The sequence below is a fragment of the Telopea speciosissima genome, chromosome 4 (genome assembly GCF_018873765.1).
Source record: "Telopea speciosissima isolate NSW1024214 ecotype Mountain lineage chromosome 4, Tspe_v1, whole genome shotgun sequence".
Taxonomy (NCBI): Eukaryota; Viridiplantae; Streptophyta; class Magnoliopsida; order Proteales; family Proteaceae; genus Telopea; species Telopea speciosissima.
Window position 1 is genome coordinate 14,626,151 of NC_057919.1, and position 72,089 is coordinate 14,698,239.

Consider the following 72,089-nt stretch of genomic DNA (forward strand, 5'->3'; position numbering starts at 1 on the left):
GTTATCTATTTTATTTTTTTTTGAAAAAAAATCTGGTATTTTGTTTAAAGCACGTTTATATTTCGAATAAGACCGTATTGCTTTTAGGATTCAGCTTTCCATTTTGAACATTTTGCTTTTGCAGTCATTTTTGTTGATGATTTTTTTTTGCTTTTGTAGAAGAAGATATATATTAAAAGGATAATAAATGTTATCCTATTACCTATGACATATAATTGTCTGATAAGTCAAATCAATTAACCAAAAAATTACAGATTTATCCACAATCCTTATCCAAGTAATATCTTCCTGTACAAGGGTATGAAGATAAAAACATAAAGGGAGAATGTACCACGGCCAGTCCTCCTTAATCAGTTTAGGAACAAAATCAAGCAAAGCTTTGTTGGTCTTGAATTTCCTTTAACTGGATCTTCATTGTTCTTGTTTGCTCAACCCCTTTGATTAGAGCCGTCACCTCTAGCTCCAAAATATGGTGTTCCATCATATATCCTGCAACAGCCAAAATAACATTACCCTGTTCAAGGATCCAAATACCCAGGTAGAAGAGTCTATGGCTGTGTTAAAATTAGTTTGAGGTAGATTATAGTCCCTAAGTTGAGAGGTAATCAAATTCCCAGAGAACATGGTATGATCTTGAGATTCTATAAATGGAGATAGCTTAAAATCAGAAATCCACTGGTTGTTTTCAACGGGTCAGCTTGTCTTTTCCAAATAAAACCTTGTTTCGATGATCCCTAATAAAATAAGATGAAAGGCCAGAAAAAACCAAATCAATGAACTTTTATTAATGGACTTATGCTTTAGGAAATCTATGCAAAAAGTGTTCAACGGTGTTGTGGAGTTAGACTTAATCCGCAGACCTAATGGGCCTGACGCCCAAATAAGTTTTGCCCAAGAACAAGACAGTAGTATATGCCAAGTAGATTCTACGAACTGTCCACAGATGACACAATAGGAATTGACTGAAATCCATTTCGATAGAATTCCTCTGGTTGGAAGTCCTCCATTTAAGACACGCCAAAAGAAAGTTTTAAATTTAGGATGAATCGGAAGCTTCCAAAAGAAATTCCACCACCTGGTATTGCAAGATGGAGAATTAAAATTATTGAGTGTGATAAAATTAGCAGCACGTTTAATGGAGAATTTGCCATCTCTGGCCAATGTGCACCACCATTGATCCTCATTATTGGAAACCAGAACCATACAAATTTCATGAACAAAATTAGTTGGAAGATAAGAGGACAATAAAGAGATATCCCAAAAATTAGATGAATAGAAGTGACTTACCTTGTCCATTCTCAAGTATGTGTTAAGACAATAAGGAATTGAAAAGTCTTTTATTGACGGGATCCAGGGATATCCCAGAAAGCAGAATCCTTACCATTGCCGATAATTTTGAAGGAGATGCGCTTGAGTGTTGGAATACAACTGGCTAAACTATTCCAAGTTCAGGATCCTCGTTTAACCAAGATCTTACGATTGAAAATGGAATTGTGAGGAAAGTATTTGGCCTTGAGAACTTTTGCCCGGAGAGAAGAAGGATCATTGAGTAATCGCCACCCTAATTTGAGAATCAAAGCTGAGTTGATAACATTGGCTTTACGAATGCCCAATCCCCCCCCCCTCAGAGGATGGCCGACAAATTTTATCCCACGCAATAAGCGACATTTTTTTGGAAGAAGATTAGCCATTCCAAAACTTGAGACAGATGGAATCAAGGAACGATAAATTTTAAGAGGAAATGAAAAACAGGACATAAGATACGATGGGATTGAAGAGAGGACCAATTGAATCATCACACGACGACCTACATAACATAAGAAATTAGTCTTCCAAGAAGCAAGTCTTTTGTTAACTGCGGGTGTAAATGAATAGCCGAAATCCGTTTCCGTATCCGTTTAGCACTATCCGAATCTGTCCGAAAGCTAATCGGATGTGGATGCGGATATAGCACTATCCGAGCCGAATCTAATCTGTTTACATCTCTATTGTTAACCCAATCCACTATGTAGGAAAGATCCTTAACTTTCGATCTAGAAAGAAAGAGGTAGGAACCCAGGTATGAATAGCTTTTAGGCATTTCCTTAATACCAACAACAGAGCATAAATGATTTTTATCCAGAAAAGACACATTTTTACTAAACCATGACTACTTTTATCAAGATTAACCTCTTGACCAAAAAGGTCCGAGAAAAGGCTCAGAATGGCTTTAATAGTACTGAGATCCTCTACGGTAGCCCGACAAAAAATAAATGTATCATCAGCAAAGAGTAAGTGAGAAATCTCAGGGGCATCCCTTGCAATTTAATTCCCTGAAACATACCAAGCTCCCTGTAAGTTGCAAGTAAACGAGATTAAACTTCCATTATAGAAATAAACAGATATGGACTAAGGGGACAACCTTGGCGAATACCCCTAGAGGCTTTAGGCCAGATTTGGTATGATTTCTATTTCAATTTCAGATTGACTTTATGAAATAGTCAACAAATTGATTTTTGGCCAAGAAATTGAAAATATTTTGGTTGTATCAATATAAAATATTTCAAGAATAAAAAAATCCATTTGGTAGTTCAATTTCTGAACATAGATTCTCTATATTTCTTCGGAAAGGGTGGTGATGACAGAGGAGGGGCGGGGCGGGCTGGGAAGGGGGTGGTGGCAATGGTGGTCATGATGGTAGTGTGGAAGTGGTAGCAGGGTAGTGGTGATGTAGGGAGGTGGTGGTGGTGGTGGTGGTAGTGGGGTGGCAATGGCACTGAGGGTGGTGGTGGTGGTAACAGTGACGGTGACAGAGTGGTGGTGGCAATGGTGGTTGTGGGGTGGTGGTGGGGAGACCATTAGGAGAAGAATTGTTGAATTATTTTTAACATGAAATTACTACTTTACCCATCAAATTAACCATGTGCTCATTAAAGAGCAAGAGCGAAATCAAATGAAATAGAAATTCTGAAACAACTCCTCAGCCATCAAATAAACCATGTGCTCATCAAATAAGGAGAAATGTTCTCGAAGTGGGACGTAGATGTAAGAATAAATCCTAATCAGGATCTCTTAGTTAGATCAAGAACACGCATAAACATGTGACAAAATCATTCACGGGAGCATACTTTCTTTGGGATCCATTGGGGATGACGAAGAACGCAGCGGAATGAAATTTCGATCTCCCTCAAAGCAAAGATCTTCTCCTCGAAGCTCCTCTTTAGCACTGGCTCAATGGTAAAATCTTTCAGACACCGTTTCTCAATAACGGTGTTGTTATTTTTGTGATTAGGGTTAGAGGAGGGACCTAGCTTCCCTTTTATACAGATTTTGTTAGATCTTCCCCTTACAGATCTAATGGTACGTGATCTGTGAGCCCACACTAGCCAGTAAATATTAAAATTTCCAGATCCATGGGAAGCAGAAATGGCAGGCACGCCTCCAAGAATGGTTGAAGTTCTACTCCCCAATGTGCCAACCTGCGGCTCTCATTGGCTTTCGTGCGCAGCTTGGCCCTTACGTCCCACATAGAGAACAAATTCCCATCAAATAACTTGTAGCCTTATTTTTTTTTTTTTTTTCTCCTTATTATAAGAATAAATTTTTGGGAGAGGTATGGGTATGCTAGCGGTATACCATAACCAAGCATCCTATGTGTCTATCTCTCTCTTCCTCCCTTTGAAATGACTCCCTTCTCCCCTTAAAATAAAAAATAGGTATGCATATGAAATTTCCCCTTCAAAAGAATGCTACCTATCCACGTGGCTCTTGCACTTAGATACATGTGCTTATGAAATTACCATTCCACCCCCTATGAAATAAAAAATCTCATCCATATTGATATCTATGTGCATATTCTCATTGGCCGTCATGCTGATGCAAGGTTCCACGACTAGACAACTATCTCTTGTTTTTTATTTTATATTAAAATATTGTTACCTTACTTTTGATCAAAGATTTTATATATGATTCATGTATGAATACGGTACTTGATTCAGATTCTTGAGATATATCCTGCTTTCACCATTATAAAGAGAATAACCTAATTAATTTAACGATATCTAACCTTTCTTCACCTAATTAAATGTCATCAAGCACTTCTTTTTTCAGATGGATGATGTTGCATGATATAACAAGAGGAGAAGGTTTTCCTCCACCGAGAGTAAAAGAAAAGTATGAAGTCGAAAATATCTTTCCATTATTCTCGATATTCCCCAATACCCTCTGCACATCACCTAACCCCTCAAAAGATATGCATTGACCGTGGGTGAAGGAAAATTGCCTCCTAAGAAAAATATAAATATGACAGTATTACCAAAAAATAAGAAAGATATGACAGATAACTTTATCCAAAAGATTATTATTGTGCAATATGATGCTCTCAACAATATTGTACATTCTCTATCCTTTTTAGCTTAACATTGCATTCCTGATTTATAATTAGGAAATTGCATCAGACAATCCAAAAATCCATAGAATGGTTGGACCGCCGCCTGCATGCCCACGTGGTTCAAAGACGTTTGTTTAGAGATTAGTGCGATTGCGCTCATGGAATAAGATGATGACAAGGAGGTTGTTAGGCACTTAGGCCTCTGTCACACTGATTACCTACCTCGTATGTGGTCTGGTGGTCCTACCGAGGGACCAAAGTTGAGAAGAGAAGGCGATGGTGGCCTTCTGTTATGAATGGGTGGGATCCAATTCGGAAAATATCTCACAGGCATGCAAAGGCTAAAGTAGTTATGAGAGCTCGTTGATTGGTAGCTTGTGTAGATGATATTGTTGTCTCCCAGTGCTTTGCACTTGAGTTATTGATATTTTTACACTCAAATGCGTGGTCAAATCAGATGCACTTTAAAGGTGTATTGGACAATACTGTATCGCAATTGACAAGATGAAAATTCATTTCTTCTTAAGTCCCATTAACCTCGATCGTATATATTTAATAAAAAAATGTGAGGCTAAATTGTGGTTTGAGGTCTTGGCCGACTTGACTAAGAGAGACGAATGAAAACTGACACAAAGTCTTTAATATGGCTGCAACAGGGTCGGGTTGATCAGATTTTTTAAAATTCCAACCCAACCTTGAGTATGGACTTAGGCCTGGCCCGACCCTGACTCATGGCCTGAAAATTCAACCCTGACCCACCCTCAGGGTTGGGCCGATCCTTTTTTGCCCTGATTATGGGGAGGGGAAGGGATAGATGCATGGGTTGCTGGGTCGAGGAGAAAATTATAAAATAACATTATAATTAATTATATTATATCACTTATTATCTTCATATATAATATATTATATAACAAAATATGTGTGATGTTTAAGTTTACAATATATATTGTATATATTATATCAATATATATTTTATAATATAACTTAAAACAGGGCCGGACTTAACCTAAGGCCTCAATCTTGGCCCAACCCGATTCTAACTGAAGGCTAGAAATTTCCAACCCTGACCCGCCTTAAGGGCCAAGGTAGCTCAACCCAAGTCCTGTTCGGACTTAGGTTGGGATGGGGTGGGTTCAGGCCAACAAGGCCAAACTTGCACCCCTAGTCTTTAATGATACTCGCTGATGAGAGATCTGACATATAAAAAATAAAAATATATTTTTTTAATATTTCGTTTAATTCACAAGACACTGTATATTTTGTTGTGGCTATCTTCGTTGAGAGCCTTCTTCCCATATCTCAACTATATATGGTTGGCTATTTGGATCCTTGATATCCACTCAGTTTTATTCGAAATCATTCAGGATACAAGTCCTAAGCTATGCATATTTTTCCTCACCCCTTTTCCTATGATTAATTTAGTTCTACCCCTGTCTCTTTTAGATCTTTTAATCTAAATGAACCAAGATACCTAAAATAATCACTTTGTAGAATCCCCTTCTCTTCTTATTTACACATCAAAGGTGAACTTTAATAGTGTTATTCTAAGAGGTACATATGTTGATTATGATACTCTTATTTGGGAATAGAATCAACAAATTCTATTCCTAATCGACCAATTCAACCAATCCGATCTCAATTCATTGAACAAAAAATATTAGCGATTTGGATCTTCACCCATATTAATCATAATAAAATTTTCCTTTAAGTTTTAAAGAAGTAAGTGGATCACATAATGCTCTGGACGCACTTCTCTACTCCAATTTTATTTTAATTATATAAGCAACATTATTCTCTATATCACTTTCTTTATTTATGAATAAATAAAATTTTTCTTTAAACTTTAAAGAAGTTCCTGGATCATACAATACTCTGGACGCACCTCTCCATTTCATCAATTTTATTTTAATTATATAAGCAACCTTATCCTCTATATCACTTTCTTTATTTATGAATGAATAAAAATTTTCTTTAAGTTTTAAAGAAGTACTGGATCACACAATACTCTGGACGCACCTCTCCATTTCATCAATTTTATTTTAATTATATGAACAACCTTATCTTCTATATCACTTTTTTATTTATGAATAAACCAAGATACCTAAAATGATTACTTTGTAGAATTCCCTTCCTTTCAATTTTTACCACCTTAACAGATACATCTTATTTGGGATTAGCATCTTCACCCACATTAATCACAATAAACAAAAGGTGTGAGAATACATCCATTGAAAGAGGAAAAAAATAAAAAAGGGAAAGAGGAAGTAACAAAGAGATTTTTTTTGTTTTTTGAATTTGATAGATAAGGCGTACGATTGTCGACCATTCCTTCGGATATTTGGATATTCTTCGGCAAGTGTCTAATGGTAGACCATTGTCACCTTGTTACACCATCAATGATTGATTGAATTATTTCACCAAAAATAAAATGATTGATTGAATTATTCATTTACTGTATTCTTTCTAGAAGTAGATGCATTTTCTGCCATTATTAATAGAAAAGCATATAAGAAAAACTGTTTTTTATTTTATTTAATTTATTTATTTATGTTTTGAAGCAATTTATGTTTTCCTTTACCAAAAATTCTTTTCTCACTTGTAACCATAGTTGGAAAACTAGGTTTTGATCAGGGCGACTCATTCAAGTCGAGTCAAAATTTTGAAAAACATGATCAAAAATTGTGTTGATTAGATCAAGGTAAAAAATGAAGGTCATAAATAGTCTGAGTCAAATAAGACTTGATGTTTCTATTCGAGTCATGACAAACTCGGCAAATTTAATCGTTTTTAAATAAACCATAAAACTAGTTCACTTAGAAACTAAGTTGAGTAAAATAGTAAATCGGTATTTTAAAACAATTAGAAACCCTCAACTCCCCTCGACTCCCTTTTCTATTTCAATGGTATAAACTCAAAATGCATTGATGTTTGATTCCTTGATTTTTTTTTGTTCTCCCATATTTTTTTCCTGAATTTTTTTTACTAATTTATACATATTTATCATATTAAGAATTAATAAAATCTGACTCATTTTGACCGGGTTTGACAAAACTGAGTCATTAGGTTTTTCTGAAAGACGAGTCAAATTAGAAAACCTGATTTCCCAACTATGCTTGTAACACTGTTACTACCTTCTTGTTTTGATGCTTGAAGTTGTTTTCGATCAAGCGCCTCTTCCTGGTCCTCTATCTATATGATATTCTACACTGAATGTACCTTATTTAGTAAGCCTTGCAATAATCAGCTCCTTTTTGAGTGGTTATAGAACAAGAGCTGGTCAACAAACCAAAAAACATAGTTTATACATTCTAACTGTTATTAGATTCGTGTAACCATGGGTTTTCCCGAGTAGAGGAGTCTTATCTACCATGGTTAATCCTTTTAAGGAGGGATTATTTTTTTTGGGGGGGGGGGGGGGGGGGGAGGTGGGTAGGTTCAATTTTTTCCCCCCCGACTTCTTTGAATCAATCTAATTGTTCTCATTCACATTTTCCTCTTTTTTTTTGGTCAAAATTTTAGAAAGAAAACCCAAGTATACGTTATAGAAAAAAAAGACAATTTTTTTCCACCCAAGAACAGTTCACGCACTCACAAACTCTTATAGGGGTTTAGTATTTTACCAAAACACCCTCGTGATGTCCTCTCCTGTCCATCTAATACCCCTGGTGAATAGAATCCCATTCACCGTAGTCCGTAGGTGGAGGAAAACTCGATCCTAGAAAAAATTACCTGAAATCTATAATGTTTATAAGTCATATTTATTTTCAACCCAATTAGACCGTTCATTTCCTTTTTCTTTTTCCCCACAATTTATTTTGAGATCACTTTCAACCAACCCCTTTTTCCAGTAGAAAAATCTTCCTCATTCCCCACCCAAAAAAAAGGGGGATAGGCTCCATATCATATGTTGTTATTGGAAAATGTCATAGCCGTTTTAGTCAGTGTGATGGTTTTAAAAAAAAAAAAAAAAAAAGGGAGAGGGTTCTTTGCGAAAGGAGGATACTCTACACCCTTTCACATTGATTGTTTTAGTTTTTTTTTTTTATTTCATTAAAAAAATAAATATAATATTTCATATGATCAAAAGGCGTAATATATACAATGGGCTCAAAGAGCCTTTCCCCAAAAGAAACAAAAAACATACAACAAATAAAGGGTGCACAAACTTGCAGGCACCTTTATATCATCGAGTCATAGACCATAATTTTCATCATCTTAAAAGAATCCAACTTGAAGGCCAGGGTCCTTTTGCACCAGGCATAGAACTTGTCTTTTTTTTTCTTTTTTGTTAGGGGTGTGGGGGTAAAGAGGCATAGAACTAGTCATATACAACTGAATAGGAAATGAAATCTTTGCTTACCAAATTATTGAAATCTTCTCTGGTTTGATGAGGTCGAGCTTCCTCCTTGGCTTATGAACCTAGTGACTAATGTTTAGTTTAATTCCCTTTTAATTGAAGTGCTTCTTATTTAACTCCATTGGTTCTTACCAAAAAAACAAAAAAAACAAAAAAAAACTACATTGGTTGCAAATAAAATGAAATGAAGGAAAGTAAACTTAATTTTATTTTTTATTATAATAGTATAAATAACTTGAAAGGTTGCTAAAGCACTTTTTAAACTGATTCCATAACTCTTTCTTATTCAAATTCAAAGTAATTTTGTTGAAAAATAAAGAACACTTTAATTACTATACATAATAAAATTTGAGTCCTTTTAGGTGTCACTATGGCTAGTGAAGTACAAGACTATAATTATTTGTCATTTAACAGTGCATGAGTTAGTCCATGTGATAGAGAACTTCACATACATCTCAATGATCAAATTTAGGGGTGCAAGTTTGGCCCTGTCGGCCTGAACCCACTCTGGTCCGCCCTGGTCTGGTTGGATCAGGGTTGAGGCCTTGGGCCAAGCTTGGCCCGGCCCGGACCGACCCTGTTTTAAGTTATACTATAAAATATATATCCATATAATATATATATTATAAACTTTAAATTTCACCCACATTTTGTTATATAATATATTATATATGAAGATAATAAGTGATATAATACATTTTAGTATAGAGTTATTTTAGGTAAAATTGATGATTTTCTCCCCAACCCATTCTAGTCCATACATTTCCTTCCCCCTTCCTATGATCAGGGCCAATTAGGGTCAGCTCGGCCCGACCTTGAGGGCGGGTTAGGGTTGGATTTTTCAGGCCCTGAGTCAGGGTCGGGTCGGGCCTGGGCCCAGCTGAGGAGACTTAAGGTTGGGCTACAGTTTTATAAAGCCCAGCCCAACCCAACTCTGTTGCAGCCCTAATCAAATTTATTCCAAAGTAAGAAAGGAAAGTTGCTCAAACCTTGATTCGAAGTTTTACTAACATTACCAAAATGCCATCAAATGGAGATGAATATAAAATACAAAATAGCATATTTTGTAATTTTAGCTACTTCTTCTACTCATTTTGAGTTGAAATTGTACCAATAAAATGTTTACTCGATCTTTGATTAAAATAAAAATGCTGACTTGATCATTGATCATATCGACTAAACCTGTGTACTACCATGTAAAAAATAGGAAAGCATTATACTTCACTAAACATAGTGACGGGAAAGAGAATCCAATTTCTAATTCAAAGCTCAAACCCAATAAAGACGATGATACGGTGAAGTGGAGAGTTATGAAGTGAGGAATTTTTATGTGTTCCGTTTCCTGTCCGCTTCATTTTCCCAAGTTCTTCTAATAGAGGGGGTGGACCCCCCGGGCAGGGGGAGGGAGGGTGGTCATTTCCACCCCTCAATGATAGTAGGCTTTTCTATTTTCAAACAGGCAAAAGTTTTTATACACGGCCGAGCCCATGCACGGCCTGCATTAATTATTGGTTGATGGGCATTTATTCCCATTCAAATTAATCATGAAGCCCCTAAACCCCCCCTATTGAATGAATAATGCATGGAATCTACCGTGCATGAACTCCTTTCCCTTCATCAATGGGAGAAAGATAGACATACCGCCCACCAGTGTGTGGTAAGTTAACAGGCGGCACCAATGGGGGCACGAGATAGGGTATCAGACAAGTCATTTCAAAGGGAAAAAGAGTGAGAGATAAACATAACAAGGAGTATGACTCAAGTCCTTGTACGAGGACGATCTTGCATGGGACCTGAGCACCACCCACATGAAGTTTAGGGATGGTGCTCAGGTCCCAAGGAACGTTCTCATACGAGAACATGAGATGGGTATTATAATGAGTGCTAGCTTACGGTACACCAATAATGTGCCCAACTTTTTTCCCTAATTTTATATAAAAAATTAAGAATAATATCATGTTTGGCTTTGTAATCCACAAGGAGAAATGTTAATTGGGTAATCATATCCAACCGTATGGATTACAAGATAATAACAAATCTTATTGCTATATATATATCTCTACATTAAGTGGAATGTACAATCGGGATTCATAATATTGCTATTCCTATATATATAATAATGGAATACGCAACAATGGTGCAAGCAAGCTGGAGGAGATAAGGTAAGTGATATTGAACGATCAGTATCAAAAGCCAAAAAAAGGTTAAGGGCTCGTGCATGTCACACTTTGGCACAAGGACTGGCCACTCTTCTTCTACTCAAACTCAAACTGTGTTTGATTGGCTTGAACTCCTATAATTGTTTAGGTAGGGTCTGTGGACCATTTGGCCAAAGGGTATATATGCAAGGCCCACATATTAATACACTAATAGTGGAGATCGAAGTTCTGATATAGGTTTTTGTCGAATCCATTATTGCTCTGTAACCTTTTATTACCCTTCCCTTCCCTTCCTACTACTTCTTTTGGACTACTTACTTTATCAAACCCCTTCAATACGTGGGTGGGGTACAAGGAGAATTGACGACTACGACACTGCCATGAGTGTCTTGTTGACATGAGCGGCGGAGGTGTTACGTAACCATGATTTGATTTTTCCAATATTTTATTGATGTCCACGTATTTTAGATGGTTGGGTTAAGGTTGGATGATTTTTTTTCTATTTTATTGATGTCCACGTATCCACGTAGTATAGGTAGGTACGTAGTTGGGTTGGGTTGGGTTGGGTTGGGTGTAAAACGAACAAAGTGTTATACACGTTGAAGTCTTAGAGTCGTAGACTCGTAGTGGAGTCATAGTGGAAGGAAGAAGGGTATTGGGGTCCATGGGGTCCATGTGCCACCATCTTAGTTCCTAAGAGTCAGTCCATCGGGGATGGGTGTTTACCAATTCTTAAGATTTTAATGTGCGTATAACAAAAGACTTTGTCTTTATTTTTTAGGCTGGTTATACCTCCAAAATTACCAGTATCGTTTCCATTATCTAATTGCAGCCTTTCTCTCACGTATACAGTTCTTCTTTTCCTTTCTAGTGTCACTCAACAATAATATAGGGAAATCAAAGAAGCGCAAGTGGTTGAATAGGATTCAAAATCAGAACTTCTTAGAGGATTCATCAGTCATAGATGTAAAAGGAATGGCGTGGAGACTATGGTTGGTTTCACTTACTTACCAAGGTTTTGTTTAATGGGGGTTCAAATGGTTCATGATTTGTAACGTCGGTGGAAAGAATTGGAAGTTCTTTTCATTTGCAATAAATTAAAATAAAAAAAAATTAAAAAAAAAAGTTAGAAGTTGTAACTAGGTCTGTAAGTTTATTCCTAATCACCCGAGCCCTCCTTGAACTTGAACAGGACTTGGGTTGAGAGACCTTGATCCTGAGGGTGGGTCAAGGTCGGGAATTTTTGGTCTTGAGTCAAGACTGGACCGAGTTAGGGTTAAGGCCTCGAGTTGAGCCAGGCTTAGCCTGGCACAACCCGAACCTTTTTTTTCTTCTTCTTGTTCTCTTCGTTCTTCTTTCTTTCTTTCTTTCTTTCTTTCTTTGTTCTTCCACCCTTTCCCTAGGGTCAATTAGGATCACCCCAGTCCGGCCCGACCTTGAGGGTGGGTTAGGGTTGGATTTTTCTGGCCCTAAGTCAGGGCTAGGTTGAGTTTGGACTCAGCTAAGGGGATTTAGGGATGGGTTGGGGTTTTAAAAAGCCTGGCCCAACCCGACCCTATTGCAGCCTTAATTGTAACTTTTTTTGATGAAAGTGTAATCACACAAACCACACACCAATCCCGAAAGGTTGAACGACTGTTAGGACCGTGGAATGGCGGATATACAAAACACACACCACACTCACACAATTAAGTTCAAACCTACAATTTGATTTGAGGGTCCATTTTATGTAGGGGTGTAAATGAATAGCCGAAATCCGTTTTCGTATTCGTGTCTGTATCCGTTTAGCACTATCCGAATCCGTCCGAAAGCTAAACGGATGCGGATACGGATAGGCTATAGCTATCCGAAAAGCTATATTTACATGTAAATGGATAAAATATCCGATCCGAATCCATGTCCGTATCCGTTTAGCACTATCCGAATCCGTCCGATAGCTAATCGGATGCGGATGCGGATATAGCACTATCCGAACCGAATCCGATCCGTTTACAACCCTAATTTTATGTTCAGTCTCTCTCATGAGAAAAATAGGATCGTAATGTTTTCATCATGTATGGGTTAGCATTGTGTAAGTCATTGTATGATTATAGAGTATAGATTAGTGGAAGGGTATTGACTGATGGATTTAATTGGATGGAGTCCAATAAGGGGAATTGATATCCCTAATGGGTTATGGGTTTTTCGGTTAACCTGTCCTAAAGTGTAAAGTTTAATTGCTCTTTATTACATGAGAAGCCTAATTGTTTATTGTTCTTTATATCAGGGTTGGTCTTTACTCTTCATTTATAAATTGGTAACAATGTCCACTAGTTGCTAACTCTATTCGTTATAGAAATAAAATCAGACAAGATCGACGGGTATGGGACCTTCGCGATTCCTTCCAGCAGACCCTCTTCCTCTTCCAAGTGCGTAAGACAAGCTTTTGTGCAGATTTTTTGACTGGCTTTGTTCAGAGTCTTCAGGAGCTTCACTTTTGTTTAGACAGTCTTCCCCCAGACTAGTTGACTTGCTGCATAAAGATGCAGTAGGACATCTCTATTTTAGGCCGTAAATCTTCTTCCTTTTAATATAATCTTTTCTTTTTCTAATAAATAATAATAATAATAATAATTCTTCTTACCATGAATTCAGGTATGCCTAAACATCCTCATATGGTCTCCATATTTGTTGTATCGAATCTATCTATTTCATGCCAAATGGGTCTCACATGTCTCATTGGAGCAAGCACACCTTAAGGTAGCACGCATGGTATCTTATGGTAGCCAAATGATCGAGAGACGAAGCAAATGTTGTCAAGTCAAGATAGAATATTCTATTATCAAAAAAACACAAAAAAAAAAAGAAGAAAAAAAGATAATATATTCTTTCTAGAATCTAGACCTAGTAAAGATCCTTTGATAGTTTATTCTTTCTCTTTATCAAAAAATAAAAGATAGAATATTATTTCTTTTCTGATTACTCGACTTCACTTTCCAATCCTGAGTCAGTTTGATTTGGTTAAAGAGTTAACTGAGAGACCCTACAACGTAGATGAGTGGCAAAGCTTTGCAATGTACTTTAATTTTTCGGTGAATGCTTTTCTAGAACTTTAGCTAGGCAAATGAATGTGGTGGTCTCTTTCTTCTTTTTTTTTGGTTGAAGATCCATCGGTGTCTTTCATTGCTCCAAAACCTTAAAAGAGAGAGAAAGAGAGAGAGAATGGTTTCAGGTATCTATAGCAATTAAATCGTCCATATTAGATTTTCTAGTCATCGATTCTGATTTTAAATCGATATTGTATCGATGACACAGTACAGACAAAGGGTAAAATAGTTTTATAAAAAAACCTGTTTTTTAAGAGAAATCATGGGTAAATTTGTTCGATATGATCAATCCATGTCAATACTGTATCGATATCGTATCGGTTTTGCTAATGATCGATACTCGATCCGATACCGTGCACTAAAATCATGAGAGAGAAAGAGAAAGAGAGGATTATTACATAAATGTCCTCTTGTCTAAGTGGGTGTCATTATATATTGGTGTGATCCCTTGGGCCCTTTGCTGCATTACTTAGTGTCCTCTTGTGAAAGTGGGTGGCAAGGTGGCACCATATATTGTTGTGATCCCTTGGACCCTTTGATGCTCATGTCCCCATATTGCATTCCCACATTGAATTAAAGGATGCTAAAAAGTTTCATTGCAATATGAGTCACTTTCTTTTCTTACACAAGTTGTAGATGATAGCTATTAATGGGCATAGCTATCCTTTCATATACATCCAATTAGATCTGTCGATCAATAACTCGCTTCCACTAATCCATACGTATACAATAACTGGATGCTACCTCATACATGTTGAAAATATTACAAACACGTCTAATTTAATCTCCCAAAATCATTGACAGAAACTAAGATTGGATTTGTAGCATTTGGAACGCATCGCCGGTCTCCAACTAGTCTTTTGAATATTGGCCATTTCTAGGTAATCTTTTTCCCTGATTAGAACAATGAAAATACAAGAAAAAAGCTGCAATATATATATATGTACATAACTGGCTGGCTATATGATGAAGTAGGGCTGCAAATTTTACATGTGACCAATGTATGGGCTTCTAATTAATTACATTAATACAATTTGGTAAGGATTTCCAAAGGGACAGCTTTATATGATGATGGGTTTATAAGTTTGCACAATGTTTCTGGGCTTGGGCTTGAGCTTGAGTTAGGTCCCTAAGCTAGGTTTGGGCCTAAACTTTCATAACTGATTAACTTTTGGTAATGACTTGGCCTTGGTTTTATAGGCTTTTAACCTGTTGGGCATGGCCCAAACCTTAAAGGCCTGTACCTAAAATGGTGATATTGGCAACAATTGGTAGACCAACTACTCGACCTACAACAAAAAAAATAATCCGGATCAGCTACCCACATGGGGACGGGTGGGCACAGATCTAACCCTTCCATGGGGCGTGGGTCCCACCCGTCCCCATGTGGGTAGCTGATCCAGATTATTTTTGAGTTCAGATCTGCTACCCACATGGGGATGGGTGGGGATAGATTTGAACCCTCCATGGGGTGTGGGACCTATGCCCCATGGAAGGTAGCAGATCTAAACTCAAAAATACGTAATGATGTAGATGGGAGGGGGAGAAGAAAAAGAAGAGGGGAGGGGGGAAGGGGGGGGATAGAGGCAACATATGAGTGGTAATTTCTTACATGACTAGCAAACCCGAAGCAAAATTAACAAGATCTGGTTCAAGAGATTGTAAATTTATAGAATTTTGGTATGATTAACATATAATAGCATCAAGGATGAGGATATGAAACCCTTTATAGAAGCCATTTGAAACCGATGCAATCCTGCATCAAAGCATCAACCAGTCGATTGCCCATCTTAGTCGGTCGACCGGCTTCAGCTCCAATCCAGCTGTTAGATTGCCTAAAGATGAAGATTTTCCTTCCATAGTTGCTCTTACCTCTGCTTCCACGCTCGTAACTTTCTTTTTGGATGTATTTAGATGCAAGTAGAACTCTATATCACATGTAAATAAAGGGAATTGAGTACTTATTTGAACTGTAGACAACCCAAGGTTGATGCCAGTAAATTCAAGTACCAAATATAGTGTTACGAACATGAAATTGCATCGAGAAATTTAAAGAATTGGTGGGGACTGAGTTGTGACAACGGACATTTTTCTTAAGACTATAAACGCCTCCTATGGCGCAAGCCGAGTTCTTGTGAATCGGCCTCCAAGATAAAAACAGCCCTGTAGACCCCTCTAATAGTCGTTGCAAACCATTAATGGAGGAAGAATAGATGCTCGAACCATTAATGATTGAAACCTAGAGATCTTGAGAGAGAGGCCGGGTATGTAGAAAAAAGAACATAAAGGAAAAGGTTCATTACTTCCCAAGAATGGTAAAATTGAGTAAAGAGAAGAGATTCATCCCATAAACAAGGAAGAGAAATAAAGAAATTCTAAATTCCAGTAAAGGAATTACAATCCTCACAAACTAGTAAAGATTGCCAAAATGACTCAGTTCTCTTAGAGGAGACTCATCGTTGCAATCGGTACACACCGCTGCAACCAATGTCGGCACAAGGGAATAACGAAATATGGATTTAGGGTTCAAAACCTTACTCATTAGAAGAAGAAAGGCAGTGAAGGAAATCAGGATTTGGGGGTTTTAATTTTTTTTTTTTTTAATTAAAAAAAAAGGCTACCAACCCTATTTTTTAAAATGTGTACATTTTACCATATATATACAACTAATCATAAATTTTTTTATTTTTTTATTTTTCCGAATTAGATGGATGCATGTGTATGCATATAATATAATACGCGTATTTATTAATTATGGTTAAGGTCTCCCAGATCAAAAATACTTTTTGCATTGGTGAGCAGATACCCCTGTGAGGAGGACTGAGTCTGTTTCGGTTAGAAATGTTTGCCCATGTCCGATCCCTGTTTTTCTATAACGAATGCTGTTGTGAATGACAGACATGTAATCCGTTCAAATCAATAGATCTTTTTTCCACCAAAAAAAAATTGGTGAGGAGATTCTCTCTTCATGTGGGTTTTTTTTAATGTAACCAAAAAAAGGATATTTCAACCACCCCCAACCCCCCCCCCCCAAAAAAAATGGAGGAAAAGATAGATGCTCAAATCATTAAAGATTTTATCTTTATGTGGGTTTTTTTATGTAACCGAAAAAAGATACCTCAACCACCCCAAAAAAAAAATGGAGGAAAAGATAAATGTTCAAATCATAGAAGAATGAAACCCAGAGATAGAGAGAGGGGTATGTAGAAAAAGAAAGAAATTTGAAATGGCATTAGGAATTACAATCCTCACAAACTAGTAAATATTGCCAAAATGTATCACTCATACAATTCCATGAAATTCTATTCTATGCAAAGAGAGATTGTACATATATAAGCTTTGGGTTTTCATTCTCGCAAAGTGTAGGAAACCTTTCTCCTTAATCTTTAGTATACAAAAAACACTAAAAAAAAGAGACAAAAATACAACCAACATTCAACTAGTTTATTTCTCTTGTAAGGCTGATCATCTAAACACCAACTTCTCCATTTCTTTGTTGAGCTTTAGAACCCTTTGGGGTAAATAACATCTCAATCTCTTCCAAAGCTTTTCCCTTAGTTTCAGGCATAAAGAAGTAAAAGAACACTATAGCCAATGCTCCAAACCCAGCAAACATAAAGAAAGCACCACCAATAGTTATAGCTTCATAGATTGATATGAAACTCATAGAAATCATAGCATTCATAGCCCTATTAATAGACACCCCAATACTAACTCCTTGTGCCCTAAGTCTCAAGGGAAATATCTCTGATGTATAAACCCATGTAATGGGTGCAAGCCCAATTGAGAAAAAAGCCACATATGTATATGTAGAAATAATACTAAGACATAAAGCCCAAAAAAGCTGCTTTTTAGAGTGATCCACCATTGTCAAACAGAACCCTAATACTGTTAATGCTGTAGTCACACCTATAGCACTGGTCAACATCAATTTTCTCCTCCCAAACTTGTCTAAGTTGAAGATAGCAACAAAGATAAAGATTGCTTTAGTAATCCCAACCCCAACTGTAGCAAGCAAAAGCTTCTGCTTATCCATAATCCCAGCTTTCTTGAAGATTCTTGGACTATACAAGATCACAGCTTCTATACCTGTTAGATGTTGAAGGAAATGGATCCCCCAAGCAGATAGCATTATCCGACGAACAGTGGGTGTTGGTCTTATAAAGAGTTCTTTCCAAACGCCGCCACCGGAAGCTGTTTTCTTTGACGGAATAACTATGTCTTCCTTACAGTTTTCGTCGATCCCTGCAGCTATTTTGACGTCGCGAAATCTTGATTTCGCCTCCTTTTTCGAATCAGAAACCAATAATAATGCTTCCTCAGCATCCTTTAGACGACCTTGCATTACCAACCACCTTGGAGATTCCGGCATCTTAAGGATTCCGAAAACTAATGCAATTGAAGGGATGGCTGCAATACCAAGCATCATACGCCAACCTATCTTTAATGGTAACTTGGAAAAGACGTAATTCGAGATATAGCCTAGTAAGATTCCTAGGCTGATGCATAGCTCAGGGAGAGAAGAAAGAGCTCCTCGATGTGAAGAGGAAGATATCTCCGTCGAATAGACCGGTGCAATCATGAGAGCAAAACCTACGCCGACGCCGGCAATGCAGCGTCCGGTCATGAGGATTGCGAAGTTAGGGGAGTAACCCATTAGGACTGCACCGACCATAAATATAAGAGACGCCACAACGATTGTATAACGTCGGCCGATCATATCTGAGGTTTTCCCAGACAAAACAGAACCCAACAGAGCACATAAATTTAGGGTTCCGGCAAGTACTTCGATTTGAGTATCGTTGAGTTTGAGATCTTCTTTGATAAAGATATTCGCTCCGCTCATAACACCAGTGTCTGTTGTAGCAATATTTATATATTAATAATTCAATTTCAGATCTTAGATTCAAACAGTCTTCCCTCATCAATTGGGAATGGGAAGGAGAGGGAATTGAGCTCGTCTCCCGGGAGGCGTGCGCCCAGGGTTCTGCCACGGAGCATCCAATGGCTGGCAGCGCCCTGGTCGTTCTCTGCTCCCTGGAGACAATCCTAATCCAAGGAGAGGATCTCACCCAATGAGTGTCCAATGAGGCATCCAAATGCGAGATGTGTGAGGTACAATCCAACCGTGGATGTCTCATTGGGCGATACCCTCGAAGATGTGGAGCTGAATCCCATCAGTTGTTCAGTTTTACTCGAAAATTCCCAAAAAATAAAGCCCAGTTCTGTTCTGGGTGTGAGAGAGAACTCACCATAACCAAATATAGCGTTGATCAAAGAAGCCACAATAGCACAACCGAGTGCGTACTTGTTCAGCTTTGGCTTCTCATTCTCACCATCAAACTCCATTGTTTCCATCGCCATTCGTTTTCTCCTTCCCTGTATTCCCTCTTTTTTGGTGAACCTTCCCTGTATTCCCACTTATATCTGTCTCCCCACACGTTCAGTTCTCTCTCTCTCTCTCTCTCTCTTTATCTCTGACAGATTAAAACTCCCAATCTCTAGCTACCTCGGCCTATGTGTGTAATGTTGTTTAATCCTTGTGAGAGTTTTAAAAAGAAAGAGATTTTGACTCGGTGAAACTTCCCCCATTTTAGAGGACTTTCCCAAAACGTGGGATTGGAACCCAATTAACTCGTTGCCTACTCTGTGTTAGCTATGATGAATCGGATCTGACACCAACCTTCTTCCTCATGTAAGGGGGAATTCCATTTAAAACGGAACTGAGAGATTTGCCAATTACATCAGTTTATCCAATTAGAGCTATTTATAGGAAGAGAATAAAAGAAATTTGTTGGAATTTGGAAATAATAAGGACTTATGGATAGGAATGAAGTAAGGCAGAAAAGCCACATCATAATTTGATAAGATTAAGCCTTTTTTTTTTCTGGGTTAAGGAATAAGGATAAGATTAAACTTTTGTCTCTCTTTAAAATTTTAAATCTATGTAAGGAACTGGATTTACAGTCTTCTTCTTCTCATCAACCTTATCATCACCGAGTCGTGTGCCCTATCCATACTCCAAAGCTGCCAAATCTACCTCCACCAGGAAGGTTACGGCTTCAATTAGCTTAGCTGTCTAATAAATAATTTATAATCTTTCTTCCTATTAATTAACCGCTGGTAGGAATGTTACAGCTTCAATTTAGCTGTCTAATAAATAATTTATAATTTTCTCCCTAATAATTTAACTGCATTCCAGGAATGTTACAGCTTTATTAGCTGTCTAAAATATTATTTTTATTTATCCCTATTTATCAACAGTTATGATGCCTTAAGATGAGATGGCTTCATTTCATTACAAGGAAAATTGTTTAACTAATTCCAAAATATTTTTAATTTAATTATTGAATTTTTTTATCTATTGTAAATAAATTCCTTGGTTTAAAGATGGAAATTAAAAATTTATTTGAAAAATATGATTACCATAGTAATAAAGCTTAACTTAGTTAAACAATTATGATTACAAAAGTTTCTAATTAATTTTTTTTTTTTTTTTTACGAAATTAGTTGATTTAGTTGATATGATATGGCCTATCTGCTAATTTACTTGCTATTGAAAATACATAGTCGTTTACCAAAAAAATATATATATAGTCATTCTTATAAGAATACAAAACCTTAACATAATTCATTAGAGAAGATATGGCCAACAAAAAATTAAACAAATCTAAGGGCCAACCAACATGAGTGCCTTGCATTAACCATTTGCATATTTGGGAACTATCTACCTATTTCTATTTTGATAATAACTCATTTTATCACCTTAAATGCATGCATGGCGATGATGATTGGATGCCTTTGGATAATATGCAGTCTATTTTATGGATTTAGAGATCTTTTATAACTCCCAACTAATGTTTTGGACCATCTCAAAATGGCTAGAAGAGTTAGCTCTGGGAAATTACCAAAATATTCCTATTAAGGTTCATTCAGTAAAAGTTGAGTCAAACGACTTTAAAATTAGTCCAAACTTTTTGACTATGTGATTTTTATTATTAAAACCCTGCATTAAAAAATGAGTTAAAAATGAATTCATTATTTTATAAAATATTACCTTTTTTAGCCATGTGACACCCACCTTCAAATGAATTTTCTAAAATCTTTTTTTAGTTAAAGTGGTTCCTTATTTGTATAACTTTGAATAGTATTTAGAACATAATTTTTCCAACACAATCTGAATCACGTACTCAATTTCTACTTACAATATAAAAGTTATAAATTTTTAAAGAATTTAAAATAAATATATTTAACTCAATAAATCTGGGTGGAACATGGATTTTTCAATGTCTAAAGAGAATTTTTAAACATCCAAATTTTCTAAAATATATTTTTTGTGTCGTCTCATATTGCAATTACCATACTCTGCACAAACTTACAACTTACAACTACTAGAATCTTCTAAGGTATGACATCCATATTAGAAGAAGTTCACCATTTTGAATAAAAAACAACCAAAAGAGTGAATAAGCTCATACGAGGGACCGGGCGTGAGAGAGTTAGAAATTTTGTTTTTACTATTATTTGTTTCATTTACCTTGCATGTCATACTCTTACTTTAAATATCAATATAGTTTTGTTTCATTTCAATTCTCATGTGCTAAAATTCATTACCTTACACTTATTCTAGAGATAATAATCTTTTATGTCAAAATCTCAATAAAAAAAATTATTCTTGAATTTTCCACACATTTGATTCCTTTCCATTGAACAAGAAGTTTAAAAGGAGATATCATCTCATTGAGCCCATAAATTAAGGGAGGCCACCTTTAGCAGCTAGTATTTATTACAAGTAATCCCCAAAACATTAAAATATACTAGTCACCTTTGTGAGCCTAAGCTTTTTTATGTATATAAAATTCATATTAGCACACTTTACCTTACCAACCCATTATATATATAAAATTTATATATATATATATATATATATAATTTATATTAGCACACTTATAGCTTACCATCTTAATATCTTATCCATAACAACCCATTATATCTCAGAGTTCATTTTTTAAGCAAAAAATTAAGCTTAAAAAAGAAGAAAAAAGTTGGAAAAAAAGAAAGATTTGCGAATGCAAGGTAGTGAAAATAAAGAACACAAACCTACATACCTTTTCAGTAGTCAAAAAATGTGGGGAACACTTCGATCAGAGATGCACGGTAAAAGATTCCTTTTTGAGCCCTTTTGTCGGTTGAGCAAAGTCCACTGGAGATTGGGCATGATTTCAGCCATTTGAGGGGATTTCTCACTTGATTTTTTTGACTAAGGTCCATTGATGATGACTGAGAGTCAAACAAGATTTCTCAGAAAAAGATTGCTTTTGAGACTAGGATTAGTGATAAGAGACCACTATGAATTAGTATTTAAATATTTGAAAAATCATTTCAGTAGCCTCTCGGCGTACAACAATATCTTATCATTTTGAAAACCATATTTTGGCAACATACTGGAATAAATAGGGAAATATTGGGATGAGGACATAATGGAATAAAGGCCTAAGAAGGGTATTTTGGGAAAAGTGGAAAGCTCATTTATACTATTACATATAAACTAATTAAATAATTAAAATAGGGGAGGAGAGAGAAACTTACTTGTTTGGCCCAAAAGGGCCTTGCCAACTTAGTCTAGTAGAATTCTGGCACTCCTGCTACAATCGCGAGAGAATTCCAAATCTCGAGAGTATCACTCATACAATGGTGTGCTTGGAATTCTATCCTATCCAAACAGAAATTGTATATATGCGTGCAGAGCAGTAAGAAAGAAAATAATAGGAAAAAGTCTAATTTGTTTGTACAACCTGTCGAAGCATAATAAAGCTTCGGATTTTCCTTCTCCCACGGTGGAAGAAAACTTTCTCCTTAATGTTTTAAAGTATACAAAAAATAATAAAAGAAGATTAAGTATACAAAAACAATAAAAGAGAAAAAAATAAAATCAACATTCAACAAGTCTACACAACAACTTCTTCAGTTTTTTGTTGATGAGCTTTAGAACCCTCTGGGGTAAATAACATCTCAATCTCTTCCAAAGCTTTTCCCTTAGTTTCAGGCATAAAGAAGTAAAAGAACACTCCAGCCAATGTAGCAAACCCAGCAAACATAAAGAAAGCACCACCAATAGTTATAGCTTCATAGATTGATATGAAAGTCATAGAAATAGTAGCATTCATAGCTCTATTAATAGCAACTCCAACACTAGCTCCTTGTGCCCTAAGTCTTAATGGCCATATCTCTGCAGTATAAACCCATGTAACAGTTGCAAGCCCAATAGAGAAGAAAGCCACAAATGTATATGTAGAAATAATACTAAGACAAAGAGCCCAAAGAAGCTGTTTTTTAGCATGATCCACCACTGTCAAACAAAACCCTAATACTATTAATGCTGTAGTTGCACCTGACACACTTGTTAACATCAATCTTCTCCTCCCAAACTTGTCTAAGTTGAATGTAGCAACCAAGATAAAGAGTAACTTTGTAACCCCAACACCAACTGTAGCAAGCAAAAGCTTCTGTTTACCCATAACCCCAGCTTTCTTGAAGATTCTTGGACTATATAAGACCACAGCTTCTATACCTGTAAGATGTTGAAAAAAATGGATTCCCCAAGCAGCAAGCATTATCCGACGAACTGTGGGTGTTGGTCTTATGAAGAGCTCTTTCCAAACCCCAGCACCAGAAGCTATTTTCTTGGATGGAATCACTACATCTTCTTTACAGTTTTCGTCGATCCCTGCAGCTAATTTTAGGTCTCGAAACCGCGATTTTGCTTCTTCTTTGGTATCAGAAACTAACAATAATACTTCCTCAGCTTCCTTCAGACGACCTTGCATTGCCAACCATCTTGGAGATTCCGGCATCTGAAGGATTGCGAAAACTAAAGCAATTGCAGGAATGGCTGCAATTCCAAACATCATACGCCAACCGAGCTTCAATGGCAACTTCGAAAAGGCTAAATTCGAGATGTAACCTGTTAAGATTCCTACGCTGATGCATATCTCAGGGAGAGAAGAGAGAGCTCCTCGGTGTGAAGAGGAGGAAATCTCCGTCGAGTAGACAGGTGCGATCATAAGAGAAAAGCCTACGCCGACGCCGGCGATGCAGCGGCCGGTCATGAGGATTGCGTAGTTTGGGGAGTAGCCCATTAGGATTGCACCGATCAAGAAGATAAGAGATGCTACAACGATTGTGTAACGTCGACCGATCATATCAGAGGTTCTTCCAGCTATGGCGGAACCTACCAGAGCACTTAAATTTAGGGTTCCGGCAAGTATTTCGATTTGGCTTTCATTGAGTTTGAGATCATCTTTTACGAAGATATTTGCTCCACTCAAAACGCCTGTGTCTGTTGCAGTAAATTTAAATAAATAAGAAATAATCTTTTTTGTTTTATATTAATAATTCAATTTCAGATCATAGATTCAAACAGTAATCCTTCAGCAATTGTTCATCAATTTCACTCAAAAGAGGAAGTAAAAGTATGGTTAGATAATGAAAAAATTGTTCTTGTCAAGCAAATAGAATATAAGATTTTATAAAAATCAATAAACGGAAAAATAGAGGAGTTTCATTGGGTAGACACTCAAATCACGGATTCAGATCCTCTACTACCGAGCTGCTTGGTAGGACCGTGCTGCCCAGACATGGTGAGACGTGCAATGACCACCTTGCTCCCACTCGGGCAAGGGTAAGGTGGTCATTGCATGCCTCGTCGTGTCTAGGCAGCACGGTTCTGCTGGGTAGCTCGGCAGTAGAGGGATCCAAATTGTCAAATCACTACTTGGCATAGCAGGAGGAGAAAGAGTCATGGTATTAGGTTTGCCTTTTATCTTCTTTATTCAGGCTTTGGGTTCAGCAGCCACTTGGTGGCACATTTGCCTTGTATTATTTGTTCCTTCCTTTGGGATTCTAAAAAGGATGTACCCAGGGCACACGACTCCCGCCACTAGGGAGGATCATAATGTACGCAGCTTAACCCCTGCTTTCGCAAAGAAACTGTTACTTGACACAAACCCTGATGGAGCAACTTTACTGTTGCACCAAGGCCTACCTTCTTCCTTTGGTGTTGTATATATTCATTTATTCGCCAAAAAAAATATAATGACAGGAGCAATAAAAAAATTAAAAAAAAAAAATCTAATGTAAGCATTTTCATATATTTAAAAAGAAGAAAATAACGCTACTTGGTCATGTGTGTCACACGATTCCTGCGCCTAGACATAGGACCGTACGAAATTACCACCACATCCCCATGAAAAGGCTGAAATCCCTGAGGATGTGGCGTTCATTTCACACAACCCTGTGTCTAGGCGTAGAGGTAGTATTCTCTTTCCCATTTAAAAATCATCATTATAAATTATAGAAAAGTTGAGTTCACCATTCTATTCGTCTCCATTCAGCTCATGCTGTCCTAAAATGTGAAAGAGAAGTTATCTCTGAAAATTCCTAAAAATTCAAACCCAGTTCTGGGAGAGAGAGGGAAAACATATGCAAAACTCAGTTCTTCAATCTCTGTGTGTGTGTGTGTGTGTGTGGGAGATACAAAGAGAGAGAACCCACCATAACCAAATATACAATTGATCAATGAAGCCACTATAGCACAAGCAAGTGCGTACTTGTTCAGCTTTGGCTTCTCATTCCCACCTTCAATCTCCATTGTTCCCATCGCCCTTCCTTCTCAGCTTTGCTCTCTCTCACTCTCTCTGTTAGAAACTCTCTTTCTTCTCCCTCGGATTAAAAAAAAATTCCCTATCTGTAACTCTTTCCTGTGTGAAAACTCATTTGTGATGTTGTTCAATCCTTGTGAGAGGTTTAAAAAGGAAAAGATTTTGAGTCCATTTTAGAGGGCTCTCCCAAAATGTCGGATGGAATCCCAATCAACTCGTTATCCACTCTGTATTAGCTAGAAATGAATCGGATATGACACCAATCTTCCTCAATTAGAGAGCTATTTATAAGCAGAAAAGCCACATCATAGTTTGATAAGATTAAACTTTAACTCTCTTAATTTGGACAAATCACAGATAAACCCATATTGTTATTAATCCGACAATAAATTCCTGTAAATACTGGAATGTAAGGAGCTGGATTGCAGACTTCCGAAATGTTAAAAAGTGGAATGGGTGATCTCATCAACCTTATCATCGACTCGTGTGTCCTCCCTACCAATATACTCCAAAAGCGAAAAAAATTTTGCTGCTACATTTATGGCAGGAATGTTCCTGCTACAAGGCTAGCAGCCACGGAAATGGAATAATTCACTTCTCCTTTGGGTTCATAAATACCCTCCTAGGTTTTTGTACTTTCTAAAATACCCTTTAAGATCCCACTTCCTTGGCTGCCAGCCTTGTAGCAGGAACATTCCTGCTACTAGTGTAGCAGCAAAATTTCATCTCTCCGAAGCAACCAACTCTACCTCCACCAGGAATGTTATGGCTTCAATTAATTGTCTAAATAAAAAATTTATATTCCCTTATCTATTTAACAGCGTTCAGGAATGTTACAGCTTCAATTAACAGTATAAAAAAGGTATATTTATCATCTCCATAATTATTTAACTGCAGTCATGAATCATGATGCCTTAAAGATGATTCTGCTTCTCGTTACAAGGAAAATAAAAGGGAAGTGCAATCAAATTTAAAAAAAATACATCAAAATGGATATTTTTCAAAATATTCTAAATTTGATTATTAAATTTTACAACGAAATTCCTCAATTTTAACAAAGCAAATAAAAATTTATTTGAAAAATATGCTTATCATATTAATAACGGAAAGAGAACACCTCCCGATCGTGCAGCGTACATCGCACTTACGCCTTGACATAGGGGCACGCAAAATGACCGCCGCATACCCTGGAACCCTGGAAATGACCAGCGGTGCAACGGTCATTTTACGTGCCCCTGTCAGGGCATAAGTGCAGCATCTTAGACGCAATCGGGTGGTGTTCTTTCTCGGATCAGGATCTTCTCCAGGGAGCAGGGAACACCCAGGGCATTGCCAGCCGTTGGGTTGTGCCGTACACATCCCTAGGTGTGCACCGAGATGTGTGCGGCACAGTTCAACCATTGGATGCTCCCTGGCAGCACCCTGGGCGCACGCCTCCCTGGAGACGAGCTAAATTCTTCTTTCTCCCTAATTAGAATTAATGTTAATTACACAATCATGATTACAAAAGTTGTTTTTTGTAGACACTGAATTTTATCACCCTAAAGGCATACCTAGCTATGATGAACAAATGCCTTGGATAGTGTGTTTTATGGTTTTGGAGATCATGTACAACTCCCAACTGGTGATTTTGACGGGGATTTTTTGAGGTCTAAATTCTTGAACTTTCCACACATCTAATCCCCTTCCATAGAGCATGATGCATAGAAGGAGATGATGTCTAATTGAACCCACAATGCCGAAAATCATCAAAATCCACTAGCCACCCTTGAGCTTATAGCTTACCAGCCTAGTATCTTATCCATAACAACCCATTATATCGCAAGGTTCAATTTTTAAGCATCAGCATAATTCAATTTCAATCCAATGTTACAAAGGCAAGCAAAAATCAAACTGAAAAAAAAAAAACATAAGAAAAAAAGAAGCTTGAAAGTAAAAAAGAAAGGCTTGAGACACTATAACAAAAAGGGCTTATAACGGCGTTTTTTTCCGTAGTAATAGGCCCAAAAATCCGCAGCAATAGCCTATAACTACAGATTACCTGCGGTTTTTTATCTGCAACTACAAGTGTTGTCGCTAAGTCTGTAGCTATGGTTATCCTACCGCAGGAAAAGGGTACCCTATAGCTACGGATATTTCCGCAGCAAATCTATAGCTACGGATTTTTAACTGTGGATTTTTCCGCAGTAAATCTATAGCTGCAGATTTTTAACTATGGATTTTTCCGTAGTCAATATCTAACTGCAGACTTTTAGTTGTGGATTTTTCCTCAACAAATCTATACCTGCAAATTTTAGCTGCACAATTTTGCGTCCCAAAATTTTTAGCTACATTTTTTAATTGCGGATTTTTTATGCAACAAAATCTATAGACATGTAGATGCAGATTGCAATTGCAAATTTTTGTGCATTAAAGGCTATAACTGCAGATATTAGCTACGGATTTTTTTTATGAAACTTGTAACTATGGATTTTAGTTGCGGATTTTTGTGCATCAAAATCTATAACTACAAATTTTAACTGCAACTTTTTGTGCAACAAAATTTATAGTCGTGGATTTTAATTATGAAAATTTTAGATTATGCCTATTTCTTGAATCCACATAATCCATTCATTACACAATACATCTAAAATAAAAATCCATTCAACACGTAATATGATTAAAATAAAAAACCATTCGATACACATAATTGTTTAACACCAAAATATATATAAATGCATAAATCGTGTTTATCATCCAAATCACTTAACTTCAAAATACATCTAAAAAAAAATCATGTTCACCATCCGAATCACTTAAATCCAAAATACCTAACAAATCAACAGTAGTATCCTAAAAACACTCAACTCCCAACAATTCATATTGTACGCCAAAAAAAAAAAAAAAAAAAAACTACTACTAGACTCAACTAGTAGTTGAGTGCTCCTTGTTGTTCAGATCTTGATCGAGTCTCAGCCTCCCAAGTGCTATGCTGATGGGGAACTCTACAATGGTCTACCACCTTCTTGATTGACTATATTTTGAGTTTATGGGATACTTCCTGTAATCAATATTAATAAAACTAATTGTTAAAAAATTATTTAATAAATACTCATGATAAAACCATAAATTATATATCACTTTACCTTGTTGAGATGAAGAAGCATTATGACTAGCTAAAGAAGAGCGATTCCCTTGTAGTGTTGACTCATTGTGACCAGTATAGGCATCAAGTACCTATCACACATATATAGATAACAAAGGATTATTCTCGAAATAAATAATAGTTAAAAATAATGACCAATAAATTATAATAGAAATAAAAAAAAAACTGTAATATAAAAATAACTTTTAAGACTAGCACCCTAAAAGCATCTAGCATATTAAGCCTTCAAATTGACAATCAATACAAAGTAGCCTTTCAAATACATGGAAAAGGACAGAGAGTTGATCCAAAAATCTATTAAAATTGTTCACTAAACTTCTATAACCTGTACAACACTCATTACCACATGTATAAAGTTGTAAGCATTTGGGAATTGGGATCAACAAAGTTTCTAATGAGAAAAAGGAAAGGGGGCCAAAACAGATTATGTGTTGATTTCACATAAATCAGTTGAATTTATTACTTAGATTCTGATTATTACCTTCCACCAAGTTAAAATTCAGATCTTCTAATCTCAAATTGACATTTTGATAGATATCAATTCTGAACCCAGATTTCACTTTTTACATTGTTACTAAATTAGATTTAAGTGATTTCATAATCTAAAGTTGAGGTAGAACAGAAAAAAAAAAAATAATATGCAACAAAACTACTCATATCCAAATGCTAGAGTACACCTGTTTTTGTTCACTTGCTACTGGAGGGACGGTGGATCTGACAATGAGCCACTAATCTAATTCACAGTATAAAACAGAAACATGATGGGAAACATATTCTACTTAGGACAGTAACTAAAAGGATAAAAGCATGCAAATATTATTTTGTTACTTCAACAAATTTTGCAAGTTGAGAATCAATATGATCAAAATTAATTAGTTTATCAACTAACCAACTTCTTAGTGAAAGCAGAGAACATGACTTCCAAGAAACATACCTGCTCATAGATCCAAGCTCTAAGGATGTTAAAAGATTGAAGTAGATCAGAACCACATACAAACATGACCTGGAAAACAATGAATAATCAACTAGTCATCCAACCCTCATCTGAGGTATTAACAAAAACTATAATTTATCTCTTAAGCTTACAAAAGAAAAAAAAAACAAACAATCTGTAGGTATCATTGCAGTAAGCATCTACAGCATCATAATGCTATTCTTTTTTCTTTTTTTTTGGTGGGGGGGGGTGTGGGGTGGAGCTCCCATTAACAGCTCTATATCCTAGCTAAAGCAACCAGAGAACTTACCTTTGGAAATCAATCTACTCTCAGACAAGCAGCTATGAAACCTAGCCAAAACAGTCAAAGTGCGCTGGAAGCCACTTTGCTTCCCCTACAAAAAGAATCTAAAGCATTTGTTCAATTTCAGACAATGAAGACATCATGGAAAGAAAATCTAAATGTCCTTTGGCCCTAAAGAGTCATCTTGAGCCCAAGAAAGAGCAACAAATAAAATGAAGCTATATTGCAAAAGAAGAGAATCCCACTAAAACTGAAATGCAGAGGAAAGTGCAAAGAGAGAGTGAGAGAGATTTAAATACATTTAGCTCTTTTATATTATGGACAGGATAAAAGAAATAATCATGCTAATGTTATACACTTACACCCATACTAAGATTCTAAGCACTTACCATGAAAACTCTCTTCTAGCTATAATCGGCCAAACATTTCAGGTTTGAGAGGTAGAGAGATATCGCCAAACGGGCTTCAGATTTCAATCCAGAAAACCTGTCTTCTGGAAAATGGCATTCCGAACACGGCAAAGATCCCTCCCCTTAAGCTACCGCACCACCCCTTCTTCTTGGCTGCTATCTCTCTTGCTCCTGAAAGAAACTGAAAAAATTGATTTCAAAGCATAAAAACCTTTTGTAATCTTAGAAAAATGGTAGCAGTGTTTAATAAGGAGCTTTTAAGTTGGTATCTCATCGCTCTCAAACTGAGGGAAACAGTGGAAGCTGGAATCGTAAACTCACCTGGTTCTATCCCTTCACATGACCTTCAATTGGGACCACTGCAACGGCGACAATCCCATACACAACCACCTCCGGAGCAGTAGCGGCTGACGCTGCAAGAATCCTCCTTTTCGCAATCGCATTTGACATCAATCAATGGTGACGACGAAAATGTTAAAGAAGAAAGAGAAGTAACGAATCCAATGGAATCAGATTGGGCGATCTCCATTAGAGAAAAGCTAGAGCAAGCCCATCAAGATCATGAAGCTGCCTCATGGGCCAAGCTCTGCATCTACCGAGTCCCACAGTACCTCTGTGTGGGCGACAATTACGACAAGGCCTTTGTCCCACAAATCGTTTCCCTGGGTCCTTACCATCACGGTCGGAAGAACCTCCGAGATATGGACCATCACAAGTGGCGTTCTCTCTATCAGGTTCTGAATCACACCCATCAAGACGTGAATCTCTACCTCGATTCTATCCGGGAGGTTGAGGAGAAGGCTCGAGCCTGCTACGAAGGACCAATCTCTCTCAGCAGCAACGAATTCGTGGAGATGATGGTTCTAGACGGCTGCTTCGTTCTCGCGCTCTTTTGAGGCGCCGCCAGGGGTTTCGAGTATATGGGCGGGATTTACCAAAAAAAAAACAGGTGGAGGTGATTGGAAGTGGAAGGGAACAGATAGGGTTGAGAGAGATTTGAGAGAATGAGAGAGGGGCGCGTGGGGAGAGAGATTTTTTTTAATTTTGGTAAAGGCGGGGAGAGAGATTTGAGAGATTGAGAAAGGGGCGCATGGGTGACTGGAAGCGGGAACGGATTTTTTTTTTTTCCTTTTGGTAGGAAGAAGCGGGAAGGGAATGGGGCTCGGGTTTAAGGCGGGAAAGAAAAAGATATTCAACACAATTTATATTGAGAATTGATCATCTTCATGTACGTGCAGACGAACGTACATCTCAGAGTCAATCACATGTTTATTTTGAAATTATAATTTAAGCTGAATTGTTCGGTTCAATTTTTGATTTATACGGTTCAACTGGTTCTTATATTCGATCCATATATTATAATATATAATATATAATATAATCTATTATACTATAGTATAGTATATAAAATCTAATAATAATTCTAGTAATATAAATATGTATATATATATTAATATACTATAATATATTAATGGGAAAGAGAACGCTACCTTGTCTCGTCCAGCGCATGGTCCCTACACCCAAGCAGAGAGCTGTACAAAATGACCGTTGCACCCTCAAGGATTTCCTCCTTTTCATGGGACACAACGGTCATTTTGTGCGGCTATGTGTCTCGGCATAGGGGTTGCACACCGCACGTGACCAAGTAGCGTTCTTTCTCCCTATATTAATTCATTATAATATACTAATATCCAAAATCAGTTTGGATTCGGTTATGAAATTCGATACTCAAATTGAAGAAAACATTTTATTCGATTCGGTTTGGCTTATTCGAAACTAGTTCGAATTTGACACTCTTAAGCAACTAGGCAAAAGCTATACACGTATGCACACCCTTGCACTCGGTTCTGGTTAAAAAAACATTTTTTTTTTAGTGATATGTACGTGTATGCATATTATACACGATTTTACTAACTATGGTGCTGGTTGAAGGTAATGACTATGGGAGAGGGTTCTCTCTGTGAGAGAGAGAGAGAGAGAGAGATTACCTTCTTCGCTGTTGTTGATGCAATAGATCGAAAGTCTAGAGTGAACAAGGTTATTGGAGAGTGAGAGTGAGCGAAGGAAACGGTTTGCAGGTAGGTTTGGGTGAGAATGAATTTAGGGGTCATAGGTTGGGGGAGAGATGTAGTTACCACAGTTTTAAATACCACATCAAGTATCTTATATTACTGCGATTTTTAAGATTTTGGTTCTACAGTTATAGGGTCCTCTATTATTGTAGTTTTAAATACCACATTAATAAGTATTCCATATAATTGCGATTTTGTTTCCATAGTTATAGGGTCCTCTATTAGTGTGATTTTAAATACCACAACAATAAGTACCAGATATTACTGCACTTTTTAACTGTGATTTTGTTTTCGTAGTTACAAGGTCCTCTGTTTTATTGCGGTTTTGAATACCGTTGCAATAAATATCTCATATTACTGCAATTTTTATCTGCAGTTTTGTTTTCGCATTTATAGGTTCCTCTATTATTGCAATTTTAAATATTACAGTAAAATGTATCTCATATCACTACGGTTTTTAACTACGGCTTTGTTTCCATAGTTATAGGGTCCTCTGTTGCTGTGGTTTTAAATACCGCAACAAAAAGTGTCTCATATTACTACGGTTTTTAACTGTGATTTTGTTTCCGCAGTTACAAGGTCCTCTGTTACTGCGGTTTTTAAATACCGCAGCAATAAGTATCTCATATTACTGCATATAAAAAAACCGCAGTTTTAAGACATTTATAGCTGCGGTTTTAAAAAACCGCAATAAAGTATCCGTAGCTATAAGTGTATTTTGTTGTAGTGAGAAAAAGAAAATAGCAAAGTTTGAAAAAATAAAAGTAAGAAAAAGAGAAATAAGCTTGTCACAAGAAATAATTTTCTCAAAACATTAATACCACTTGAACGAACCTTAGGGCATATTAGAGCGTTTTACCTTCATTTGAAATTGTGTCCTGAGCCTTGTTACAACCTAATAAAGTTCTCTTGGGTTATATGATGAAGATAGTTCCGACCCTAATAAAGTTGTCTTGGGCTATATGATGAAGATAGTTCCATCGATAGTTTCATGTTAATCCGACTATAACAAAGCATAATTCACAAGACTGATCCCTTCTAAGATTATATAGTCAACTTGACTTAATTCAAGTTTGGTCTCACCTCATTCCAATTTCCACACCCCCCCCCCCCCCCTCTAATTATCACCTATTACAATTTTTATCTCTCACATAATGGCCGGTCTAGTAAGAGTTTCGGAAGAGTTTGCCTTCATAGTTGAATGGTAAAAACAAGAAAATGGGTACATGAGAAAATCTTTTGCCAGTACGGCAAATCATTTTATTTTTTTTTTGGCACGTAAAAGCCCCAAAGGGGCAATTCATTGAGCCATAGAAGGCAAAGAGTCAGATACAATGCTTAGGAGGTCATCCGGAAAGGAATGTCTCCACATACCCAAGCGAGGTTAGAGCAAAGCCCACTTAGAAAATTTATGGGCATACATAGCATTTCTATTTACAAAGCAAAAGGAAACAACCTCAAAAGAGCGAAGGAGGCACCTAATAGCCAACAAAATCGTAGAGATCTCAACCGATGATGCCAAGGACTCCTCAAGAAGACAATGGATCACAACCCGACAGTCGAAGTAAAAGGTAATCCGCTGAATACCAACACTAATAGCTGCTTTAATACCCAGCCGGATAGCTAGGGCTTCCCCAACAACTGCTGAGCTCGGAAAGACATGATCAATAGTCACCATATAGATGTGCCTAATTGGAGAAAGGACGAGAACTCCCAAACCCATAGCCCACAGTAAATCATTTGAAGAACAAAGGTAAGATAAACCTGATATTAGTTGAGCAAATTGTCTACCTAGATAGGCAAAAATTTTAAAAAAAAAAAAAGTTTATGATAAAGAAGACCCATCAATAAAAAGTGAGAGAGGGATTATGGACCATGAGAGGAGAGATCGAGCCCATTCTTAAGCCTTGGTTTGTGCAAATCCACTAACAAGGGGCCCCGGGTACGCATTGCAATCCACATCATTTGGGCCCCCAATGGCCCGATTCAAAATACAATTTAGATCAATGGAGTCCAGCAAACAAGTACTTGAGCCAAATTCAGTCGACATCTCTTGTAATATAATTAGAATATAATTTTAGATTTAAATAGTCAATTTAGGAAAATGTAATTAATTTCATCCTCCTATGTTTGATTAGGTTTACATTTGATTTAATTAAATTAACATTATATGCCATTTGCTTAGTATAATGCCTAACTAGCTTAATGTAATTTGCATACCTAACTAAAAGATAAGACTCCTTACATATGACCTATATATTTAGTATAAATAAAATAACTTTTTATTTACTTAATGAATTTAGATTTGTTAATTTTAAGGTATATTAGTATAAGGGAACTTAGCATTCACATCATACCATAATGCACTTATATATATTAATACATATATACAACACAATTTCATACATCCTAGTATAATATAGCATTTAGACATATACTAATCATAGATTATATATTAAAATGTTTGACTGTATTATTTACTGTCCAATTTAAATTTTGAACTATTTTAAACATGCTATACTAAACGGAAAAAAAAAAATTTCCTATTCCCATTTTAACTAACTATGATATTAACCAGGACATACAAAGATTACAACACACCATTTCAGGGAATTTCTCACTTGATTTTTTTATGACTGAGGTCCATTGATGATGACTGAGTGTCAAACGAGATTTCTCAGAAAAAGATTGCTTTTGAGACTAGGATTAATGATAAAAGACCAGCAAATTCATTTGGGCAGCATAACGGCATATGAATTAGTATTTAAATATTTGAAAAATCATTTCAGTAGCCTCTCGGCGTACGACAATATATTATCATTTTGAAAACCATATTTTGGCAACATAATGGAATAAATAGGGAAATATTGGGATGAGGACATAATGGAATAAAGGCCTAAGAAGGGTATTTTGGGAAAAGTGGAAAGCTCACTTATACTATTACATGTATACTAATTAAATAATTAAAATAGGGGAGGAGAGAGAAACTTACTTGTTTGGCCCAAAAGGGCCTTGCCAACTTAGTCTAGTAGAATTCTGGCACTCCTGCTACAATCGCGAGAGAATTCCAATTCTCGAGAGTATCACTCATACAATGGTGTGCTTGGAATTCTATCCTATGCAAACAGAAATTGTATATATGCGTGCAGAGCAGTAAGAGAGAAAATAATAGGAAAAAGTCTAATTTGTTTGTACAACCTGTCGAAGCATAATAAAGCTTCGGATTTTCCTTCTCCCACGGTGGAAGAAAACTTTCTCCTTAATGTTTTAAAGTATACAAAAAATAATAAAAGAAGATTAAGTATACAAAAACAATAAAAGAGAAAAAAATAAAATCAACATTCAACAAGTCTACACAACAACTTCTTCAGTTTTTTGTTGATGAGCTTTAGAACCCTCTGGGGTAAATAACATCTCAATCTCTTCCAAAGCTTTTCCCTTAGTTTCAGGCATAAAGAAGTAAAAGAACACTCCAGCCAATGTAGCAAACCCAGCAAACATAAAGAAAGCACCACCAATAGTTATAGCTTCATAGATTGATATGAAAGTCATAGAAATAGTAGCATTCATAGCTCTATTAATAGCAACTCCAACACTAGCTCCTTGTGCCCTAAGTCTTAATGGCCATATCTCTGCAGTATAAACCCATGTAACAGTTGCAAGCCCAATAGAGAAGAAAGCCACAAATGTATATGTAGAAATAATACTAAGACAAAGAGCCCAAAGAAGCTGTTTTTTAGCATGATCCACCACTGTCAAACAAAACCCTAATACTATTAATGCTGTAGTTGCACCTGACACACTTGTTAACATCAATCTTCTCCTCCCAAACTTGTCTAAGTTGAATGTAGCAACCAAGATAAAGAGTAACTTTGTAACCCCAACACCAACTGTAGCAAGCAAAAGCTTCTGTTTACCCATAACCCCAGCTTTCTTGAAGATTCTTGGACTATATAAGACCACAGCTTCTATACCTGTAAGATGTTGAAAAAAATGGATTCCCCAAGCAGCAAGCATTATCCGACGAACTGTGGGTGTTGGTCTTATGAAGAGCTCTTTCCAAACCCCAGCACCAGAAGCTATTTTCTTGGATGGAATCACTACATCTTCTTTACAGTTTTCGTCGATCCCTGCAGCTAATTTTAGGTCTCGAAACCGCGATTTTGCTTCTTCTTTGGTATCAGAAACTAACAATAATACTTCCTCAGCTTCCTTCAGACGACCTTGCATTGCCAACCATCTTGGAGATTCCGGCATCTGAAGGATTGCGAAAACTAAAGCAATTGCAGGAATGGCTGCAATTCCAAACATCATACGCCAACCGAGCTTCAATGGCAACTTCGAAAAGGCTAAATTCGAGATGTAACCTGTTAAGATTCCTACGCTGATGCATATCTCAGGGAGAGAAGAGAGAGCTCCTCGGTGTGAAGAGGAGGAAATCTCCGTCGAGTAGACAGGTGCGATCATAAGAGAAAAGCCTACGCCGACGCCGGCGATGCAGCGGCCGGTCATGAGGATTGTGTAGTTTGGGGAGTAGCCCATCAGGATTGCACCGATCAAGAAGATAAGAGATGCTACAACGATTGTGTAACGTCGACCGATCGTATCAGAGGTTCTTCCAGCTATGGCGGAACCTACCAGAGCACTTAAATTTAGGGTTCCGGCAAGTATTTCGATTTGGCTTTCATTGAGTTTGAGATCATCTTTTACGAAGATATTTGCTCCACTCAAAACACCTGTGTCTGTTGCAGCAAATTTAAATAAATAAGAAATAATCTTTTTTGTTTTATATTAATAATTCAATTTCAGATCATAGATTTAAACAGTAATCCTTCAGCAATTGTTCATCAATTTTACTCAAAAGAGGAAGTAATAGTATGGTTAGATAATGAAAAATTTGTTCTAGTCAAATCACTACTTAGCAGAGAAGAGGAGAAAGTGTCATGGTATTAGGTTTGACTTTTAAATTCTTTATTCATGCCTGGGGTTGAGTTGTCACTTGGTGGCATCTTTGCCTTGTATTATTTGTTTCGTCCTTTGGGGTTCTATAAAGGATGAATTGGGTGCACGAAACTCCCGTCACTACAAAAGATTATAATATACATAGTCTCACCTCTGCTTTTGCAAAGAAAATGTTACGAGATACAAACCCTGATGGAGCAACTTTACTGTTGCACCAAGGCCCACCTTCTTCCTTTGGGGTTCTATATATATTCATTTATTCGCCAAAAAAAATATAATGAAAGGAGCAATATATTTAAAAAAAAAAAGAAAAAAATTCTAATGTAAGCATTTTCATATATATTCCTGCACCTAGACATAGGACCGTACGAAATTACCACCGTATTCCCATGAAAAGGCTGAAATCCCCGACGATGCAGCGTTCATTTCACACGACCCTGTGTCTAGGTGTAGAGATAGTGTTTTCTTTCCCATTTAAAAATCATCATTATAAATTATAGAAAAGTTGAGTTCACCATTCTATTCCTCTCCATTCAGCTCATGCTGTCCTAAAATGTGAAAGAGAAGTTATCTCTGAAAATTCCTAAAAATTCAAACCCAGTTCTGGGAGAGAGAGGGAAAACATATACAAAACTCAGTTCTTCAATCTCTGTGTGGGTGTGTGTGTGTGTGGGAGATACAAAGAGAGAGAACCCACCATAACCAAATATACAATTGATCAATGAAGCCACTATAGCACAAGCAAGTGCGTACTTGTTCAGCTTTGGCTTCTCATTCCCACCTTCAATCTCCATTGATCCCATCGCCCTTCCTTCTCAGCTTTGCTCTCTCTCTCTCTCTCTCTCTCTCTCTCTCTCTCTCTGTTAGAAACTCTCTTTCTTCTCCCTCGGATTATAAAAAAATTCCCTATCTGTAACTCCTTCCTGTGTGAAAACTCATTTGTGATGTTGTTCAATCCTTGTGAGAGGTTTAAAAAGGAAAAGATTTTGAATCCATTTTAGAGGGTTCTCCCAAAACGTCGGATGGGAACCCAATCAACTCGTTATCTACTCTGTATTAGCTAGAAATGGATCGGATATGACACCAATCTTCCTCAATTAGAGCTATTTCTAAGCAGAAAAGCCACATCATAGTTTGATAAGATTAAACTTTAACTCCCTTAATTTGGACAAATCACAGATAAACCCATATTGTTATTAATCCGACAATAAATTCCTGTAAATACAGGAATGTAAGGAGCTGGATTGCAGACTTCCGAAATGTTAAAAAGTGGAATGGGTGATCTCATCAACCTTATCATCGACTCGTGTGTCTTCCCTATCTATATACCCCAAAAGCTGGAAAAAATTTTGCTGCTACACTTATAGCAGGAATGTTCCTGCTACAAGGTTAGCAGCCAAGAAAATGGAATAATTCACTTTTCCGGTTCATAAATGCCCTCTTAGGTGTTTGTATTTTCTAAAATACCCTGTAAGATCTCATTTCCTTGGCTACCAGCCTTGTAGCAGGAACATCAGGAATGTTCCTGCTACTAATAGCAGCAAAATTTCGTCTCTCCAAAGCAACCAATTCTACCTCCACCAGAAATGTTATGGCTTCAATTAATTGTCTAAAAAATATTTTCTATTCCCTTATCTATTTAACAGCGTTCAGGAATGTTACAGCTTCAATTAACAGTTTAAAAAAGGTATTTTTATCATCTCCTTAATTATTTAACCGCGGTCATGAATCATGATGCCTTAAAGATGATTGTGCTTCTCGTTACATGGAAAATAAAAGGAAAGTGCAATCAAATTAAAAAAAAAAAAATCAAAATGAAAAATTTTCAAAATATTCTAAATTTGATTAAGGAGAATGTTTTATGTGCCGGGGGTGCAAGCTGCTCCCAGACATGGGGGTGGGTGCAATGACCATCCTGCCCTCTTATGTGGCAGGCTGATGTGTCTAGGTGTAGGGCATAGAGAACATAAGCCCATTTGATTATTAAATTTTACAACGAAATTCCTTGATTTTAACAAAGCAAATAAAAATTTATTTGAAAAATATGCTTATCATATTAATAACCAAAAGAGAATACCTCCCGGTCCTACAATGCACATCGCCCCTACGTCTTGACACAGGGGCACGTAAAATGATCGTCGCACACCTTGGAACCCCGAAAATGCCCAACAGTGCAACGGTCATTTCACGCACCTCTGTGTCTGGGCATAGGTGTGGCATCTCAAACGCGAATGGATGGCATTCTTTCTCCCTAATTAGAATTAATGTTAATTACACAATCATGATTACAAAAATTGTTTTTGTACACACCGCATTTTATCACCCTAAAGGCATACCTAACTATGATGAACAAATGCCTTGGATAGTGTGTTTTATGGTTTTGAAAATCATGTATAACTCCCAACTGATGATTTTGACGTGGATTTTTCGAGGTCTAAGGAGAATCTATCGACTTTCAAATTTCCTTGTGGACAAAGAAAGTTTTTCAATGCCTTCTCATATTGTGTTTTCTACACTCTACCGGATCATACAATGAACAACTGCTAGAACCTAAGGCACGACATTCAAAATCAATAAAATTTTGTTACCTTTCAATTCTGAAGCGTAAAAATTCGTTACATTTCACTTATTCTTGAGATAATTTGTGTCAAAGTCTTGATATCTTGATTAAAAAAAATATTCTTGAACTTTCCACACATCTAATCCCCTTCGATAGAGCATGAAGCATAGAAGGAGATGATGTCTAATTGAACCCACAATGCCGAAAAACATCAAAATTCACTAGCCACCCTTGAGCTTATAGCTTACGTACCATCCTATTATCTTATTATCCATAACAACCCATTATATCGCAGGGTTCAATTTTTAAGCATCAGCAGAATTCAATTTCAATCCAATGTTACAAACGCAAGCAAAAATCAAGCCGGGAAAAAAATACAGAAGAAAAAAAGAAGCTTGAAAGTAAAAAGAAAGGCTTGAGAAAAAAGAAAATAGCAAAGTTTGAAAAAATAAAAGTAAGAAAAAGAGATAAGCTTGTCACAAGAAATAATTTTCTCAAAACACTTATACCACTTGAACCAACCTTAGGGCATATTAGAGCGTTTTACCTTCATTTGAAATTGTGTCCTGAGCCTTGTTACGACCTAATAAAGTTCTCTTGGGTTACATGAAGAAGATAGTTCCGACGATAGTTTCATGTTCATTCGACTATAAAAAGGCATAATTTACAAGACTGATCCTTTCTAAGATTACATAGGCAACTTGACTTAATTCAAGTTTGGTCTCACTTCATTCCAATTTTTTTGGCACGTGAAAACCCCAAAGGGGCAATTCATTGAGTCATAGAAGGCAAAGAGTCAGATACAATGCTTAGGAGGTCATCCGAAAAGGAATATCTCCACATACCCAAGCGAGGTTAATTAGAGCAAAGCCCACTAAAAAAATTTATGGCATACACATTAGCATTTGTATTTACAAAGCAAAAGGAAACAACCTCAAAAGAGCAAAGGAGGCACCTAATATCCAACAAAATCGTAGAGATCTCAACCGGTGATGCCAAGGATTCCTCAAGAAGACAATGGATCGCAACCTGGCAGTCGAAGTAAAAGGTAATCCGCTGAATACCAACACTAATAGCTGCTTTAATACCCAGCCGGATAGCTAGGGCTTCCCCAACAACTGCTGAGCTAGGAAAGACATGATCAATGCCTAATTGGAGAAAGGACGAGAACTCCCAAACCCATAGCCCGCAGTAAATCATTTGAAGAACAAAGGTAAGATAAACCTGATATTAGTTGAGCAAATTGTCTACCTAGATAGGCAAAAATTTTATAAAAAAAAAAAAGTTTATGATAAAGAAGAACCATCAATAAAAAGAGAGAGAGGGATTATGGACCATGAGAGGAGAGATCGAGCCCATTCTTAAGCCTTGGTTTGTGCAAATCCACTAACAAGGTGCCCCAGGTACGCATTGCAATCCACATCATTTGGCCCCCCAATGGCCCGATTCAAAATACAATTTAGATCAATGGAGTCTAGTAAACAAGTACTTGAGCCAAATTCAGTCGACATCTCTTGTAATATAATTAGCAATCCAGATCCTCTGTTCGAGCTGCCCGGCAAGACCGTATAGCCCAACCTGAGCTGCGGACGCCTTGCCCCGCCCAAACGTCTTGCCCGTGGGGGTTAGGGATGTAAATGGATATTCGTAAATTCGTATTCGATCCGCGTTGTATCCGTTTAGGAGAATCGAATCCGTCGAAACTAATCGGATGCGAATATGATAATCCCCTATCCGACCGATTATTATCCGATTCGTTTAGCAATCCGCGGTAATAAAATATCAAATATAACTCGTGTTTGTCCATCCTTTTAAGTTACCTTATTGGATTTTGTCATCTTATTTTTATAAATTTATAAGTTAAGATAATATGATTCTTTTTCTACATTTGCTATTGGTTTATATATATTGTTTTATGGAATGTGATACATGGAATTACATATCTATTAAGAAATCAAAAGTGAAAAACGTAAGAGAATAAAAGACTAAGAAGAGAGAAGAAAGGGTAGTTCTGAACTCTCAAGTCTCAACGCTAACCCTCATCATAAAAGTGGTAAATATGTCACGGATAATGAAAAATCGTATTTGATCGTATTCATATCCATTTAGGAGAACGTATTCAAAAAATCACTATGCGAAAATTATCCGAATCCGTCCAAAACCGATAGGATATTATCCGAATCCGTCCGAATATAATCGGATACGAATATGATAATGCCACTATCCGACCGAATTCGATCCGTTTACATCCCTAGTGGGGTAAGGCGGTCATTGCGTGCCTCACGTATCAGGCTGCACGGTCTGCCCAGCTCTAGAGAGGATCATGCATATAGTTTTAGACTAAAATAGTCAATTTAGGATAATGTAATTAATTTCATCCTCCTATGTTTGATTAGGTTTACATTTGATATAAATTAACATTATATGCCATTTGCTTAGTATAATGCCTAACTAGCTTAATGTAATTTGCATACCTAACTGAAAGATAAGACTCCTTTCATATGACCTATATGGTATAAATAAAATAACTTTTTATTTACTTAATGAATTTAGATTTATTAATTTTAAGGTATATTAGTATAAGAGAACTTAGCATTCACATCATACCATAATGCACTTATATATATTAATACATATATACAACACAATTTCATACATCCTAGTATAATATAGCATTTAGACATATACTAATCATAGATTATATATTAAAATGTTTGATTGTATTATTTACTGTCCAATTTAAATTTTGAACCATTTTAAATATGCTATACTAAACAAAACAAAAAAAAAGTTTCCATTCCCATTTTAACTAACTATGATATTAACCAGGACATACAAAGATTACAACACACCATTTCGTTCCTTTTTTGCTTTTTCATTTTCTTTGTGAGGGGGAGGGAAGGGAAAAGAAGGGAAGAGGGGTTTATAAAGATAAAACATTCTATTTCAATCGTATGTTGGTAACAACTTATCTTAAGAACTAAGAAATATTTCAATTGTCTTTGAGTAAACAAAGCTGGATTTGGATCCTCTCGGGCCTAGGGTTGAGTAGCCATCATGTTGTGCTCAACTCACAAGCTGTCACGTGGAATTAATGCCAACCCAATGGTTGGTAGATGACGACAATTCAAAATTCAAAATTACCGTTCAAAATTAAAAAAGAGGATGTGAGCATTCAACTCCATGGATCGATGGTAATTCCACGTGTGACCTGTGAGTTGAGCACAACACGATGACCACTCAACTCTATGCCGCAGAAGTCTAGAGGATCCAAATCCAACAAAGCTAGGTTAATCCTGGGTTTGAATTGGACCATGGACCATGGACTTGATGTATATCATGGTGATAAAGAAGCCAAGTAACATTTCACTGGATAGAGACATAGAGAGAGAGAGAGAGAGAGAGAGAGAGAGAGAGAGAGAGAGAGGAATAATTCATGTCTCCTTGATCCCTACATAAAGGAGAAGCAATGTCATCGTTACAGAACCTCCTTCCACCAGGAGACTCTACCAATGCAGTAACGTTCAAGTTCCGATCGAGAGATAGAGAGAGAGAGAGACGAACGGTGTAGTCCGCTCTCTCCGTCCCATCAACAGCCTCAGCCTTTTGAGTCATTGACTGAAGCCGATATGCACGACCTGCTGATTTAACCACAAAGCCCCTTTTAGTCTTTTTATTAATAAAATTACAGAACCTCCCATGGAAATAAACGCCCCAGCTCCCAAGAGCGGATTCGTCTCTATCATCTGTGGTACATGTCATGAATATTCTACTCTCGCGTGTTGGAAGTTTGGATTTTGAATTGGATTTCATAATTTGTTCTGAGGGATTTTCTTGGAGTACGGTAGCACCTCTTTTTCCTTTTTTTCTCTTCTTCTCACATGAAATGATCTTGTTGGCATTTAAGGTTGGAAATCATTCTGTCACAGTTCATTGGTGTATTATTATTCCCTGTTTGTTAAAAGAACCCTCTCCTTAAAGATGTAAATATATAAAAAAAAAAGTCTAGCAAGCCGCATAGGCTATACTAAATTGCTAATGCTCTATCTCTTTCTCTTTTGATACTCTCTCTCCCCTCTATGCCTCTTTTAGGGTTTACAGATCAAGATCGTCTCCAGGGAGCGGAGAACATCCAAGGTGCTGCCAGCCGTTGGGCTGTGTCACACACATCCCTAGGCATATGCCAAGATGTGTACGGCACAGCTCAACCGCAGGATGCCCCCTGGCAGCACCCTAGGCACACGCCTCCCTGAAGACGAGCTAAATTCAAGGTTTACTGGGTCTCTTTGGTTATTTTTTGTTTCTTTTTTTACTCAAAAATAAAAATTATTATGCATTACTAAAAAAACTTTTTTGTCCAGAAAAGTGACAAACATAGCAACAAAACTAAGAGCAATGGACAAAGTTGAAATAAGGTATTCAAAGTAATCATCTCATAGAACACATGGCAGGAAATTCAAATCTCAAAACCAATATTTCATGGCAGACGATGACCTACAAATGCAGTGAGGGTTAACATTATTGCCCTTCAAAGGCATTGTTGCAAGAGAAATTGATGACAAAGTCAAAATTAAATTTGTTCACTCAAGGTGCAGAGGGGTGGAGGCTAAGATACTAGTGGTGAGGGCGGCGATGTTTTATCACTCAAGGTGCAGAGGGGTGGAGGTGGGTGGGGTTGCAAGAGGAAGAAGAGAAGAAAAAAGAAAGAAAGAAGAAGGGTATTTTGGGTATTATATAGACCCAATGTTAATTTGGGGATTAATAAATAAAAAATTACTATATCACGACTTAACCAACGAACGCTAATCAAATGTAATTGGAAAAAATCCAGACGAAGAATATGTAATTAGGCCATAGTACAAAGAAGCGGCATGTAATTTTTCTAAAAAATTATGTTTAAAATAAACACATGTCCCAGAAACACAAGTGTTATCATGCAGGGCTTAGAGATCCCTTGCCTATCCATCATTTACACCTGGAGACTCTTTGTTGGGATTTGAGAACTCTTGATACAAATAGGGCAATGGGATCCATAGCCAATAGAAGGTGTCAATTGGTTATGCAAGAAAGAGCAGCCACAGTTGAATGAATGGAGATAGTAAAATATATACAAGTGAGCAAGGCTTCTTATTTAGTCAACTTGTCCACTCCTGGATCTGGAACTAAATTAGCCACGTAGTTCCAATTGTTTGGGATAGGAGAGGCAGTTGGGGGAGTGAGGACCGAGAAGGTAAAGATCATCATTACTCATAAGTAATTAACGCATCCGAATAAATATGTCCCCACACAAGAAGACAAAGGCAAAAGGAAAAGAAAGAAGTAGACGCGCTCAGCTCAGAGGGATTTCTTTCTTCTCCGCAGAGCCAAAATCTTTTGTCACAATGGCTTGCGTTGTTTTGCTTTAGACCTTTAAACCCTGTAGATGTTCAACAATAATCTACATAAAGTCATTAACTCAATGAAATTAAAGAAAGAGAAAATTTTGGAGGAAGAAAAAAAGGGAGCTAGGAGGATTAATTTGAATGTACATTTATTTATACTTAACGCGTGACCCCCTGGGACCCAGAGAATTTTCAAAGTTGTCCTCTAGTGAATGCCATTTTGTACACGTGTATCATATTTCTATGTTATAACTCTGGTCGTATTTGATGATGATGATAAATAAATGCAATAGATCATGCCGGAGGTAGAGGTTTTGATTTCAACTCTACTCAACCCTTGGGACCACCCGACTGAAAAAATAATTTCTTGGTTTTCATGGACTTCAGTCTTTCCTGGTTCATGTGAGTTGCATGGTGTTATGTGGAACTTGGATTTATCCGGTCTATATAAGGATGTGATGTGTTTGTCGCGTAGTTGGAAAATCAGGTTTTTTTATTAGACATGTTTTTTTCAAAATCAAGTGAGTCAATTCAAAATGAAGAATCAAGTTAATTAATACATTTAATATAATATAAATAAAATTAAAATTATAAAAAAAAAAAAGGTGGGTAAATGAAGGGTATTGAATGCATTATTTTCTTAGTTACTCTTTGTAAAACAACAATTCATAGTGTGATACACAATGCAACAAAGGGAAAAGTAACTCGGTAATGTTTTTGTGACTCTGACAAAATTACGAGTCAAGGAAAAAATCATATTGACCAGGATCGAGTCTCATATTGACTAGGATCGAGTCTCGGCCTTTTTAAGCCTAGGTGAGGGTCTTCAAGACTCTTGACCAGGGTTTATGGTTTTTTTACCTAGACTCAGGTGACTCGTTTGAGTTAAAACCTAGTTTTCCAACTGTAGCTTTGTTGTAGAAAATAAATAAAATTAACGAAAAAAAGAACGTCAAATTTTTATCTGCTCTTCCATTTCTGTTCATTTTCCCTTTAGATTGTTGACACATGGCTTGCTTAAACCCTACGATCAGATTTGAGTTATGACATTCACCCACCCAACTCTAACCTAACCCGAGTTACTCATTCTTTTCTCTCTCTCTCTCTCTGCTCCAACTCTTGGAGACGACGACAACCAGCTCCGAAGAAAATGGATAGAAATGGAGCAGATAAAAATTCAAGAATGTCACCCAGTCACACATCGCAAGCCCCTACATCCTAATATAGGGTATGCGAAATGACTGCCACACCTCTTTGAACCCCGAAAATGACTAGGCGACCAACCCCCCCGGAAAAAAAAAAAAAAAAATTTACAAGATGAACCTACATTTGATACTGATCATCGTGAATGCCCAAGGAAAATCCCTTGTTTTGAAGATCATATTATTCATACTAGTATTTACGAAGAGTATGGGCCTCCTAATTTCACAATCAACAGGGTCGGACCCGACATCCACGACCCGAGCTTCTTTCTATCTCTCTCTCAATGAGGAGTGGGGCTCAAATGTTCAATTGCTTTGTAGAGGGAGGGGCTCAAAAATGATAGGTGTGGAACCCACAACTCCAACCACAATGTGGATGCATCAAGTGGGAATGGGAGGGAACTCATGTCAATGGGCCATGATGATCACAAGTGGTAGTCCCCAATTACTTGACAAAAGTCCCACCCCACCTTTCAGACCGTCCTCTTTGACTATCTCAAATAGTCATCATAAAATACCCAATACCCCAATATGGACCGGGTTCTGCCGGTTGGTTTGGTTGGCTGGTTCGCTCTCCCCCTCAAGAAAAACAACAAATATGTTCTACATGCAATTCACATGGGGAGAGACAAGAGAGAGATTTTCTGGGTTTTCACCACGCTTATCCTTAACCCAACCCTCTGTCTTGCCAGAGCCAGACACTGCTTACTTCCACTTATGAATCTCATTTTTCCAACCCCAACACAGAATTGTGGAACTCCCGCATAGAAGAAGAAGAAGAAGAAGAAAGAGAGAGAGAGAACTGAGAAGAGATGGCGAAACGTTTCAAGCTGCGACTTTTCCGACTCATCCCCTCCTTCCAGAATTGTCGATCCAAAGACCCTTCAGTCCTGCCAGCGGACCCACATCCCATCTTCTTCCGACTCTCCCCCACCACCACCGCCAACAGCAACAAAATGGATTTTCCGGCGACCCCAGCAGCCTTACCTGTCCCGGACCCACCACCACCACTACCACTACAACCAACACCAAAGCCTTACCATTCATCTCTCAAACGCCATGTCTCTTCCGCTATCTTATCCGTGCGCTGCGGTTTCCGATCAAGGTCCACCAAGCAGCACGTCTCCTCCGACGACAACTCCGATCACCCCGAGTATAAATGGAAACAGAACGACAAGTGGCACGTAATTGCTCCGGTCCACGATGATCCACCAGCACCTCGCCGGAAAATCCACAACTCCTCCGTCTCCAGCGGCACCGACGCCGATGTCTCACAATCGCCGCTTGGTGCCGATTCCAAGAACAAGAAGAGAAAGAAAAAGAAAAAATCCAAACCAAGGATTCGGATCAGCACCTCTTCCGGCGATAGCGGTTGGTTCAGCAGTGAAGGTGGCGAAGATGACGGCAAAGACCGCGAAGAAACCGAAACCCTCGTCTCCTCCTCTCGGAGTATCTCCACCGACTACTCCACAGACTTCAATCCTCACTTGGAGACCATAAACGAATCTCCCAACGAGAATGGATCGAGGCACAAGAAGAAGAAGAAGAAGAACCACAGAAGGGTCAGGAGGCTGAAACCAGCTGGAAAGGGGAAGACGAGTTCATCGCCGGGGACTGATACGCCGCCGAGATTGTCGGTGTTCCAGAAGCTAATCCCATGTACGGTGGATGGGAAGGTAAGGGAGAGCTTTGCGGTGATAAAGAGATCAGAACATCCGTACGAGGATTTCAAGCGTTCCATGTTAGAGATGATCGTTGAGAAACAGATGTTCGAGGCGAGGGAATTGGAACAGCTCCTCCATTGTTTTCTGTCTCTAAACTCTCGTCAACACCATGGAATCATCGTGGAAGCGTTCTCGGAGATTTGGGAGACCTTTTTCTGTAAATCTCCGAGGACTCAACTCGATTTAGAAGCTTCCTGAAATCTCTGAAGTAAATCTGAACAAACAATTCCATGTAGGATGAAAAATTAAACCATGCACCTTAACTTGTTTCTTTCATTTTTGTTTAATTTTTATTTTCGCTTAAGTTAATTAATGGCTGCTTCTTTCCTTTGGAATGGGTTAATATGGAGAACGTGAACGAACCTTTGTGTACTAATTAATGTTAAAATTTCTTTTCGAACATTAATGTTTCCCAAGAACAAGAAGTAGTGAAGCTCGTAAAGAGTAGTAGCCAAAGTGTTGAGAGGTTAGTGTTATTGGTGAAGCTTGATCTCAGTCTAGAAAATGCTGTGGTGATTTTTCGCACATTGTTTTATCTTCGAAGTCCCATCACAATGGTCAAAAAGAGCATACATTAGCGTTAGAGGTGCTGCCCCTGTAGATGTTGTTGAGAGTTTCAATTTGATATGGATTTTGACCTATTTCGTTTGAACCAGGTGAACTAATGGGGTAGTTTTGTACAATCTCAGATTATAATTTTCTTATATAATGGTGTTAACTCTGTGAAAGATTTTTCTTTTGTCAAAATCTCTTTGAAAGATGGGTGAGAGGGTCTTGCAAAATTAGTGGATTTGTATTATCACTCGGCCGTGGACGTAACCATCTTTCTTGGAGGTGAATCACGTAAATCTTGTTTTGTAAATCTCTATATGAGTTACAGGTTATGTGTATCCAGAGCATCTATTGCTTGCCTACCTGTAGCAGCTAAAGCGGCACACTGATGAGACATGATGCAATGATCGTCTTAATCCTATCCAAGTGTCTTGCCCGAACGAGGGTAAGGCGGTCATTATGTCTTGTCTCATTAGTGCACTACTATGACCACTACGGGCAGTAGGCCTTAGACGATCACGATCCTACAGTTTACAATACTAAAGCTTACAAATTAAGTGGCATGGAGATATAAAAAGGATCTGTGGTCAAGGCTATTTTCGTCTTTATAAAAGTGTTCAATTATGTTTTACGTCGAGCGAAACGCGGGAAGGTCCTACATGAGTACATGGGGGACTGGGTCATTAGTAGGAGTTCTTATTTTGCTAATTTTTTATGATTAGGGACTTGAGAATGTAATAATAGTAAAGTGAAGGGTGGGATTTGCAATTTCTCCTGTCCATCCATGAATTGATGAATCTTTACTCTTACGAGTTATTCCGTAACACACGGAAGCATGTTGGCAGAAGAGAAGGGAAAAGGGGTAATCTCACAGCTGACTGACAGTACTCGGTCATAAGATGCTTGTTGCAGCTGCGGTGATGTGACTGCCGCTCTTTGTTTGAGTAAATGAGACGCATGCATTGCCTTTTTATTTTTATGAATAACTCTTTCTTAACACATACCCAACCAAAGCGATTTCATTAATTAAGAAATATAATGCAATAACTTAAAAGATTAACATCTTTAATTATGTATTAAAGTATGGGTGTTTAATTTCTATTGTATATGATAAGATATGATTCCACTTCTAACAATCTTTGGTATTGATCCCAAACCAAAGACTAGAACATCAATAGTTTCAAACCAATAGCGTCGTGATTGTGATTTTTTTTTTATATCAATACAAATTAATACTGGTCATGATCATAAAGCCATGACATTTTTTGGCGTTACTATTGATTCTTTTATTAATAATTTTTTATTTTTTATTTTATTGATACAATAACAATAACTCAGCCATCGGCTACATGGATCCTTTCTAGACTAAAAGTAGGGAAAACTAAGGTCTTCACAAAGGAAAAGGAAAGTAAGAGAAATCAAAAATAAAAAAATGAAATGAAATAAGAAATTTGAGAAATGGAAAATGAAAATGAAGAATGAAAGTAAGAGGAAATAGGATAGCCCAGGCAATTAGAAAAATCTCAGCTACATGTTGTCGACATCATGGATCCTTGCTCTCTAATAAGCTCTGTCTAAGGTCATATTTGGTATAAGACCTAGACTATGCATGCCATTCTCCACAACCTCATCTATGATCATTTTAGGCTTGCCCGTAACTCTTTTAACTTCTTCAATTGGAATCAAATCACTTCTCCTTACTGAGGCGTCCCTAGGCCTCCATTGCACATGGCTTAACCACCTCAGACGACATTCTCAAAGCTTGTCACTAATCTGGGCAACTCCTACCACATTCCTAGTTTGGCCACACATCCATCTTAACATCCTCATCTCTGCAACACATAGTTTCACTGTATAGCATTTTTTAACTATCCAACATTCCACCCCATACATCATAGCAAATCGGACGATAGTCCTATAAAACTTTCTTTTAAGCTTTAAAGGAATGTGTCAATCACACAGTACTCTGATCGCACCTCTCCACTTCATCCATGTCACTTTGATTCTTTGTGAAACATCATCATCTATGTCACCTTCTTTGTGTATGATAGACCTTAGATATCTGAAATAGTCAGTTAGTCACTTAATTAGCGGTCTCTCTCTCTCTCTCTCTCTCTCTCTTCAATTTTCACCATGTCAACATCCATCATAGTGTGACTAAAATTACACATCATATACTCCGTCTTTGATCTATTAATTTAAAGCTTCTTGTCCCTAGGTCAATCTCCATATCTCTAACTTAGTGTTAATCTCTGTTTTTGTCTCATCCACTAAAACGATATCATCGGCAAAGAACATACACCATGGTACCTTATCTTGGATGTTCTTGGATAATCGTAATTGGATCTTTGACCTGACCTCCCACAGATCTCACACTATTCACTACACTTTCTTACATATCAGATTGATATCAATTAAGACAGATACATAAAACTATTGTGTCAAATTAAAATAAAAAAATAAAAATGAATTGATAAATCATAAGAAAGAGAGAAAGAGAGAAGGAAAAGACAGAGATAATCGATTAATGTAATGGAAGAGAGAACTAATGACATCCACATGTTGACTTAAAGACTGCAAGTGAAATGAAATGTTACACTCTTGAGTCTCACATTGATTGCTTTGATGACTTAATGTGTGCTTATAAGACTTTGGGTTCTCCCTCCTCCCAAGCTAGCTTTTGGGTTAGCCTCTCCTGAAGTCTTGTATCACAGACTCTCACTAGTCATTTCACGTATATGAAGATTAACATCTTGTAAGTATGTATTAATATTAATTGGCATGAGACACCAAAAAGAGAGTAACAACAGAGTATCCACAGGTGCAGCATATATATATATATATATATATATATTGCATTCACTGCTGACTACTCTATACAACAGCAGTTTTCATGCTCAAGTAGAAAGTTTAGTTCCGTGTAAGCCACACCAAAGATTGCTGACAGATCGACAACTTGCCATTAAAAGTTGTGAAATTATTCAGGGCTGCATACACTGTACCATTGGATTACTCCTTTCCTGTTTCTGTGACTCTGAAAAGTGGGGACACTTCGGCTTCACTTCCAGTAATTCCAATTCTCTCTCTCTCTCACACACAGAGAGCAACAACAGTTTCTTAAATAAAGACGTGATTTCTATAGGAGGTACATTTATCTACCAGGAGTCGGTGGCAGCATTGTTTATGTACCTTTATCTACCAGGAGTTGGTGGCAGCATTGTTTATGTTCTTTGTGGACAAAGTCATCATCAACCTCATGGAGAAAATTCCAACCCATGACATATCAAGAGGTGATGTCAATTGAAAATGGTGAATATAAAATGGGTAAGAAATCTTTTCTTGGTCGCATGCTCTCTCCACAAGCATTTGGGCCAATAGGTGAGTACATCTAGATATCTACCTAGGGGTAGAGGTGTTATCTCTCGGTGCCTTATGAGAGGGCATAGGAAACACCACCAAATAGAGATCTTTTTTCCATACAAAATACACTGTGACTGATTTCAGCTTCAAATTTTAAGGTAAAATTGTGCACAACGCTAGCTCAAAAATGAAATTGCATGACTTTTCATATATCACTGTTTATGTAATTAATTAGAAGATGATATGTCATAAATGACTGCTTATTGTCAGGTTCCAAGGGAATTCTCTCATTTGTCTAAAACTGCAGCAGTGTAAGGAACCTTCTCCCTAAATTTTAAATGACAAATGGGCACAGCCCCTAGCTATCTATGTGAAGGTTAGAATTGTCAAATAGCTGCACTGTCAAGGTTAAACGATAAGGGTCCCTAAATATATAATTACCTCTAAATTGTGAGGATTTGGCCCTTGCTAAACTGAGCTATCCCCGTCGGTTTCTTTGGTTAGTTTTAGTCAGATCTTGGGATCAAATGTCATTGCCACATTCACTTATCTCCATCCCTAATCCCTCGTAAAAAATAAATAAAAAGGACGTACTTATTGCACAAGGCTCTCGTCATTGTAAGGTTAGGGAGGGTCACAATGTATACAACTTTACATGCACGCATGCGGCTTCTAACCTTGTCATACTTTTCTATTCAAAGTTAGGTAATTTTGAATCAATTAAACAATCATTGTAGATAATAATTTTAAATAAATCTATTTTATTTTTTGCTTTAATTTTATTTTCCTTCACTTTATTCTACTTGCACTTTGATAGAGCCTTCATAATTGATGTTTTTTTTATGAAAACCTTCATAATTGATGTTGTCCAATTGTTTTGAAAGTTATTAACCTCTTCAACCTTTTTCAGTCACCTTGGAAGAAATCAATGCCGGTATAAATAATATCCTAGATTAACATCTGGAGTTCTGGACTCTTTCCCAAGTTTTTATTTTTTATTTTTTGGTAAATAAAACTTTACTAATTAGAACTTGTAGAACACATGGATTCTGAATTACAAGCTTCTAAAAGTCACGAAGTGAAAATAGGTCAAACGGTCCTACATATTAAGGACCGAACCCTTCTTGCAAGGGAGCTAGGCAAATCCCCTCCCCCCTCCCCCCTCCCCCCTCGAGGAATATAGGCAAAAATACACAACTCTAAATTAGATACCAAAACAAAAGATGTTTTGGATAATAGTAATCACTGTAATTGACAGGTTGGTTTGTTTATCTACCATTGAAATTAAGTAGCAATGAGGACTTTGTTGTCTAATTCAATAATCAAATGATCTCAATTGTCTTCAATAGCTGGACTCTTTCCTAGTTCAATTCTATCTATATACAACTTTGTTGTCTAATTCAATAATCAAATGATCTCAATTGTCTTCAATATCTGGACTCTTTCCTAGTTCAATTCCATATATGTATATATATAGAAATTGTTTCAGTTTTAGTAGCTTGACGTTTCTAATTTTCATTGTGTGTGAATGTAAGAGAGAGTAAGAGAGAGAGGGAGGGGGTCATGGTTTTAGTGCACGATATTTGAACGGTTATTAGCAAAATGCAAAATCGATACAATACAAATATGATATTGACTTAAATCGACTGTATCAGATAAAATTACTTCTAAATTTCTTTAAAAAATAAATTTTCTCACCATTTTATCCCTTGCCTTTACCGTATTCGGTATCAACACGATATTGGTTTTGATGATTAGCAAAACTGGTACAATATAAACGATACGATACCGACACTTAGAACCATGGGGGAACAGTTGATGATCTTTCGAAAACATTGACATGAGAGAGAGGGTCACCTTGCTTCATCTGCAAAGATTGAAGTGTCTCTCCGTTCTTGTCGAATATCCGTAAGCAGATCGCTGTTGGAGCAGCAGGAGCATTATTGTATTAAGTCTGTCTTAGTACATAGTATTGACAGGACAGTGGAGTGGGAGTCTCTACTAGTTTTTTCAGACGATTATGATACGACTTGAGAGCAGAGCAGAGAGTGAAATTTAAAGTGTCGAGGACTACTGAGTAGGTAAAAGTACATTAATGTCCCAACAGAAGAAGACAAAAGAATAGATAAAAGACTAGACGATCTAGTTCTTCAGACTTCACTACTTCAGAGAGAGGGGAAGTCTTCTCTGCCGAGCCGAGACAAAATCTTTCTCCCATGTGCTCTGCTTTGGTACTATTAAGCTGTAGGCCTATAGACCGGCCCTGTTCAGGTCAAATATTAATCAACATAAACTGAATGAAAGCTGGAGAAAAAATTTTGGTATCAAAGATGGAGGATTGAAAAAACTTTGAATTTGATGAGAGAGATAATAGACTTATAAAACAATCATTGTATTATCATACTTTTTGTCATATTATGTTGCTTATTTTCTTGGCTTTCAAATTGAACCTTCCTTAATGAAAGAGCGGCAGTTAATGAATAGATTCGTTGTTCTAGGTTCAATCATATTTTCAAATCATCATGAATGAAAAGATTTTCTATCCGAAATTGCTTGAAGCCTTAGGTTTATCGGATTTGGCTCCTATCCTGCTGTGGCGGGAGCTGGATGATCCAACACCCTCTTAAGATGGAGACACATGGCCTTTAATACATCCAATGGTCAAAAAAGGCATAGGCATAATGTAATCCCTTTTTCCTCTCTCACCCTCTCGTTTGACAAAATCCAACCTAAATATTTGACCATTTTGAAACCCATAGATTAAAACTCTCGTTTCTAGTTTCTCTCGGCTCTTCCCCCTTTCGTATAGTCTCCATCTTTCCTGGAGGAAACTCAGCTCAAACCCTAGGTGATCGGTTCCATCTTCCCATTTAAACGACGATCGATCACGGTGAGGCTAACCAGGTAATCTGCAGAGATATCCTTCACAGCCAAAAGCAAAACCAATAAAGGCGAAACCGTGAAAGGAGGCCACAAGGCCCACTGCGGCACAGCCGCAAGGCAGAGAGGCATATCACCTATTGAGGGGTGAGCAAATAGGATTTGGTTCCTCTACAAATCCTAACTAAGCCAAGCTGTATCAAATTAGTGATATTTGAGGAACCAAAAAAAAAACTGATATTGCAACCTTTCTCCTGAAAATTTTTCCTCTAAAATGGATTAGAAGATGCTTTCCTTCGATCATTGATGCCAATCAGATTGTTTAAGATATCGAATGAATGGGTTTTCAATTTAAATAGTTGTTGCATGTGGAAATCTCTGACACTTGGTTCGCCCACGGATGAGCCTGCAAGGACCAAGTTATGAGCACAAGAGGGCCGGTGTGGCTCCGGCCTAGGACTCTCCGATGCTCAAGTTAGATCACCAGTGCAACAGCGTAACAGCTAGTAAAAAGCGAGCTGAGCAATAGAGCTCCATACCTTAGTATTTATAGAGGGAGATGAAGCGGTTGGAGGAGTCCTAGTATGGTAAGAGTCCTTGTTTGGTAAGGCTCTTCCCCGCGGCGCGGAGTGGAGTGGAGAATTTCCTTCAGGGTCGGACTCTTGTTAAGGTAAGAGTCCTAATGGGAGTGTGATTCGGTATCGCGATGAGATCGTGACTCGATTCTTATCCCGTGATTCCCGGGTGGTGCTTACGTGGTGCCATGATCTCCGGTGGGGCGCTATGGTAGCCTTTGTGGAGAGCTCAGCGTAGGAGCTCGGCCACAGAGGTCGGCCTCTGCCCGTATGACCTGAGGGTCATCATTAGTTGTGTGGGCTTTGCCGCGCTGTGGTGCTCCAATCGAGGCCGACCTGCATAGGCCTAGACCATGGGGATTTTTGGGTGAGTACTAATCTGTCGTGCCGTGCAGCCAGAGATCGACAGAAGAGCCCGGCCTGCTAAGTCGGTCTCGTCGGACCCGTACAAGTTCGGCTCAGCGTCTGGTTGACTGGGAAGTGTCTGACGAGCTCGACCAAGCAGTAGGGTTTACCCAGATCGGGTCAGCCTGGTCTTCCGCTTAGCTCGATTCGGTTTTTGGTATAACCTCGGCTCGGCCATGTGACCGCTCCTGATTGGTAGGGTGTTTTATGCCTCATCAATAGTGAAACGTGAAAATGGAGGAGATGGGGCTGTTAGAAAAACAAAAATCACTTATTCCAGTTTTATTCACCGCTAAGTTGTTTAAATTCTCGAAACTGCAGAGCTTTATGATTTGATGGACCACCCCTTCCTTCTCTTCCATTGAGAAGATGGGACACTCAATAAACTCTGCAATCCTTTTCAAGTGAAGAGCTGGATCACCCACCACCTCGTAGTACTTGAGAAATAGCATATTTTGAGGCCTTTCTAAACTTGCTCTTCAAATCCTCTTTCATACGGCACTTGTGGAAGAGAAACGAGAGTTTTGAATCCATTCGGGTCGAGTTTCATCAAACGAGAGGGTAAGAGAGGAAGAGGGGTAAATATGAGTTAAAATGAGATTTTGTCATTTTTGACCGTTGGATGTATTAAAGGTCATGTGTCTCCATCTTAAAGAGGTATTGGACCATCCAGCTCCCGCCACGACAGGACAGGAGGCAAATCCTGGTTTATCTCGGCTTTCTATCTTTTCGGACTGCTCTGCTGCCGTTGCTGCCTTTAACGGTTACGATGGCCGCATCCATTGGTCTTTGGAAGGTTTGGTCTCCGAAATCCGGTCTATCTGTGGTTCCTTTGTTTCTGCCTCATTTTGCTTCATTAGCCATTCTGCTAATTCTCAAGCGGACTTCCTATCCAGAGGTGCTTCAAAACTTAAACTTCCAAAGGTTTGGTTGAGGTTTTCGAAGGCTTTTTATATATAAATAAAATTTGTCTTTTGACCAAAAAAAAAAACAAAAGAAGATTTTCTATAACAAAACTTTATACATTTTGGGGGTACGTGGTCATGTGTATGCCGGGGCCAATGAGAAGGGTAACAGAAGCAACATGGGTGGCAAGATTTCATCTTTTAAAGGGAGCAGGAGGACTGTCATTTCATGCCATCCCCAACAGTGTCTAGGCTTGGGCGGTACATGTCCCCACCCAGCCCAACAAAGAACTTTTTTCTATACATTTTATATTAAAACGCACATGGTTTGAGGTATTGATATCATATTGTATACGGGCGATACATATCAATTTTGCAAGTGACTGATCCTGATACCATATCGGTGATACGGTATGGATAAGGGTTAAAATGATTCAAAAAAATCCATTTTTATTGAAGAATCATGGGAAAATTTGTCTGATATGACTAATCCATGTCGATACCAATCTGATATGGTATTGGTTTTCAGGTTGATCGATGCCCATTCTAATACCGTGCACTAAAACCATGAAAACGCATGACCTGAGCCTAAAGAATTTCCAAAGTTGTCCTCTAGAAAATGCCATTTCGTAAGTGTTTATGTGATAAACTCTTATCTAATATGGTCTGACTTGGTCTAGTCTGAACCATAGTTTATGTGATAGACTCTTATCTAATATGGTCTGACCTGGTCTAGTCTGAACCATGTGGTTGGCTTTTTTTTAGTGAAAAAATGGCATTTCTAAAAAAATTATATCATAAAAAACTATGGTCAATACATCAAATATATATATTTTTTTTTGGGTAAACAATAAATCAAATATTAAGTGTCATAATTTATGTGTGTATATTGTCATTTTTTTAGTTTAGTATTTTCAAATCTAAACACTTAAAATGCTCACCATCCTTAATTATTTTCTTTTCTTTTTATTTTTGCCATTCTCAAAATGTTTAGGTCTGTTTTTTACTATTCCTTTTACCAAAAAAAAAAAAAAAAAGTTTTTTACTATTCCTTTCAAAATGAGAGACAAAAGGGGTTTGATTGCGACTTCACCATATCCCTTCCTCTTTTGCTGGGTTGTAGACTCCAGACCCAAACTACAACTTACAATATCCATGAGACTCGAGAGGATCTGGGCCTTAATAACTAACAAGTTGGCCCTACAGTTATGATAATGATGAATGTGAATACCAACTAAATCTCTAAAACCCTTGTTTTGAAGATCTTAATATTAATTCCAGTATCTACGAAGAGTATATATAGCCTATGGGCTCCCATGTCTACACTCAACGGGGTTGAACCCAACATCCATAACGCAAGCCCAGCTCCTCTAAAAAAAAAAAAAAACCGTGCCCAATGCATGAAGCTCTCACCATTGGGGAGAAAGTCATAATATAAGCAGCCTTACCAACAAAGAGCCCAGCTCTCTCTCTCTCTCTCTCTCTCTCTACCCAAACCCCCCCCCCCAAAAAAAAAAACCTATATACTTGATTTGACCATCTGATTGGCCACTAAAAGGGAATATCCGTTTATTTAGCCAATACGATACATAGACATATAAATTAACTATCCATCAGTATTCTCGTATCTTGAAATTTAAAATCCTCCATGGTTATACAGACATAACTGCAATAATGTTTTTCCACAAAAAAAAAAAATTTGCTCCAAGGAGAACGGGTTAGAAGCCTGCAGACAATATGGTTTTCCAGTTTCTAAGGAGGAGGGGAGGTTTACAAAATGGCTGGCAGCTGACAATCCGATGTAGGGAGTAATCTGCACACCACTCCAATGACTGCCCAAAAAAGGTATCATTCACATGAGACTCACAAATTCAGAGTAGGAGACAAAATCATATTAAAAAAAAAAACATGCGAGGGAAATTGCACTCTAACATTAGGAAGCTTTTCCAATATTAATTTACTAATGCACAATACTGGTTTAGAAACTTCATTATTGCTTATCCTGTCATGCTCAGTCATCTTGCAAGGCATCAATGCCAGCATAGATAATACCATAGTTGATCATTATTAACAACTAGCCTCCTTCACTAGTTCAATTCCATACATAATCTCCACGTTTCTATATTATCACAAATTTGTATCCTGTTTCCTTCTCTTTCTCATCACAAAGATTCATATATTTGAGAATCAAGACTGATAACATTATCCAGTCACTCGCAACAAACCTACAATACTTCTTGGGAAAAGTTTTGCTTCACACCCACAGTGAAGGATTCACCCACAAATCTACCGTCATAATTACCTGCTCCTTACATGTTGGATTTCCAAAGTGCCTTTCACTGTTCCCCCACTGATTGAAACCCAATGATGCCCATGAAGGGGTTCTTGGTCCATACTTCTTTATCAAGCTGGCTACAAATGTTACAGAATAAGCTCAGATCAAAATAAAAATTAATAAAATTACATTGCAGAAAAGAATGCCAGGAAGAACCACCAAAGACCTAATAATAAGATAAGAGCTCTTAGGCTTATCACGAGCTTTTAAATGGCCTCAAACTCAGCAGCTGGATCCTCAGCCCCAAAAGTGATTTGGAGCTTCATATCTTCGAGCATAACATTGGCATTTCCAATATCAACACTCTAATGTACAACAAGCATTTCTTTCAGTTCTAGTAGCTTGACGTTTCTCATTTTCACATTCAGAGCCAGAGAGAGAAGCTAGTTGATCTTCGAAAACCTTGACATGACAGAGAGGCCCACCAGCTTCATCTGCAAAGATTATCTTCTTTCTGTCCTTGTGGAGTCCATAACCAGATTTTGGAGCAGCAGGAGCCTTCTTCCCAGATGATCTCTGCCATTAGTGGCATTGATTAAATTAGGAAAAGAAAGACAATTCAAACTTCAAGTAACATTGAATGGTTATGTACAGTGTAGTAGGCTTTGGATGTCCCTGGTAGGTCACACATGGCAGCTAATTTTGTGGCTTATAAGGTAGGGGCAGAGACTGCATTATCAAGGCAGATCCACAGGCCTCTTTGTGTTGGCCATAAAATCCCCAAGCAACCAGAAAAAAGGGTCATCTATGTAGAGATCTTTAGAGGGCGGACCTCGGCGCAATGGTAAGGTTGCTCAGGTTTGAGTCAGAAAACAGCCTTTCCGTAAAGTGGGGGTAAGGCTGCGTACAACCTTTTTTATGTAGAGAAGATCTTTAGTATGGTTAAGGTATCATCAAAGCTAGGCATCTTTAACAATAAGTAAGATGAGAAGAAAAAAACACAAACCATAATTTTACAGAAACGGCTGCAGTCTTTCGCCATCATTGAGAGCCACTTTCTTGTATTCTCTTCAACTTCTCCAGCCTTCTGAACAGCCACTATCGTCTGTCAGAGATTAAAGTATAAGCAAAATTAAAATAAAAATAAAAACAAACACAGAGGGAACATGCCCTTTACACCATCAAGTCAGACAAATTTGATGGTTGGTTATTAAATTTTACTTCGCAATCAATACAAAAGTGGAAATTTTTGTAATTATAACCTCACACATGATGGTGTATCTTACTCCAAAAACATACCAAATTGGGTTATTAAATTCAACTTCACTTAGCAATCATATTCCTTTGATTTTAAAAAGTAAAATAAATTTTAATCTGAAAATATATTTACCAAATATGGTAAGACTTTTAGATTGGTATTATAATCATGATTACAAACTTCTGTTTTTCTTTTCAAAAGTGATTTCACTTCCCTCTACTTGCAACCAAACAGAGCCTCTATCTACATGAGGTAACTAAGTTGGCTCTGAAAGTCCACGGGCATGATCAACAACCCCATTTATCTATCTGGGAAGTTTCAGTTCAAGCCAAGGTTTTAGGACTTGGTTTCACCCATGGTTTCCACCCTATTTTAGGCTTTCTAAAACATATGGAAACACTAGTTTTTACAAATTCAAACCCAAAATGGTACTTTGACTTTGGACCCTAGGTTGTTAGTCTACACCGTCGGTGAGCTCTACCCTAGGCTATTTCACACAGTATTTAGTACTAGTAGAACACATATAATTAAAATAGAGGTGTAAAACAACTTAATTAAGCATTAGGAATTAAAAAAATCAAACCATAAACCATTTAATGCATTAGGCATCATATTCATAATCACACATGGTTTGTTAATAATTGTTAGAAACTTTGAAAGAGATAGATTAAACAAATACAAGTGGATGACTTGCCATATGGCTTATGCCCGTCCATCCTAGAGTCCTAGGATCCTAGTAGCTAGTACTGAAACGAGTTTATGTGAAAAGCACAATCTCCAAACTTCAATCTTCAATCAACAATCCCCAACCTTCAATCTTCAATCTCCAGCAGTTAATGTGAAATTTCCCAACAAAAAATAGTGAAAAGCACAAGTTTGGAAGGGTTTTTCAAACCAGAGAGGCGAGTTCTATCAAGTCCAGCAAGATATGTCAAATTTTGGGTCGAAATATGGTATATATAAAGTCATTGAGTCTGGTTCCACCAAAATGAACTGAGTTCGAAATATGGACCGAAATCTCGGCGAGATAGTGAGATTTCGATTGAGATCTTGTATGTTTTATGTATCGCAAGGCATCTCGACTCAGTGGGCCACGAATCTGAGACAAAAGCGAGATCTTGGCAAGATCTTGTACCATGGTTCAAGCATATTTCTTGTATAGGGATATAAAGCTTTAAAATGATTGAAAACTTGGTTGAGGGTTTCTACCATTGGAAATTCAAAATTTGAAACTCAAAAATGATGGGTCATATAATTGAGGGACCCAAATTTGACAAGTGGCTGACCCATGGGCTATACTACCCCTTAAATAGTTGGTTTACTAACCTCAGCCCTCCACTTGGCTCAAAAAGGGTTGACGTGTAGATAAGCTTACCTCAGTGGCAGACAAGGAAACTATTGCCCTCAAATAGAAATCTAGTAATTATCAAAAAAAAAAAAAAAAAAATAGAAAGCCAATTAGAGATTAGAGAGTTCAGATTTGCAAGTTATCTTGTTAATCAGGGGCAAAGCCAGGATTTTCTTTTGGGGTTCAGGGGCAAATAGTTTGATTATCAGGTCATTTCCTGATGACTGTCAGGATAGCATTTTGTTTTAAAAACTCCACTACAAGTAAGACTATGCAACCTAGCAGGTAAAAGATCTGAAAACCCAACCATCAATCAATAGATTCTAATGAGTAAAAAAAAAGATATAATCTAATATTTAATATAAGATAAAGATTAAATTTCTAATAAAAGACATGGTGCTCGACTTGAGGCATTGGTACACCCAACTAAAGCCATAAGTTTAAATCTCGTATAGTTCTAGTGGTTGAATTGTCTAATCTTCTATTGGTCAGTCAACAATTTTCAGTCATAAAAATACTGAGATATACACTTCGTAATGTATCCTATTACCATGTAGGATATTTTTTCTAAGAAATTATCATTAGCATATTCTTGGCTCATATATATATCTAACAAATAGACTAATTTGTTAGAGATGGTACCTTGCGTAATATGTGAAGGTACCATCTAAAGATTGTACAAGGGCTACATAACTGTCCTTGTAGACACACCATAAACAGACCTAAAATATCAAGAGTACTTTACAACACATTTCTTCCCCATAAAACACATTATAATATCATCATACTATAATTTAATATGTGATATTACATAGTCTTGGAGGTGGTAGAGGAGTTGGGTATGTGTATGTAGGGAATTGGGATAGGGTTGGGTGGGGGGACACAATTGTTGATTCTTGTCCATCCTCCTATCACCTAAATACATACTAAAACCAAGATTTCCGGGGTTGCCCTATGCAGGGCATTCAGCCAGCCAGCCCGCCAGGCCTAGCCTACCAGGCCCAGCCCAAGTTCATGAAACCAGCAGTTGGCCCATCAAAGAAGGCACAGTCCAAGTCTAAAGCCCAGCCCGAGTTCATGACCCGCCCAGATCTGTCCAACCTGGACTGATTACAATTCTGTCCCTCACAGCAAATTCGTGGACCCTTGGGACTGCCAAATCTGGCCCCACAAGTCAACAACAGTCTAGTGACTTTTCAATCCTAGCAGTGACTCTTCAGTTCCAACATAGTGTCTTCTAATTTTCCTAGTTTCTAGTGTTTTGACCTTTTGTATCCCAAGGCATAATTATGAGTATTTTCCTATTCCTAGGTTGTTAGTTAAGTCTTTTCATTTTCCCAAGTATTAGTCTAGAGTCTAGTGTTAGTCTTTAATGTTTTGCCTAGTTTTTATCATTTTGACTTGTTGGGAATTTCCTTGTCTTGGAATCCCAAAGGTCTCTTTAATATTTTTTTATAAGTTCCAAGAGGCATTAGCCTCCATGTCTTGGCTATTGTGGGATCTTTCTTAGCAACCATGAATTGGAAACAAATTGTTTTCTTTGAAAACTTTTTGCTTGTGAGACTCAAGTGGGATCAAGGTGGACTCCTTCGATCGTGACCTCAGTGGGACTCCGATGGTTGGGCAACTAGTGGGACTCTAGGCTGCCACCTATCTATCTTCATCTACAACTTATCTATTTATCTTTATTCTCTTCCAAAATCGATCTTGGCTTGCTTACCCATTCGGGTTTGCATCATGCCCCCCTTGGCTGATGGCTCTGCCCATATTGTCAACACCAAAACAAGCCACAGATAACCAAGTCCAGATCAAATAACACTATGACCATTACAAATGGAGCACATAACTACTACATTATCATGTGTTAAATTTAATTGAAATACAAAATATAAGTCATTTGGACCCTTCAGCTTGATTTTTATTTTCTGTCAAGACAATAAGGTTAACAAAGAAAATCCCAAATTACAAGCCATACTGCAAATATTACTATTTTTCATTTTGACATACCTCATCCACAGTATATTTCGAAGATGTAGTTGTATAAACTTCAGAGTGCAATTTATCTTCGACAATGTCCTTAATGAACTTCAACTCTTTCACAAGCTTCGTTGCAAGACACTCAATGTCATGCATCTGGCGCTGAGAGAATGCAATAGCACTCTCTGCATGAGGGTGCACATAAGTGCTTTCAGTTGCAGCATGCGGTATTGCACAGGAAACATTTGGAGACTTGAGAATTCCTTTAGGAACCAACAAGTTAGGTTTACTCTTTTCATTCTTCGGTTTCAAGATGATCCTCTGAAGATTCACTTTGACTTCAACTCCCTCAAGATCCGATCTTGTGGAATAAGCTCCAATCTTAGATTGTTCCCCAAAACGTGGTCTCTCCCTATACTCTGTTGATTAAAATCTCAATCAGAAACAATGATAGAGATAATTATAGATATGAAATGATTATTATTTATGGATGCCACAAAACTCAAGTGCACTGTCTCAGCAACCCCGGGGGGGTTGTTATACTAGGTTACAAATAATACAACTGTTAATCCAAAGTTTTCATGACTTACTGGAAAGACCTATATCATCATTTGAGTAATCAGCATCCACAGTTTGACGCAGCTTTTCCTGAGAAGTTGGAGAAATGACCTGAAAACGTCTATCATAAACCACTTCCAGAGAACATAAAAAATGAGAAAATTGTGCACAAAGAAGAAGAATGATGCACACCTTTCTGGCTACGAAAAGCCTTTTTGGAGGACTTTCCAGCTTCAAAGCATTGAAATTCTTAAGCACTTCATTGGCTGTACAGCTTTCAGTATCATCAGATGGATTAGTCCCCACAAAGCAGTCTCTTACCCTAGCAATATTAGACACTGGTCCCTCTTTTGTGGGAAATGAGTGTTTCACATCAGTTGCAGAATTAAAATCCTTCAAATTATTAGGAAGATTCAAGCATGTATGAAAATTCTGAGATGAGATGTCAGGGTTGTTCGTAACACTGGTTTTGGGATTAGGAGGGTTATCCTCCTTGATGTCACCCTCACTTTCCATATCCACGCTAGCAGACACTAGTCCCTCCGTTGACAAAGATGAGTGATTCTGCTCCTCAATTGTAGGTGAAGTACAATCAACAGAACTAAAATCAGAGCATGGATGAGAATTTTGAAATGACAAATATAAGATGTCAGACTTTCTTATAACATCTTTTTCAGGATCAGGAAGGGTATCCTCTTTGCTGCCACCTTCAGATTCCATACTAAACATATATCCACCATCATATATGTTCTCACCATTCAACTTATGAGGCATGTGAATCACAGAACTGCTATCTATTTCACATGATGTCCACTGCATAAATGAATAGCTTTCACAGCTAAACTTCTCATGAGCTGGCTTGTTGGTGATGCACAGTGCCTCAATGGGGCTTGCACTAGGAGTTGACTGAATAAATCTAACATTTGCATCAAATTCGGAAACAGAGGAAGAAAGATTATCTTGACTGACCACCTCTGAAAAACTGTCTTCCATTACTTCCCCCACTACAGCACTCGCAGGATGAGAGAGAGAATTATCGTGCTCCAAATGTTCAATTAAAACTTCTGCAACAACACAATTTGGAGATTCTGTAGTGAGAGAAGTTGACTCCCCAATAGCCAACTCACTTCTGTTAGAAATCCCTGCCACTTCATCAGATACATTTGCACTAGCATCCACTGTAAAATGGGTATTGGGGGTAGCACCAAAGGTAAGACCATCCAAATCATGGCAATCTGAAAAACCAAGTTCTGAAATCTCAATCTCAGTTTTAATGGGTCCATTTAGACCCCCTGTACTTTGAGATGAATCTTGAGGGACTCTTGGAGTTGGCTCAGAAACTGAAACTGCAAATTTAGAAAGTGAATGCACATCTTTCCTGATACGCTTCCGTTTGGCCTTTGGTTTGTTCCACAGTTTTAATTTCCAATTGCTGAGAGTTTCCTCTAGGTCGGATTCATCTTCCTTCTGTTGCAACTTAGTATAATCTTCGTTTAGATGGGAGCATGGTTCTTTTTTCACGTCAACAAATTTTGGAAGTTTCCTCTTCTTTTTTTTGCAGCTCTCCTTAAGCTGCTTTAATGTCATCTCACTGAAGCTGAAGTCACCCATGTTACCATTTCTTTTGTTATCACAAACATCCTCATATAAGTCACAAAGTTCAGGGTCACTTTTGATTTTTCTGCCGTCCATGAGAAGAACTGGGCTGTCAACCTTTATCCCACCACAACCAAGTGGCAAACCCATCAACCCCCCTCCTTGCTGCTGAAGTGTTGTGCAGGAACCTAGATTTTTGGCATTTTCGGATTCATATATAGCCTTTATTGTTTTGAACCTAAATGTCGGTCTTCCATGACAATCTCTGTTAAGGATTTTCTCCACCGTACCCCTCTTAATTACCTGAATAAAATGCAAATGGCTAAAGCTCCTTAATTCCATTGATTGAAGCTACAATATACTCTCTTTGTCTATCTTGTGGAGCAAAGAATAGTGAAACGCATCACATTGGACAAAACATTTGGCCCTATAGAGCATAAAGTGATTTTACTTTATGAGAAAGCAGTAGCATCATACTATATTTGACCAAGAAAATAAAATAATGGCACTCAAGATTTCTATCTGTAAAACAGAAACGTCAACTTCTAACCACCTTTGAAACAAAATGCTTAATTAGCCAGGGCAGGTCACAATAACAACTGAAAACATTCCCCAAATAAAATGTGAAGCATTTCTGTAGGTGAAAAGTTTAAGTTCTCGGTATTGGAAACCCACTAACAAACTCATACAACTGCTTAAAAAATAAAAAATAAAATGGAAAAGAAAAGAAATGCAACTCTTCAGAGGAAAAAAAACACAGTGTGTACCTAATGCTGAGATCAATGAAGCAGAAACATAAAAGTCACAAAAGAACAAATGACCTTAATGTAAAACAGAAGTGTGTAATAATATAAAAAGGAGAAAGGGGGAGAAAAAGAGAGACTATAAATCCAATGTAGACTGTGGAGCATGAAATACCCTTCTCTTTTTTTATTTACACCAATGGATGCAATAACATTATAACTTTTAGATCAGTTTACCAACCAAGTAAACCAAACCAGAGTAACAAAATATATAACTAATCAATTCAAAAAAAAAATTTATCAAACAGGATACCGACTGAATTTTATCTGGATATTAAATAAATAGTGAAACATAACTGTAAAGTAAAAAGTACCAAATTTACTACATCAATAAGCAGAGAATAATCTAGTTCTTCAAGCATGAAATTTCCTTGTATCCAACTTCAAATGCATGAACGTATCTCATCTTTCGAGTTTAGAAAAGAGAGTTTACAATACCAAAAAACTAAATACTGTTCAGTGCAAAAAACCTTCTACTAAAAACAATTCCACTCAATGATACCTTTTGTCAAGAAAAATAAAAAAACTTTGAATCGTTGATCAAATCAATGTCTTGCCTTCCAAATTATGTTAGAAATGAAAAAACATTCAAATACATGGATGTTACATTTCCACTTAAGATGGAAATTGTGTCAGAAACACGATATGGTATGATTCGCCTGCGAAAACCTAAACTCCACGAAAAATGAAGATTAGAAACCGCATTAACCAGTCTCCGCTGTCTTTGTCCTGTATATGTGTTTGTTTTGTTGTATGATTTGGGTTGGGTTTTTTGATCTATGGAATGAAATGGTTTTCTGTCTTCCTTTCTTTTCCTTTTTCTTCTGGGTGACTACGATTACTCAGACGCTAAGGAACCCAGATTGTACTTCTACTGAACTCGTTTTTCTGTAATCTCTCCCTCACGGATTTGGACGTTTCCCTTTCTCTCTCGTCCCACAGTGATAGTACCTACTCTCATTAGCCTTGCAGGAAGAGTAATTTATTCCATTTCTGTGTTTGCTCTCTCTTTGGGTTCAAGAGAAGAGATCTTCTTCTATCGCAAAGAGAGAAAGATCCTTGAAGATTTTGTTGGATAGTATAGATATCTTGCTTCTTTATTACTTGGCCCCCCCGCTTTTGTTACTCGTGGGAGGAAGTGAAGGATAAGGACTATGAGGGTAAGGGAAGGTGTTGAGGAATTTGTACTCAGGTAACGCTAACGATCTCGCCGTTGTTTTCTTCTTTCCATAGATTCTTTAAGACTAGAGAATAGAAGGTAGACACGTTGAGGTTAGTGGTTTACTCTCCTTCTCTCTAATTCTGAAACCGCCAAGGCACCTCCCCCAGAAATCCCGTGTCACCAAAATCAAAATCAGGATGCACCATACCTATTTGTTTTGTTGCCTCTTATATATTAGTGTATTAGAAGAGCACAAACAGAGAGAGAAAGAGAAGAAGAAGAAATCAAGAAATCAAGAAATAGATAGAGAGATGCAGCAGGAGGGTGGAGGAAGAGGGAGAGTTGAGCAAATGGGTAGTCTGCAACAGCAAGATCGGAGGGTGAAGCCAGCAACAGGTGAAAATCAACAACATCAACCACCATAGCAGCCACAGAAATGTCTTCCTTGTGAATCTCTGAATACCAAATTTTGTTATTACAACAATTTGGCATTTGTCTTAGAACTCAATGTTAGAATTTTAGTTCTAATATAATTCTATATGGACATAATTAAATCCCTAAACCAGGCTAATTAGGGTTTTGGTCTAATAAAGTGGGGTCATTAAGTTATATTAGAAGTCTAATGTGGATGGCTTAGTGTGGGCAGATAGATTCCTATCGTGGGGTGTGATGAGTCGAGACCTATAGGGATTCTTATATAAGGAAAATTTAGTCCCCCTCTACCCATCACAACTTATTATTCTCAATTCTTATTGAGAGTGCATTCTTGAAAGAGAGGAGATATTCGGTGTTAAGTCGTCCTGCGCATTCGGTATTCTCATCAGGCCAGTTACTTTGGGAATAGAGGGAAGCACCTAGATCTTTGTTCTTTATTTTCCATTGCAATCATCATCACTATGGATGCGAAACAAGGTCGGTGGTTCAATCCTATTTTCTATTATTTATTTGATTGTGTTCTTGAACGCCCTATGGAGATCTTGGCTTTTGGGATTTTGTCCCTATTCGGATCGATTCATTCTAACATGTGGTATCAGAGCCTCCATAGATCCGTTCTTGAACCTATATGGATTCAAAATAATAGAACATAATAAGGGAATCGAAAATTTTTCGATTCAAATCAAGGTTTTTAGGTTTTTTCCAGTTTTCCAAAACCCGTACGGACACCGGTATTCTGCCGATTTTTTAGCCTGCGCAAAACAGACGATCACATGGGGCGTAGAGCTCGCAAAATCGAGAGTTTTCGGTGGTGGATCATTGTCGACGGCCTGTCGGACTCGCTCTCACTGTGCGGCAGCCGCGGGTGATCTTCACTCGCTAAGATGTAAAAAAAAAAAAAAAAAAAGACGGTTTTTGCTATCGTGCGCCTAATGCTATTTATAGCTTATGCTAACGTGCGCTACTCGGGTCGGGTCGACTCAGTTTCTGACCCGAAAACCCGATCCATTGACCCGGCTGGTGACCCGATTTGGGTTGACCCGAACCCGATTGGACCGGACCTGAACCGGTTCGTTCGAACCGGGGTTGAACCAAATTTATTTGGTTTGACTTTTCGGATCGGTTTGACCAGTACAGTCAATCGAATTTGGACTTGAACTTTGACCGTGCTTTCTGGGGGCTACGAGACTCCGTTTGGGGTCCCGTTTTTTGCGTTGGCTCTGTTTTTCTGTGCTCTACACAGTGGTGCCCTCTGTTTTGATCAGATATGAATATTTTAAATATTTTTGGTATTCTTTTGATGCATGTCCTATTATGAAATTTGTCGATTCGTTCCATTGGGAACCAAACTAATTTTCTGACTTACTGGAATACCTACTTTGATGAACAATACTATTGGCATATTTGTGTTAATTTTGAGATAGTTAAGCCCCTTGTCATAAAGTATAAAATAACACAATTTGTTTAAGGATGTAAGTAATTTTGGAATATCCCAAGAGAGGGTTCCATGGGTTCGATAGGATGCAGCCGCCAAAGCGACCTTCCTTGTTGGATTTATGAAACACCGGTCTCATACAGTTGTGGGATGTCCTTCAACTCTAATGTGTGGTCATACACCCAAAGGTGGTGGTCATGTATTGGTACTTGAAGGGGTACATATACAGTATGCATATGAATAGGCTGACCCTAGAATTATGCACACCCAAAGGTGATGGATTTTGAAAGTTGAGCTGTATTCCCATGGCCACTGGTATGTAGGGATTTTTACAATTGCAGGAATTCAGCCCAAAGGTGTTTTCATAACGATGTGTGTAAAATTCTCATTAGCTTATAAGGTTTCAAGCTGTACTTGCATCATGCTGATTATTGTACTGTTCATTGTTTAAATTTTCAGTCACATTTTCTGTCAATAATAACATGGTTACTATTGAGATTCTTACTGGGTCAAATTTTAAGAAGTGGAAAGAGGACATTATGTTTGCCATGAAGATGGCAAATGTGCATACGTCCCTTGTTATAGATAAACCAATGGACCTAGCAGCTAATAGTATTGAGGATGAAAAATTTGTGCATTCTGCATGGAAAAAGAGTAATTGCTTAGTTGTACTATCTATAAAGAGGTCAATATCGGAACACCTTAAGAGTGGTCTACCTGATAAATGTACTGCCAGAGTATTGCTGGATGCAATTTCCAAGAGATACCAAGTTTCATCGAATGCTAAGATTGGGAGACTTCTACAAGGGCTATTTAATATGGAATACCATGGTTCTGGGGGTGTTAGGGATTATATTGCTTGGATGATTGACTATCAAACCAAAATCAAAGCCTTGAATATTGTTCTTCCTGATGCCTTGATTGTTCATCAAGTTCTTAATACCCTACCTTCTAATTTTGACATCATCAAAACCAACTACCTTTCCTAGGATGATGTCTGGAGTATCGATGACCTTATTTCTAGGGTTGTATCCGAGGAAGAGAAACTACTTGTTATTTCCAAATCCCATGAGAGTGAAAAGTCTAAAAACCATACTCATAAGTCTGCCAATAAAGAGTGCGATCGGATTAACAATTTGGGACCTAAGAAAGACTCTTTCAAGAAAGAGAGTGATCGCTGCTTCTTTTGTAAGAAGAAGGGTCACATAAATAAGGACTGCAACAAATACAAGACTTGGTTATCAAAATCCAGGCCATCATGTAACGATTCTTTGACTTTTATTTGTGAGTCCAATCTATCATAAGCCTCATCCAGTACTTGGAGGCTAGACGGCAGGGCAACTAACTAAGTTACTTTTACCATATAGGGATTTATAAACCGGAAGAGGCCAAATCAGGATGAATCAAGACTTGTCATAGGGAATGATGGATATGATTGAAGTAAAGTTCGTGGGAGATATCATTTTATTACTAGTTTCTAGTTTTAATTTGACTGTAAAGAATACTTTTTATGTACCATCCTTCAGGCGAAATTTAATTTCGATTTCAGTGTTGGACATTGGTAGTTACCATTTTGAAATAAAGAACAGTATGATAAATTTGTTTCAAATAAAGTTGGTTCCTGCATTACGTCCAATGGATTGTACAGACTGTGTTTATCTCCCAATGATATCTACGCCTTCCATAATATTGAAAACGTTGTTTCCAAAAGACCCTTACCTAAAGAACGGTCTTTCACATTGTGGCATAAGATGTTAGGTCATATTTCTAAGGCAAGAGTGGAAAGACTGATAAAGTCCGACATCCTACCTACTCTCGAAAGTGATCTAGAAACTTATGTAGGTGATGTAAGGGAAAGATGACCAAGATAAAGAAGAAAATCAGTAGTCTATAGTTCGACTGTTAGAGGTCATTCACATTGACATCGAGTGGTCCCCTGTTCACCACATTATGTAGAAATTTTTTATTTCATCACTTTTAACAGGCGACTACTCCCGATATGGCTATCTGTTCTTAATTAAAGAAAAGTCTGAATTTCTTGACAAGTTCAAGATTTTTGGGACTAAAGTTGAGAAACAGTTGGGGAAAGTTATTAAAATTGTTAAATCCGATCGTGGGGGTGAGTATTATGGCAGACATGGCGATGCTGGATAGCTTAAGGGCCTGTTTTCCAAATACTAAGAGGACTCTGTGATAGTTGATCAATTTACTATGCCAGAAAGTCCTGAGAAAAATGGTGT

The 72,089-nt window shown here is 37.6% G+C and overlaps 5 protein-coding genes across 5 annotated transcripts; 1 reads left to right on the plus strand and 4 right to left on the minus strand.

Moving 5' to 3' along the window:
- Window positions 1-17,400: 17,400 nt before the first annotated feature.
- On the minus strand, window positions 17,401-19,343 carry LOC122657935 (probable polyol transporter 6). Its single transcript, XM_043852732.1, has 2 exons — window positions 19,224-19,343; window positions 17,401-18,828 (listed from the first exon to the last, which is right to left on the minus strand). The coding sequence occupies exons 1-2, from the start codon at window positions 19,333-19,335 to the stop codon at window positions 17,441-17,443; spliced, it is 1,500 nt and encodes a 499-aa protein (XP_043708667.1). The 5' UTR covers window positions 19,336-19,343; the 3' UTR covers window positions 17,401-17,440.
- A 3,576-nt stretch (window positions 19,344-22,919) lies between these two features.
- LOC122659007 (probable polyol transporter 6) lies at window positions 22,920-25,630 on the minus strand. Its single transcript, XM_043854172.1, has 2 exons — window positions 25,525-25,630; window positions 22,920-24,310 (listed from the first exon to the last, which is right to left on the minus strand). The coding sequence occupies exons 1-2, from the start codon at window positions 25,628-25,630 to the stop codon at window positions 22,920-22,922; spliced, it is 1,497 nt and encodes a 498-aa protein (XP_043710107.1).
- Window positions 25,631-35,847: 10,217 nt separating this feature from the next.
- On the minus strand, window positions 35,848-38,266 carry LOC122659008 (probable polyol transporter 6). Its single transcript, XM_043854173.1, has 2 exons — window positions 38,156-38,266; window positions 35,848-37,238 (listed from the first exon to the last, which is right to left on the minus strand). Exons 1-2 carry the CDS (start codon window positions 38,259-38,261, stop codon window positions 35,848-35,850), a joined length of 1,497 nt encoding a protein of 498 aa, XP_043710108.1. The 5' UTR covers window positions 38,262-38,266.
- A 9,081-nt stretch (window positions 38,267-47,347) lies between these two features.
- On the plus strand, window positions 47,348-48,528 carry LOC122657867 (transcription repressor OFP7-like). The gene has a single exon (XM_043852660.1). It carries the CDS (start codon window positions 47,414-47,416, stop codon window positions 48,521-48,523), a length of 1,110 nt encoding a protein of 369 aa, XP_043708595.1. The 5' UTR covers window positions 47,348-47,413; the 3' UTR covers window positions 48,524-48,528.
- Window positions 48,529-59,378: 10,850 nt separating this feature from the next.
- On the minus strand, window positions 59,379-66,528 carry LOC122657355. The gene is made up of 5 exons (XM_043852031.1): window positions 64,611-66,528; window positions 64,451-64,529; window positions 63,891-64,279; window positions 60,284-60,382; window positions 59,379-59,853 (listed from the first exon to the last, which is right to left on the minus strand). The coding sequence occupies exons 1-5, from the start codon at window positions 66,354-66,356 to the stop codon at window positions 59,635-59,637; spliced, it is 2,532 nt and encodes an 843-aa protein (XP_043707966.1). The 5' UTR covers window positions 66,357-66,528; the 3' UTR covers window positions 59,379-59,634.
- Between the last annotated feature and the right edge of the window lie 5,561 nt (window positions 66,529-72,089).

What these genes read in the sequence shown, in the direction of transcription:
- LOC122657935 (XM_043852732.1), bottom strand. Translation starts at nt 19,335, where the DNA reads ATGGCGATGGAAACAATGGAGTTTGATGGTGAGAATGAGAAGCCAAAG. An exon ending in CAACGCTATATTTGGTTATG is followed by an intron (nt 18,829 to 19,223) that starts GTGAGTTCTCTC and finishes TTGCTACAACAG; the next exon opens with ACACTGGTGTTATGAGCGGA.
- LOC122659007 (XM_043854172.1), bottom strand. Translation starts at nt 25,630, where the DNA reads ATGGGAACAATGGAGATTGAAGGTGGGAATGAGAAGCCAAAGCTGAAC. An exon ending in CAATTGTATATTTGGTTATG is followed by an intron (nt 24,311 to 25,524) that starts GTGGGTTCTCTC and finishes TTACTGCAACAG; the next exon opens with ACACAGGCGTTTTGAGTGGA.
- LOC122659008 (XM_043854173.1), bottom strand. Translation starts at nt 38,261, where the DNA reads ATGGGATCAATGGAGATTGAAGGTGGGAATGAGAAGCCAAAGCTGAAC. An exon ending in CAATTGTATATTTGGTTATG is followed by an intron (nt 37,239 to 38,155) that starts GTGGGTTCTCTC and finishes TTGCTGCAACAG; the next exon opens with ACACAGGTGTTTTGAGTGGA.
- LOC122657867 (XM_043852660.1), top strand. Translation starts at nt 47,414, where the DNA reads ATGGCGAAACGTTTCAAGCTGCGACTTTTCCGACTCATCCCCTCCTTC.
- LOC122657355 (XM_043852031.1), bottom strand. Translation starts at nt 66,356, where the DNA reads ATGGAATTAAGGAGCTTTAGCCATTTGCATTTTATTCAGGTAATTAAG. An exon ending in GGCTTTTCGTAGCCAGAAAG is followed by an intron (nt 64,530 to 64,610) that starts GTGTGCATCATT and finishes AGACGTTTTCAG; the next exon opens with GTCATTTCTCCAACTTCTCA. An exon ending in GCCGTTTCTGTAAAATTATG is followed by an intron (nt 59,854 to 60,283) that starts GTTTGTGTTTTT and finishes CACTAATGGCAG; the next exon opens with AGATCATCTGGGAAGAAGGC.